This window comes from Scyliorhinus torazame, chromosome 4 (assembly GCF_047496885.1).
Source record: "Scyliorhinus torazame isolate Kashiwa2021f chromosome 4, sScyTor2.1, whole genome shotgun sequence".
NCBI classification, from domain to species: Eukaryota; Metazoa; Chordata; class Chondrichthyes; order Carcharhiniformes; family Scyliorhinidae; genus Scyliorhinus; species Scyliorhinus torazame.
Window position 1 is genome coordinate 47,294,963 of NC_092710.1, and position 70,761 is coordinate 47,365,723.

Genomic DNA, 70,761 nt, shown 5'->3' on the forward strand with positions numbered 1-70,761 from the left:
TTCCCCGGTACAGTAGACCAGCTCAGTTGAGTTCTGATAACGGGCCTCATTTTCTTGGACAGATTAACCTGCCTCCCTTCTCCAGTGCTATTTTACAGGTGTGGAGCATGATGGTGTGGCTACGCACCATCTGTGTGATATTTGGCCTCACCTCGCTTGGAGTGTTATTGGCGACGGACATAGAAAAGGGGAATATTATCTACATTTGTAACCCCAACCAAGCTACAAGGACAGTTCAGTTATGCAAAGGTGATGGTCTTCGCTGCCCCCATATACGAAGACATGGTATCGACTCATGGAAGGTCGTCAAAGTTAAGGAGAATGCAGGAGTCATGAAGCAATTGCACCGGTCCCGGCGATGGGAAGGGAACATTATATGGACATTGCCTTGTTTTTGGAGTACATGTAAATTTGATTTTGGATGTGTTAAGATTGGTGCGATAAAGGTAACATCAGACCGTCAGGAGAGCGTAGGAAGAGATTGTGAGAGAGAGAGAGGGACGAGAGAGAGGACGGGGCGTGTGAGAAGGGAAGTACAGCTAGAACGTAGGTTATCGGGAGATACACTTAAGTTAGTTAAAAGCCAAACTGAGGAAAACCTGGGTAGTATGAATCTCTTCTACCAGATTTACCACCGCTTGTATGGCCACGGACGGGTTGTCTGCTACCCGAACCCCGCAGCTGTGTCTAGGTTATTTTCTGTTTCACCGCTTTGGGGAACTCCCCAAACGGTGGTTCATTGTCAGCGTTCCGAGCCACCGCCCGAGCAAGTCACTCTTCCTTACGATCCGGGTTCAGCACCACCGGCTATTTGCCTTCCCTTTCCTTGGGATAATTCCCATTCACAGTATGATAGGCGGCAACGGTGGAGGGCATATATACCTAGCCACTTCACTCCCAATAGGGATTCCCGGTCGTACGAGAATTGTTTCAGCAGTGAAGGATACGGCTGTTTGCTGGTAGAGGTGGAAACGAATATAACATGTCTGTTCCCCACATGTACAGACAGGAGGTGCCATATCACCCAGGCGTCTGGCCAATGCGTTTGTTACAACAACACTTGCATTCCATTGAACGCCGGCCTCCAGCTCCTTTGTGTCTGAGGGAATGTCTCTCATATCACTGTTGGGACGAGGGCTTTCCGCATTGCTAGGCGGCCTGAATGGGCGTTTCGAAGCTAGGTAAACTGGGCTACTGGGGGGTTCCTTGGCTGTCAGCAATAGGAATTATTTCATTTGTGGCCTTACCATCTTGGGAAATGAAACCTTGGGAGCCCTCGGGGCAATAACCAAGGAATTGTCTCAGCTACGGTTGTTTGCAATGCAGAACCGGTATGCTCTTGACTATCTTCTGGCCCGTGAGGGTGGGGTATGCACCATAGTGCAGGGCAAGTGTATCATGGGAGCTCAGGACTTGACCGCTAACATCACTAAATTTATGGATCACATACGGGATCACCTGGACGGAATGCAGGATCCTGGCGCTTGGGGTAACTGGGGTTTTGGAGGTTGGAAGGACTGGTTGATAAATATGGTCATGTATTTAGTGGTGGCTATCGGCTGCATCTTTGTGGGTCCAGTCATCCTTAAATGTGTGATGGGTAGAATGCGGGTTACACTGGAACAGATCAACGCCCCTAACATCTTAGCTGTCAAAATCCATGAGGGTGCAGCAGATGAAGGGGGGCTACGCCAGGAATTGGAAATTCAGTGACAGATCTTTTTAGGTGAGGGACCGTAGCTATGGATTGGATAGTTCGGTTATCATGGAATGATAAAAGGAGGGAATGACGAATGTGATATAAAATATTTACTTTAGAGATATTAGTTACTGTAATGTAGAGATAGGCCAGTCTCATTCTGGTGAGTTCACAGACAAATGATTTCAGACCGCATGGCAAAGCAAGGAGGAGGTGTGTCCACCAAAGGAGGAGAAAAGGATGCTGGGTAATAGGGGCCAGAGGAAGGGATTGGAAGTGAGCCAATCAGAATGTCTGACTAGGTCAAGAGGGGTATAGGATGACCAATGGGAATCGTGTATGTGAAACTTGATACCATTTGAATTGATTTGCAGAGATCCCTTTGTCTCTTTGTTCATTCGCTTTCCGGGGTGTAGGAGACGGGATGTGTCTTATACCTCTGTGAAATGAATCAAGCTTGCAAGCTAAATAAAATAACTAATGCTGTACCTGCAAACCCATCTCGACTTTTATTGAGGCCAGACTGACGGGTAAAGAAATTTGGGATTTGACAGTCAGATACAGAGAGAATATCCTGGAATGATTCACCATCGAGTGCTGGCACTGCTACCTCCGCCCTTTCCACTGGTTGTCCCGCTCACCTTGTTATTCTTCATTGTCCAGGCTAACCTTGGCGAAGATATTGAGAAACACCTGATCAGATTTCACATACACATTCCTGACTCTGCCTCGACACCACTTTTCTCGACGCCCACATTGCCTCTTTGTGGTCAAATTCCTTGAGCATGTTCTGCATGTTCAGGGAACATTTTTTCTGTCACGACATTAAACCAAAAATCGGAACAGATGACTCCAGTGCAGAGATCCTAGAAGTGACTGTATAACACGGTGCACACACTTCCAGTGAGAGTAACATATTACATAGAATTTACAGTGATTTGGCCCGTCGGGTCTGCACCTTGGAAAAAGCACCCTACTTAAGCCCACACCTCTGCCGTATCTCCCTACGGCCAATCCACCTAACCTGCACATATTTGGACTTGTGGGAAGAAACCGGGGCACCTGGAGGAAACCCACACAAACACAGAAAGACAGTGCAGCCTCCACGCAGACAATGACCCAAGCCGGGAATTGAACCTGGGACCCTGGAGCTGTGAAGCAACAGTGCTAACCACTGTGCTCCCGTGCTGCCGATTAATCCGGTTCCCACCTAAACTCAGACCCTGGGTCAGTGAGGCGTAGAACAAGCCAAAAGTAGAAGGTTTCCCATGTGATGTGGCGGGCATGTAAGGTTAGGTTACTAAGGATCAATGTTTTAGACAATACAAATGTGAGGGGCCTTTCATTGTTGCAGTTAAGGGTCCATCAATATGCGAGGGTTTGTGTCTCAAAGATTCATTGTTTGGTCCTCGGCTCCATTTGTGATGTCAGCTGGAGACGGGAATCAGCCCCTAGTTACAATTCATTACCTGGAGTTACCCTGGGCACGGAGTGGAATTACTATCACACCTAAATAAGAGGAGTTATGGCTGGACGAGATGTAGATCCTCACATTATTAATCTGTGTCTGTGCCTATTCCCCAGGTTTAAATGGGCGGAGAAAGGTTTGCAGCCTCGTGATCTTGTCATTCCGTCCCAGTGACTCCCATGGCTTCCTCCCAGAGATGGAGAGAAGCATTTGTGACTGTCTCCTGCACAAACATTTTAACCGAGGGGAAATAAAGAGGAGGAGACGCAGGGTGCCACCCAGCAGATGCTTGTCTTGGTGGAGGCCCATTTAGAAGTGTGCATGAGGATGAGGCCAGGAACCCTTCCTCTGTAGCTCAGAGGGACTGCCAGCAATGTGATGAAGGCTCAATAAGTAAATAGAGCGATTTTGCACAACAGGAGACTGACAAACTTCAGCCGCAGGTTAGTTCTCCAATCCCCACACGCACTCATTCCAGCCAGGAAGACGACAGCACAGAGAGCGGAAGCCGATTCATAGATGCAGAGCTCAGGTCCCTGCTGGACGCCATGGAAGAAAGGTGGGACACCCTGTTCCCCAAGGTGGGAAGGAGGATGCCAACTGCCATCATACAATGGGCCTGGGCGTTGGTGGCAGAGGCTGTGAGTGCCGTGGGCACCACCATCAGGACTGGACAGCAATGCTGGAAGACGCTGCACCAGTTTCTCAGCGCAGTCAGGGTGAGTAGGCAGAATTGTGCCCCTGGCACTAACGCCCATCCAAAACACCTGTAACCCCCCTCCCCCACACCAAACCCCACCCGCCGGCGGTGTGCACGCACCCCGCACTGCAACAAATGTCAACACCCATATCGGCCACCATGGCTGGTGCCCTGACCACGGACGCCACCAGCTGCTCCACCGAGTGTGGCACGGGTCTGACTGCCGAACACTGTCCACTTTCTGTCTCCTCCCTCCCGCAGGAGAAGATGGCGAATAACCACAGTGAGAGAGGGGACCGCAGCGGGACCGCTTGACCTCAGCAGTTGCGGAACAGCGGGCACTGGACTTTGTAGGTTGGCTCGGAGAGAGGGCAGTCACCGAGACGGAGATCTGAATCGGGCAACCAAGTGAGCTCCTCGCTGCATGGTGGATTCCCATGGCACGCATGGGCACCACACCCACCCCACCACCACCCCACCCCACACCCACACCACCCACACACCGCCTCGCCCCACACCCACACCATCCCTCCCTCACCCCACCCCACACCACACCACCCCACCCCACCCCCACACCATCCGCATACCACCCCCACACCATCCCACCCCACCCTCACACCACCCCCACAGCACCCCGGCCCACCCCCACACCACTCCCTCATCACCCCACCCCACCCCCACACCACCCCTCTCTCCCACCACCCCCTCACCACCCTCTCACCACCGCAACACCCTCCTCTCACCATCACCCTCCAATCATGGGTCACGAATTGTGTCTTACAGGATCACCGGGCGATGATGCGGGCCCTTCTGGTGTCCCCAACCCCAATACCAGGAGAGCAGCGAGGAGGATGCAGACACGGGCACGGGTGGGCGCCCTCGACCTGCAGCCAGAGGTACCCCAGAGCACCAGTCTGGGGATGAAATTGACTTCCCATCAGAGCTGTCTCCAACACCCTCCACCATCCCAGAGACACTCACCTGGGCTGGGCAATTCAGTGAAGTGGGCCTTGTGGCAGGATCTGGTGCACATCACTCACGTGGAGCAGTACAGCAGGTGGAGGGAGGATCCCCCGAAGGGGTGGACGGTGGGACGGTGACCCTTTCCCATGGACCAGCTGCCTTGTGGGCAAGTTTCGGCATTCAGGAAAGGGCGGTCCCATCTATTGTGGAGATGCAGTCTCAGAGCCAGGGACTACATGAGGGGAGTCGGCAACCACCCATCGCCTGAAGGTGCAGTTAGAGCTGGTGAACCTGCTGTAGGGCAGGAGGTGGTGCCGAACATGCGTACTACTGAGGTCAACACCGTACGTGCAGTATCTGCAATGGAAGCCTTGAGGGCAAAGGTTTCGGCCATGGGTCAAGATGTCCAAGGCCTGGGCCACTCTGCACTGTCAGTGGCCAAGGCCCAGGTCAGGGCTACCCTCTCACAGGCAGCCATGTGCCAGGGCCACCTGGATTTTGCAGCAGCACTCCTGGGCATGGCCCAGTCACAGGGGGACCATGACTGAGGGCAGCATTGCCCGGGTGCTGGCCACCATGCCACAGACCCAGAGGGAGGTGGCACAGTCACTGTCCGATGTAGCACAGACCCAGAATGTGGTGGCCCAGTCCCTGGGTGAAATGGCGCAGTCCTAGAGGGATGAGTTCCACTCCCTGCCCTCCATGGCTGCGAGCATTGCGACCTTGGTCTGGGCGCCTCAAAGAGTTCATGAACCGCCAAGTGCGCCAAGGTAAAGGCGCCGCGCGCACTACCTGGGTTTCGGGCGCAGATGTGCATAATGCCCAGGTTTCGGGTGAAGAGGTGCATGATGCACATCTCATGGTCACACACCAGCTGCACGTTCATCGAGAGGAACCCCTTTCAGTTTGTGAAGACCAGCCTGTCCTGTACCGGAGCTCGTAGGGTGACATGTATCCCATCAATCACCGAGCTCTGTGAGATTCCCGATAAGCCCCCACTCAGCGCTTGGAAGTTTCCCGTTTCATAAAGGATCCGGGCGACCATCACCTTGATGGCCAATGGGAACGGGTGTACTCCCCCATTCCCCCGGGGTGCCAGATGCACCATGATCTGGTGGATATGTCTTAGACGGCATGCTCGATCCGGCAGGTCCTGGGATCACATGTGCTGCCGGTACACATGAGGCTTTATGCGGAACCTCCTTTGCACCTCCTCCTCCTCGGCCTGTTGGGCGAATGCCTTCCATCCTAAGCGACTGACTCCCGTGCCTCTGGGGCAGGCTTCGCGACTGAAACGTCCTCCTCAATCACCACCAGATAGCACAGCCTGTGCATTCCAGGGCTGCCGTGACTACGCACAAGGCCACCATTCAAGGTTGAATCCCATTGCCCATTGTCTGCAGGGTTGAAGGTCAGACATGTAGCATGGTGCATACCTCTGTGCTCAACCAGATCCAAAGGGATACACGGTGGTTCCGGCCTGCATTGAAGACCCTGCCCCCGCATGTCCCCCTCTCCCATCCTGCCCCTCGCAGTCCCACACCGTTAATGATATGGAAACATCGTTTACTGTACATGCGGAGGAGAACGCATTGATGCTGCTGTTGAGGTGCCGGACATTACAAATTGGTGCGCGCCCGGCACCCACCATGATTTTGGCTTCACGACCAATTCTCCCCCCAATCTCCTTTCCCGATTTCCCAGTCGGCCTGGGGAGAATCCCGCCAATGATGAGGATAAAGGGGAGTGAGATTAGCTGAACTGATCTTCCAGAGAGTGTGAAAGAGAAACATGTGCCAAATGGCCAACAGCAGCTGTGTGTTACCCATCGATAATCTGCCTTGGACTCGAAGATTTCTCCAATTGAATTTCAACTGGTGAAAGAGAGCCGCCATATGCGAGAGTGTAAAGGAACTGCCCAAACTGGGCACGCTGACGTTAGCATTACTGAATGGTAAATAAAGACAAAGGCAACGCAACAATCACAGATTTGTCCAGAGCAAGATAGACGGAGGGTTTCAAAGCTGGCATAGGGCAGGCATTAAAAGGATGGGGGACCTGTTCATAGACGGGACCTTTCCCAGCCTGAAAGCGCTGGAGGAGAAATTCAGTTTGCCCCCTGGAAATGCTTTCAGATACCTTCAGGTACGCGCCTTTCTAAAAAAACAGGTGGTGTCATTTCCGCTGCTACCCCCACACAGGATACAGGATAGGGCGGTCTCCGGCACCTGGGTAGGGGAGGGGAAGGTGTCGGACATCTACCAGGAATTTCAGGAGGCGGAGGAAGCCCCAGTGGAGGAACTTAATGGTAAATAGGAGAAGAAGCTAGGTGGGGAGCTAGATGCGGGCCTGTGGACGGATGCCCTAAACAGGGTTAATTCTTCATCATCATGATCCAGGCTTAGCTTAATCCAGTTTAAGGCGGTCCACCGGGCACACATGACGGCAACCAGGATGAGCAAGCTCTTTGGGGTTGAGGATAAATGTGCGAGGTGTGCGGGAAGCCCTGCAGATCATGTCCATATCTTCAGGGCATGGCCGGCTCTTGAGAGTTTCTGGCAGGGTTTTGCTCTGGCAATGTCCAAGATCTTAAACACGCGGGTGGTGCCGAGTCCAGTGATAGCGATCTTTGGTGTGTCAGACGTCCCGGGAGTTCAGGAAGCGAAACAGGCCGTCGTATTGGCCTTTGCCTCCCTGGTAGCCCAGAGACGCATCCTTTTAATGTGGGAGGACTCGAAGCCCCCGAGTGTAGAGACCTGGGTTAGTGACATGGCTGGCTTTCTCAGTCTCGAGAAAATAAAGTTTGCCTTGAGGGGGTTCTCTCGGAGGTGGCAGCCATTCCTCGACTTTCTAGGAGAGCAGTAATGTTCAGCAGCAGCGGCATCCCGGGGAGGGGGGGGGAGGAGAATTGTTATGTTGTATTGTTCTTTTCTTTGTATATATGATTAACTTTTACTTCATTTTGTTATGTTAATGGTTGCGCACGGTTATGCAAAAATTATGTATTTGACAAAAATTTTGAATAAAAATAATGTAAAAAATAATAAAGACAAAGGCCATTGGGTGAAATGATATGAAATCTAAATATGGGAATCATGCTGTTTACAGGAACGATTCTAATGCTGGTTAATATAGCTTCCAATTGTTTTTTATTACATGTGATGGGACTTGTACACTCTTGTGGTAAGGAGGTGGATGGAGTACAATTGCATCACAGAGTTTCTACAAGGGAATTCATTCAGCTGTCGAAACTTGTTTGTGGGAAATTACAAAAAAAAACTTGAACCGTTTTCTAACCTCAGCTTCCCTGGAGAGATCCTGGAGAGTATAAAATGAATGCAGTTTAATTGAGAGACATTGGTTGCTTATCAACGGAAGAGATTCACTCCACACAGAAAATGCATCGACCAATTCAGATGGTCAGGAAAATATACTACTTGATACTTGCCATAATTGGTGTTCCAGGTAAGGGTTTATAACAAATGAAGTTCTGAAATTATGCACATGTGCTGGTTTCCGGAATTCACCTCCTCATGGCTGCTTTAGTCACAGAAAATCTTTCATCACGAAGGATTAAGAACATTATTGTTGAATTCAAGGACACTGGTTGTTGCTGTTCCTGGAAATCACAGCATTTTAAAAAGTGCCTGGAAAACGGCTTACAAGCTGTTTTTTGGTTTTGGTCTGCGTGCTGAATGCAGAAATTGTTACATAATATATTTTATGTTCGTGGCACTAATGTGACTAACTAATCTATGTTAAGGTGTCCAGTCTCTATATCAGCTAAAGCTGTGCTTCTGTGTTGTAAAAGGCGTGGCCATTATTGATGACAACCACTTGATTATTTAAAATTCAAGCAACCAATGGAAATGTGTTTTGATTGCTGGAGATTCACTGGAGTACAGATAATTTTACAAGGAGTGGTGGTCAGTCCTAGCTAAGCAGGTCATGGAACCTAGTGGGCTACAGATTATATAATCAATGGGAGAAGCCAGATCTGTGTGCAGTTTTTCAGTCTGCCAGAAGGTTTGAGTTGAATAGCAGGCTTGCCAAATGCAGTCTGGCTGGGCACAAGAGTCTGATAAGACAGAAGGATTTTCAGACTTCCTGAAAGGGAACTCTCTCCAATGGTCTGCACAAATAAGCAGGGAAAGCGTTGTGTTAACTTTACTTCTAAGTGGCATTTGAACCATCTTGGGTTGCTTAGTTGGAATATATATGGCGATGGTGTAAGGCATCAGTTTGAGATTTCCCTTATGTTTAAGAGCTCTTTAACTGATAATTGTAAAACTAGCTTCTTTGCTCTAAATGTGGGTAATTCTATTCTTAAATTAAAGCTTGTTTGAAATAAAGGATACTTATTAATCAGAGTGATCACTCAGTTTAAGTGGGAATTTACTGGTAAGATTACTCTTTCAGTGAGGACGAGTTTCCTGGGTGTGGAAGAGGTTACTCTAGTTGTTTTGCAAAGAGTGGTTAAAACAAAACTTTTGGCTTTGGCGGTCAAACTGCAATTGACTTTACCTGAAGGGGTGCAGACGTTGGAGATAATTAAAGTGATAGCTCAGCATTTAAATTCACCAAAGGCATCATTCGGAATCACTAGAACTAGCTAAAATTTAATTACGAGTGAAACATTTTGAAATGGAGGAAAAGCTTGAGCTCCTCAAAAGAAAATTGAAATGAGGAAACTTATTGTGGAAATGGAAAGATGAGCAAGGGATGAAAAGGAAAGAGGCAAACGAAGAAGAAAAGGTAAAGGAAAGAGCAGCAACGGTAGAGGGAAAAGACAAGCAGAGAGATTTTGAAGTTCGGAAAATGAATCTGCAAATAGATTACAAACTGAAAAGTTTGCAGTTAAATGCGGACATTGAGGCTGTTGTATTATATTACTTCTCCTGGTAGCATGTTATATTACTTGAAGTAATGCGTGTTACACATTTGTTTATGCCGAGAAGTTCTTAACTTTGATGATGATGAATACTCAAAGTCATCTCGTGATAGCGAATAATTTATTGAGTAACTAATCAATTAACTTGTGAGTTTGATTCTTCAATACTTTTATCAATACTTTTACTAGCAGTTAAATTAAACAAGATAGGATTGGATTAACTATGAATATTATACTTGTTCTCTGAGCTACCTCTACGCTTCTGTTCTCTAGTCACAACACACCCAAAGAGAACGGGGAAACAGATTGAGCCTGTATTTATACCCCCTATTAGTGTTGTCCTCTAGTGATCAGTTGACTGTACTGACTAACCATTAACTCTTTATGTATATACATATACAGAGATCACTACAGAGGCAAGTTCAGAGGAAGGCAGGACCCCTCTTTGTCAAAAGCCTCGAGTGAAAATGTTTGAATATATTCATGAACTTCCGACGGTTGACGAGAAAGATGTCGAAAAACGTCTTTTGTCTCGTTGAGAAATTAGCCAAATACCATGTGGGTATTGTTGGTTCAAACAAAATTGTTAGATGGAGCGAGTGAAGTGTTTGCATTGTTAGCAGAGGAGCTATCTAGGGATTATGATGAGGTGATAAAAGCCAATTAAATGCATATGGACTAGTGCCAGATTCCTATGGATGAAAGTTTAGAAATCTATGGAAGGAATCATGTCAGATGTATATGGAATTTGAAAGAATTAAACAAAATAATTTTGATATGTGGTTAAGAGAATTAAAAATTGACCGAACGCATGAAACCCATGGGGACATAGTTATTTGTTGACCAATGTGAAGATTCACTTCCTAGAGTAGTGAGAACTGCTGTGAAAGAGCAAAGGGTTAAAATTACTCGACTGGTAGCAGAGCACTGTCAATTAGTTCATAAATCAAGGTTTGTAGTTCAACATCAATTTTAAACTGTGAAGGATATGAGCTGGGGAAATGAGAAGACTGCAGGTAGTGAAGGCAAAGCAAGTCTCGGAGATATTGATGACTTTTCAGCTCAGGTCAGAAAGGAATCGTCTGGGTGTGGAAGAGATTGAAGAAAAGTTCAATGTTTTCATTGTAATAAGTTTGGATCCACCAAGTCACGGTGTTGATGTCTTAAGATAAAAACTAGGAAGACAAACAGGATAAACTAACAGGGTTTATTAAAATGGGAAAAAAATGTGGTTACCTCTCAAGAGGTGCACAATACTGCACACTGGCTCAGAGGGTGCATGTTAGGAAGGTGTCTGGTTTGTTTAAATATTTTAGATGTGGGGTAGGGTTTACACATGTCGACAAGGCGGGTATGTAAAGAGATTAAGACCTTCAGGCATACAGGAGGAAGTCAATCTTTAATGGGTGAGAGACAGAGGTATGTAGTTCAGATTAAAATTGCCCGATAAAGTGGTAAAATGTGGGATCACAATGAAGTGTGTCGTATTCCATTATGTAAAACTGGTGAAGTGGCTGCAGTGTAATTATCTTTTACAGGCAGGTCCAGTCCTTCGTGGGTAATTATATAGCGAGTGATGCCTACTGTGGTTGAAAGGCAGTGGAAAGTGAAGCGACTGAGGTGTTTCAAGAATCATATCCGAGTGGTGTTACTAGATTGTGTGGGAATAAAATCACAAAATCACAGGTTGAGACATGAGGCGGAGAAAACAAGGAGTACGGATAGCGAGATTGAGGTTCATTTATCAGGTCCAGCCTTTAACCAGATGACTGATAAAGAACAAGAGCAAGTGGAGGGTGGAGGTCAGCTGTGGAATTCTCTGTCAGCGGATCCTCCGGCCCGCCGGTAGCACACCCACACCACGTTTGCTGACGGCGAGGGTCGGCCCACAATCGGGTACTCCATTGGCCAGCTACGGGAATGGGGAATCCTGCTGCCGACGGGGGTGCGACGTGCAGGACTGGTGGACCGCAAAATTCCGCATATCTTTAGTTCCAGAAAATTAGGAGAATTACAACAGAGGAATTCAGAGATAAAGTTGATCAGAAAGCATACACAGAGATAGAATCTGAGTAGCCAGGAGTGTTATTACACAATAAATAATATATTAATAAGGAAGTGAAGCCCTTTAAATGTTCAGGTTGATGATAAAAGGTCAGCACTTGATCACATGGTATTAACAGTGCGTTATAGAAATGAAGTTCTGTGGGTAGCACATGAGATTCCTGTAGGGGGTCATTTAGGAGTAAGGACAACTCCAGTAAATATACAAAAACATTTTCATTGGCCTGTCCTGCAGCGGGATGTAGTTGAACTTTGCCATACATGTCATACTTGATTGGTATTGGAAAATCTTAAACAACAAGCAAGCCAGCTACCTTAATACCCATTCTTGCATTTGAGGAAACATTTGTTGAGGCCTCAATTGTTAAGATGATAAAAAGTAATCAATGTTTGTTGACAATAATGGGTGTGGTTGCTAGATTTCCGGAAGCAATTCTGTTGCAAAATATTGCAGCAAAGAAGGTTGTAGTGGACTTAACTTTGTTTTAGCCACATACGGGCTAACAAAAGATATCTAGTCGGATCAGGGATCCAATTTTATCGCAACGTTATTCAGGGAAGTTATTAATAGCTGAGGAATAAAGTGCATCATCCAGCATCAGAAGGAGCTTTAGAAAGGTGGCCTTTGATAAGTGGAATCAGACTTTAAAGACAACATTCATATTATCATAGAATTTACAGTGCTGAAGGAGGCCATTCGGCCCATCGAGTCTGCACCGACTCTTGGAAAGAGCACCCTACCCAAGGTCTACACCGCCACCCTATCCCCATAACCCAGTAACCCCACCCAACACTAAGAGCAATTTTGGACATTAAGGGCAATTTGTCATGGCCAATCCACCTAATCTGCACATCTTTGGACTGTGGGAGGAAACCAGAGCACCCGGAGGAAACCCACGCACACACGGGGAGGATGTGCAGATTCCGCACAGACAGTGACCCAAGCCGGAATCGAACCTGGAGCTGTGAAGCAATTGCGCTGTCCACAAGGCTACCGTGCTGCCAACATTTTGACTGTGTTGTCTTCTTTATTTCTCTGTGAACCACAAGCTGTTTCCTATATTGACTGAATGACCACACGACTGGTGTACTAGTTCAAAGACAGTTTATTAATAAGACAAGACTTATTTCTATATGCAATGATATTTAGTTTACGCACTAAACTAGACCTAATCACTAAGATGACCTTTACTTCACTTCGGGGTGACCGGCTCTGTGCAAGAGATCAGGCCTTTAACTATGTCCACGTGGGTCGGTTGGAAGTCTTCAGGTTTGTCGCGGCCGGGCTCGTCCTTCAGGTAGTGATCGTGGGTCCTTGAACTTGGCTAGTTGATATGCTGCAATTGGTCTCACACAGGCTGGTCCAAAAGAGGCCGATCTTTCGGTTTGCAGTTCTTCTTATCCCCCTGGGCTTTCGCGCCCTTTGGGGTGGTCCGAACTCCAGATCCAATAGATCGATAGAGTTCCGATCACCCTCATTGATCCTGGCCAATTAGGGGCGGATACCTCAGTGGCTGGGCGGGTCCTAGCTACCACTGTCATAGGCACAACAGCCTTTACAACTAATGGCAAGTGGCGCCGGTTTGTCTGCTACTGTTGCAACTCCATGATTCAAACTTGATTGTCCTGGCGGAAATGGTGATTGACTCTTTATGGGTACAAGTTTCAGTCAGGCCTGGCTTCTTTGCACAATACACAGAGGCTGTGTTCCTGTCTGTGTTCAAGCTGACCACAATTCCCATGATCTTTTGCAGGTGGCCATTTTAGATGGCTACAGATACAAAGATCGCGCAGATACAAAAATGGAGATTGCAAGCATGCTTAAGAATATCATTGAAGTCATTTACAATGATTGGAGATCAACTATTCTGATGGTACCAAAACCAGATGGAATGAAACGATTGTGTGTTGGACAAGCAAACTGTAATACTAAAGTTTATTTACTAAAAGTATACTGAGCAGTACCTTTAACAGAAAGGGTGAAGGAGATTCTGGCTTTTGTATCACCAAATGGCCTGCATCAGTTTAAATTGGTGCCATTTGGAATGAATAATGCGTGAGCAACATTGTGAAGACTAACTGGACTACACAATTGTGCAGTGTACACTGCAGGTTTGGTGGTGTTCAGGTCACTGCGAAAGGAGCTTTTGGAACATCTGAAGGATTTGCTCGATTGTCCACAGTGGGATGATTTGGTGGTAAACCTGACTCAACGTCTGTTTACCAAAGCTAAATCACATTATGAAGCCACATTGTTGGTCATGGTCAGATTAACGCATGGAATGAGAAACTTAAAGCGATTGGGCACTTCACAATGCCATCGACGAGAAGAGAAGTTCTGAGATTTCTGATATTGTGTCCCTTTTGGCAGAAACCCCACGCCACATTTCACCATGATGGTTGTTCCACTGTGTTCCGCCACCCTGGGCTAGTGCGCGGTCAATTCCAGCCTCACTTTACCCTGAGTCGCAGCACAATTTAAATTGACAATTAATTCTTCGAAAATATCCGCGGGCTCTGGACTTTCGCTGACAAAAGACGACAGTCATCAGGTATGTAAATGTAAACACATTTTGAAAAATTAATAACAATAACTATAATTAACTATGCAGTAGATGAAAGTGGTTAACTATTATCTAATTACTAACCTACCTCGTTATCTCACCCCCACTCTCTGTACACACAAACGCAAGACTGACAAACAAACACAGAGGGGAAAAAGGTGTAAATACAATGATGGAAGTAAAAGGATAAGGGTCTTTGTTTCAAATGGTTGTATTATAGTTCAGCTTTTTCATACGTTAGCCTTCTCGTACTCCTTTCTACAGTCTAGCCCTTCAGTTCGAGGTTTTTGTTTTCAGTCCATAATGGTTTTCACTACAGATTCATACAAGTCTAAAGAAGCTCTCCGCAGGTACAGACATCCTCATTAGGCAGCATTAATGGAGGAAGAGAGAGCGAGAGAGAGAATGTGAAAGAGAAAGATACACATTCACAGCTGCTCAACTCAGCGTCCAGGCTCCGAATGTCCTTTCTATGGTGATCTGAAAACAATTCCACTCAGGTAGGACCCATTATTGCCTGTCACCGGGCAGAATATGGCCCTTTGCCAATTCATTGGCTACCAGCCAACCAATTGAACCGCCTACCTCCGATCTCTCGGGTGCCACAAAGTCTGAGTTCTGCTGTTCAAAAACTCCACAGTTCATTATTTTACAACGTTTGAGTTCCTTGCTTGCTCTTTCGCCTTAAAGGTATATGTCCAGAAAATATCCATGATCAAAATGATAACCACCAAGTAAAAGGAATGGGAAATAAAGGAATCACCACAAAAGGCACCTTACAACTGACTGACCTTGGAAGACAGAACTAGAAATTCCTTTGGATGGCTGACCATTTGGAGGTACTGACAAACTGAAAACTATGCTAGCTGTCGCATCAGTTTGAATCACACCGAATTACCACAAGCAATTTCAGGTGGCCATTGATGCCAGTGATGTGGGCCTTGGTGCTGTTATGTTACAAGAAATGAAGAAGCTATGGAAAGACTTGTTTGCTCCCCCACCCCCCAAAAGCCAAATACTCGTCAAAGGATGTATTCGACCATTGAGAAGGAGGCGTTGGGTTTGGCATTGGCTTTGCAACCTTTTGGCATTGATGTTGCTACAAATTCATCAGCGATAATTGTTTACACAAACCATAATCCATTGAAGTATTTGGTGAAGTTTAAAGATTGAAACAAAATACTTATTGGATGGAATTTATTGCTACAACAATTTAACTTGAAAGTTATACATGTGGCAGGAAGAGAGAATGTGAATGCCGATATTTTATCATCATTTGAGATGAAAGAAGAATGGAACGTCAAAATTGGGAAAGACAGACTTAAATGTACTATACTGCTGTTTAAATGTTCATGCATAAATATGAGGGGATATGTTTCATATAGAGCAATGTGAGTGTATAGTAATAAGTAGTGTTTAAAATTGAAAATGTTATGCAAAATGAAGCCATATTTTCATATTGCTAGTTCATTCTGTTAAGGGGTTAAGTGTGAGGAATGTACAGAATTGGTATATTTCCATTGCTTTTCATATCTGTTGCAGGAATGCTCTTCAAAGCCTGGTTAAGGTAATATCTGTTGCAGTCATATTATTAAAGAACCTTGATTATGATACCCAGACTGTGTTTCTGTTAAAACTTATTTTAAGATAAGTAAAACATTAGGTAAACGTTGTTTCTATCTATTTATGTCTTTTCATACAGAAAGCTAATGAAACATTGTTATTGTTTCTGGAAATCCCCTGGGTAATAGATCATTTATGAGAGATTGTATTTTGTGCTAGCTGATTAAGTGACGGGACATTATAGTGGGATGCAATGATGAAATTAATGGGACGAGCCTTGTATTGCTGTAGTTTTGCAGTGTGTAATCAGCTTTTATGTTGAACAGCAGTTATGCAAATTCTGCCAGGGCCTATTAAGATGCAGTGTATTGGATCTGCTGTTCAAAAAGTCTCTCTTTCTCCAAAAGGTCTACACCGAGATAAGCAAGTAACCTATTTTGTCAACTTTACGTAGAAATGATATTTGAACTGTATTGGGTTGTTTAATTGGAATGAGTGAGTTAGGTGCAGACAGTAAGTACACGTTTTAAAATTTTATTTAAGACCTGTTAACAAAGTTATTTATTTGATGCTAAGCTTGTTAATTCTGTGTTTAAATTAACATGTGTTTTGACATAGATTATAATTATTGGTCAGAGTTATCATTCCTGGGGTGAAGTACCCTTCCTTACAGTTTTACAAATAGAAAAAGAGCTCTGGGTTCCCGTCTGCTATTCAAAGAAAATTTGGGGCCTGTCCGTTTCCCCAATAGTATTAGTTTTAAACAACATTTTGTAAGAGCTGACTGAAAGTTCATAAATCTGCTGATAAAAGGTGTCTTTTTGGACAAACGCAGCTTTTGCGTGAAATTGTTGGGAAGCGGCATATTCATTCGCATAGAGTCCTGTTGATCAGTTGAATGCAATGATTTCAACATAGGCTCGGATGATTTTTTTACACTGGCAGTTGCAAGTTTGGCTTTAAAAAATAAACAATCTCTTCATATTGCTAGTTAGGGGGAAGGTCTGATGTAAGTAGAAATTGTTATATATTACATATAATAATTATATTTGTGGCAGTAATGTTTTAATAGCCTGGATGAGGTATATATTTGTTGCAGTAATATTATTACAGAATCTATGTTGTGATATCCAGACTGTATGTCTGTTAAAGCTGTAATTAAGAGTGGCAAATGGTGGGAAATGCTTGATCCCGACCATTCACTTCTTTTTACAGATAAATGGGCTATTAACTTGTGATCCGATTGCTGGAGATTCCCCAGAGTGTCGGTAATTTATGGGCGAGTGGTGCTAAATCCAAGCTAAGCAGGCCATGGAACTTAGTGGGATACAAGGATATAATGAATGCAGGCTAGGTATATCTGTAGTTTTGCTGTCTGCTATAAATTTTAAGTTGAACAGCACTTTTGCCAAATGTGGTCAGCTTGGGAGGAGAATTCTGACAAGACAGAAGAATTTTCAGTTTGTTCCTGAAAGGCAATCTCTCTCCAAAGGTCTGCACAAATAAGCAAGTAATCATGTTCTGCTAACTTTATTTATCAGTAGAATTTTAACTTTATTGTGTTGCTTTGTTGGAATAGAGAAATCGGGAAGGTGTGAGGCATGAGTTGAAGTTTTTCCTTGTGTTAAAACACTGTTTACCCGATAATTGCTGTTATTTTCCTTGATGTTAATGCGGTTACTTCTTTGTTTAAATTTGCCACTCTCATCCCGTACCAATACAATGTTGTGTTCTGGACCGGGATCTTGACATCTGGAAGAAAGGAGAAGGATCAACTGGGCGCTTGAAGATATCAGCTCTTTGCATTTCAGAGCGTGCCCACAGCGGCACATAATTAGAAGCTGAGTGTCTGAAGATTATTCTCATGTCCGCTTGAAAAACAGTGCAAGAGTCATGGTTGGATTTATTGAGCTATGACCCAATTGTAAGCCACACATATTATCTGGCTAATGCTTCCTGCCTGGTCTCAGGAATAGGCAATATTTTCTGTAATTCCACTCTCTTTTCCTTTTTATGTGTTACAGTGAATTTGGTGTCAATTTTGATTCTTTCCCGTGGAAAGTGCAGCCTCTCCACCTGCACCACACGCTACTTGGTGGCTATGGCAACAGCGGATCTTCTGGTCATTATCACTGAGGTCATACTGAACCGAATCAATGATTATTATTTCCCATTGAATTTCCTAAGAATCACCCCTGTGTGTAGTGTTCGCTACGTCCTGCTCCGTATAGCCACAGACTGTTCTGTCTGGTTCACTGTCGCTTTCACTTTTGATCGATTTGTCGTCATTTGTTGTCAGAAGCTGAAATCTAAATATTGCACCAAGAGAACTGCAGCTGTGGTCCTAGCAATTATCGACATTCTGTTCACTGTGAAAAACATCCCCATCTACTTTCGATTTAAACCTCGAAGGATTATCGACAATGTACCTTGGATGTGTTTAAATAAGCGGAGCTATTTTACTGACCCTGTTTGGATTGGATTCAGAAAATTTGAAAAAGTTCTAACGCCACTGATACCATTCGCTTTAATTTTGCTGCTGAACGTACTGACAGTCAGACACATTTTGGTGACCAGCCGGGTCCGTAAGCAACTGAGAGGTCAGAGCGTGGGGGATAATCACAGTGACCCGGAGATGGAGAGCAGAAGGAAGTCGATGATTTTAATCTTCTCCATATCCGGCAGCTTCATCCTCCTGTGGTTTGTTTATGTTTTGTATTTCTTTGATGTGAATGACTTCTTAGATGCAGATTCATTTTACATCTTTGAAAATGTTGCCTATATGTTGCGGAACTTAAGTTGCTGCACAAACACCCTGATTTATGTCCTGACTCAGTCTAACTTCAGAGAGCAATTGAAGAGCATGCTGAAATACCCAGTTATATCAATTATTAAATTAATTAATAAACAACACACCTGAGACCAATCAGATGGTGAGGCAGTGCTGAAATGCAAGAGGGTAAAGCAGGTAGCTCGGAAAGGAAAGGCCAGGAGGAGTGGGGAAAACAAAATAACTGTTAGGGATGGGCAAGGGTGAATATGAATGTTTCAGGAGAGGAGTCAGATGATTTCCTGGTGTGCTGGAAATAAATCAGCAAACACCATCGTTCCTTTACCTCCTCTGCTTGATTTCCCATTTCCTCGCATTTTCCCAAAAGTAAAACTTAGCGGGTTCACAGAAAAACAAAATTGTTCGCATATTAGAAATATTACTGTGACAATGCATTATTCTTATTTATTTATCAATATATTCATTTCATCAATAAACACTTTATTAAATCTGAGTCCCGAGCTTTCTTAACGCCTGGCTGGGTAATTCGGAAGGTGGGGAATGGGAAGATGGGGAATGTGGCATATGGGAGTTTGTGGAAGGTGGGTGATGGGGAAGATAGGGTTTGGGAAAGGTGGTGTGTGGAGTGGGAAGGTTGACTAGGTGATGTGGAAGATGGGCTTAATGAACATGCGGGATGGAGCAGGTGGGACTGGAATTTGTGGGAAATGGGAAGGTGAGAGGGTGGAGAATGTGGAGGATGGAAAATGTAGTGGATGCGGATTGTGGAGGATTGAAAATGTGGGTTGGGGCAAGTTGAGGAATGGCTAAGTTGGGGGATGGGAAATGGGCATTGGGAAAGTTGGGTGACGAGGAAGGGGGTGGGGTTGGGAATGTTTTGTTGGGGCAGGTGGGTGCGAAATTGGTGTCATGGGGGTGGAGTGGGGTATTGGCATGGTGAGGGTGGGAAAGTTAGGGGATGGGGTGGTTGGGATGGCAAAGGTGTCCAATGTGGAACATTCATGATTGGGAAGGTGGCGACAGGAGAAGGTATGGAATGTGGTACATCAGGGCTGGGGAATGTTGGGAATGAGGAATGTGGAATACACAGAAGGTGGGGGGTGGGGAAGATGGGGATGGTGAATTTGCTGGACGTGAAAGGTGGGGGGTGGTCAAGCCTAGACTCTGGCAGAGCGGTGTGGAGGTTGGTCGTCACCACCAGGACCCATTTTCCTTGTGGGGTGGCTGTGGGAGGACGGGGTGGGGAGGTCTTGGGGAGGGGGAGCAGAGATCCTTGGCCATGTCAGTCGGGATGGTCAGTGTCTGAAGCAGCAACTCCTGCAGGTAGATCATTCTAACTGACAGGACAATGGAACAATGATAGATGATGTTGTGATGCAACAAAGATCATTGATCAAAAAGTAGGAGGGACTGGATTCATTTATCAAATTGTAGCTTCATATTGCCCTGGGTTTCGTGTAGTTTTGCTTATTCAGGCTTCAGACCGAGACAGAGAGCAAGGACTTTATGTCCATTCTTTCTAAGTGAGTACCCCTCATAGCAACATCGCCCAAGGCACAAATTGCCACCCCTGTCCCCTGTAAAATGATGGAAAGAGCTTTCCTCTTCATTTTCAAATACTCCATTGCCTGGAGCCAACCTCTGGTCGCTGAACCATTTGGAGATGGAAAGCTTGCTCCCTCTTCCTCTTCCCCTATTCAACTGGCAACAGATGTTGAAGAAGGTGGCACCATGTAAGGGTGCAGTGTAAGCACAGGAGCAGGCAGCTCGATGCCACCAGGCATAGTGATAAACCGAATCTGCCTGCAGACTCCCGCAGGTGGAGCAAAGATGCTAAATTGAGATCTGAAAGACTGATCATCATAAATCTTGCCCTACCTGGGTGTATAATCCAGGTGGCATGGTGCCTGTGTCAGCAATTCAGCTCTCTCATATAAATTTAGCTTGGCATAATTTTGAAGTATATAAAAGCCTGAATGGTATCGACAAGGTCTGTGTGGAAAGATGTTTCCTCTTTTGAGCTGAGATCTAGGGGGCGCTGTTTTTAACATCCAGGCACCCTTATGGGGTAGAGAAGATTGATTTTTCTCTGTCCATGGGTTGTCCAACTTTGAGGCTTTACCTCAGAAAGCAATGGAAGCGGGGTCACTGAATATTGTTAAATCAGAGATAAATTGATCTTGTTGGGCAGCAAAAGTTTTTGAGTCGTTGGGAATTTAAAAATCGAAACACAATCAAAACATCCATAATCTTATTGAATGTTGGTGCTGTCTTGAGAGGCCCAGTCACCTTCTTCTGCTCCAGTTTTGTATGTTCAAATGGAACCAATTTGAAAGCAAACACATTCGCACAGCGAATTCCTCATTGCAACGCAAAGAAAATGGCCAAATATTTTTTCAGCGAAAGAATTTAAATGGGGAAACCTTGGCGTCCTTAAAACGGATCAGTTGAAAATGTTTGCTGGGGAAAGATGTCCGCCGACACCCTCACCCGTTTACCGCCTCTGGTTGGGGTCCCAGCTCCCAGCAGTGAACATTTTCCAGTAAAATCAAACAAAATGGGCTGATCCAGTCGTCAGTGGAACATCTGGATCTCGCGTCTCCCATTGAGCACTCGGATCAATAGCTCAATGGTGACTCCAAATCTATGGCCTCGTCAATTTAATTGCAGCTACAATTACGAGGAGGTGGAGAGAGAGGAAGAAGCTCATGAGAGGGAAAGAGAGCGTGGGGAATGTTAAAGAGAGGGAAAGTGAGAAAGAGAAGGAAGGGAGAGGGAGGGATCAAGAAAAGGAAAGAGAATTTGCTTTTTCCGAATATTGGAAATGGAGCTGGCAACTCAAAGGTAAGGAGAGTATAGATGGCGTCGCTGCAAGTTAATATCTCTCTCGATGATGAAATACCCACCCCATCCCCCTCACCATCCCTCTCACGTGGGACTACTTTCTGAGACCATCAAGTTTGTGAGATTCCTTTCCAAATTTGAAGAGAATGATGTGAAGCCATTTTTGTTCTTTTAGAAAATAGGAGGGCAGCTAAAATGGCCCCCAGATTTCTGGACATTTTTAGTTCATGGGGAGCTGTTTGAGAGCGTCCAAGCGGTCTACTTCATGCTGCATTGTGATGGGCACCAGGGCCATAGGTCCCCAAGGCACAGGGCACCGATGGAGCCAGGGTTGTGGAGCGCAGAGTGCTGGAGGAGTGGCCGGGGGTGAGGGAGCAGGACAAGTGGGGGCACGGTCTGCAGTACAGCCTGTTGGACCTGGCTGGGCATGCGAGTACGCACCATGCTAACATGTCTGACTTTTACCGCCTGCAGACAATGGCCTTCAGGCAGCACGTTAGCGCAGTGCTTAGCACAGTTACTTCACAGCTCCAGCGTTCCAGGTTCGATTTCTGGTTTGGGTCACTGTCTGTGCGGAGTCTGCACGTTCTCTGTGTGTGTGGGGGTTTTCTCCGGGTGCTCCGGCTTCCTCCCACAGTCCAAAGATGTGCAGGTTAGGTGGATTGGACACCCTAAATTGCCCTCAGTGTCCAAACCGTTTAGGTGGGGATACTGGGTTACGGGGATAAAGGGGATAGGGTGGAGGCATGGGGCTTAAGTAGGGTGCTCTTTCCAAGGGCCGGTGCAGACTCACTGGTGGCCTTTTGTGGAACATAGGAGCAGGAGGAAGTCTTTCGGCCCTTCCAGCCTGCTCCGCCATTCATCACGATCATGGCTGATCATCCACCTCAAAAGCCTAATCCTGCTGTCTCCCCATAGCCTTTGATCCCATTCACCCCAAGTGCTATATCTAGCCGCCTCTTGAATATATTCAATGTTTTAGCATCAACTACTTCCTGTGGTAATGAATTCCACAGGCTCACCACTCTTTGGGTGAAAAAATATCTCCTCATCTCTGTCCAAAATGGTTTACCCTGAATCCTCAGACTGTGACCCCTGGCTCTGGACACACCCACATTGGTAACATCTTCCCTGCATCTACCCTGTCTAGTCCTGTCAGAATTTTATAAGTCTCTATGAGAACCCCCCTCATTCTTCTGAACTCCAGCGAGAATAATCCTAACCTAGTCAATCTCTCCTCATATGATAGTCCAGCCATCCCTGGAATCAGTCTGGTAAACCTTCGCTGCACTCCCCCGAGAGCAAGAACATCCTTCCACAGAGGAGGAGACCAAAACTGCACATAACACTCCAGGTGTGGCCTCACCATGGCCCTTTATAATTGCAGCAACACATCCCTCCTTCTATACTCGAAACACCTCGCAATGAAGGCCAACATACCACTTTACCACCTGCTGCACCTGCATGCTTACCTTCAGCGACTGGTGCACAAGGACACCCAGGTCCCGCTGCACAGCGAAAACAGCGCGGGAGCAGAGAGAGCCGGGACAGCGAAAACAGCGCCGGAGGAGAGAGCCGGGAGATTTAAAAAGCGCGGGAGGAGAGAGCCGGGACAGCGAAAACAGCGCGGGAGCAGAGAGAGCCGGGACAGCGAAAACAGCGCCGGAGGAGAGAGCCGGGAGATTTAAAAAGGGCGGGAGGAGAGAGCCGGGAGATTTAAAAAGCACGGGAGGAGAGAGCCGGGAGATTTAAAAAGCGCTGGAGGAGAGAGCCGGGACAGTGCTGGGAGAGGTGAGTGCACAAAAGGTGTGGCAGGAGTGCCTTTAGTCACGGAGTGCTGATTGGAACAGAGTGCATCTGAGTTTAGGTGAGTGACTGAGTTCAGGTGAGTGGCCAGAGAGGGCTATGTTTTTGTTGGTGTTCGGGTTTATCGTTGAGGTTCGACAAAAAATTTTTTTTTTTTTAAATATTTAAATTAATTAACTAGTTGAATATGGCTGGACAGGTGATGTGCTGTTGCTGTATGATGATGGAACTGGTGGATCCCATTGAGACCGTCAGTGACCACATCTGCAGTGTTGGCTGGTCGAGGAATTACGACTCAGAATTGATGAGCTGGAGAACGAGCTGCACACACTGCGGCACATCAGGGAGGGGGAACATTACCTGGACGCTTTGTTTCAGGAGGCAGTCACACCCGGTAGAATAAGTTCTGTTAATTCGGACAGTGGTCAGGGACAGAGTTGTATGACTGCAAGGGAGGCAGGTAGGGGGATCCTGAGTTTAGGAGTTGAGGAGCCTCATCCCTTGACTTTGTCCAACAGGTATAAGGTACTTGCTCCCTGTGTGGATGAGGAAGAGGGCTGTAGGGAGGATGCGTTGTCTGACCACTGCACTTTGGTACAGGAAGCCATTCAAGAGGGGGGAGCAAAAAGACAAGTGGTAGTTGTAGGGGATTCTATAATTAGGGAGATTGATGGCATCCTTTGTAAGCCAGATCGAGAGTCCCGCATGGTATGTTGCCTGCCCAGTGCCAGGGTGAGGGACATCTTTGATCGGCTTGAAAGGATTTTGGAGAGGGAGGGGGAGGATCCAGTTGCTGTGGTCCACATTGGGACTAACAACATAGGTAAGACTAGGAAAGAGGACCTGTTTGGGGATTATCAAACACTAGGGACTAAATTAAAGAGCAGGTCCTCCAGGGTTATAATCTCTGGATTACTACCCGAGCCACGTGCCAATTGGCAGAGGGTTGAGAAAATTAGAGAAGTTAACACGTGGCTAAAGGAGTGGTGCGGGAAAGAGGGATTCCATTTCATGGGGCATTGGAATCAGTACTGGGGCAGGAGGGACCTGTACCGTTGGGACGGTCTTCACCTGAACCATTCTGGGACCAGTGTTCTAGCGAATAGGATAAATAGGTTGGTCACAAGGACTTTAAACTAGCAAGTTGGGGGGAAGGGAAGTGTAAAGCTATGGACAGTATAATGGTTAATGAAGATCAAGGCAGCAGGTTACGTGACAGGTTATTTTGTAGAGATATGGGTTCAAAGACAAGGAGAATTAGGAGAAAGGGTAAGAGGAAAAATAAATTGCGAAAAGTTGCTGATCAAGGTGTTAGGATTCAGAACAAAAACATAAAAAACAGCATAAGTGTACTTTATCTGAATGCTCGTAGTATACGAAATAAGGTAAATGAGTTGATGGCACAAATCATCGTGAATGACTATGATTTAGTGGCCATTACTGAAACATGGTTAAAAGATGGTCACGACTGGGAGTTAAATATCCAAGGGTATCTAACTATACGAAAGGATAGAATGGACGGTAAGGGCGGTGGTGTAGCTTTGTTGCTTAAGGATGGCATCCGGGCAATAGTAAGGGATGATATTGGTGCTATGGAGGACAAGGTTGAATCAATTTGGGTGGAAATCAGGAATAGTAAGGCGAAAAGGTCACTGATAGGAGTAGTCTATAGGCCACCAAATAGTAACAGAATGGTAGGGCAGGCAATAAGCAAAGAAATAACGGATGCATGTAGAAATGGTACAGTGGTTATCATGGGAGATTTTCATCTGCATATTGATTGGTTTAACCAGGTTGGTAAAGGCAGCCTTCAGGAGGAGTTTATAGAATGTGCCCGGGATAATTTCCTGGAACAGTATGTAATGGAACCTACAAGGGAACAAGCGGTCCTAGATATGGTCCTGTGTAATGAGGCAGGATTGATTAATGATCTTATAGTTCGGGATCCTCTTGGAAGGAGCGACCACAATATGGTGGAATTTAAAATACAGTTGGAGGATGACAAGGTAAAATCAAACACTAGTGTTTTGTGCTTAAACAAAGGCGATTACAATGGGATGAGAGAAGAACTAGCTAAGGTAGACTGGGAGCAAAGACTTCATGGTGAAGCAGTTGAGGAACAGTGGAGAACCTTCCGTGCAATCTTTCACAGTGTTCAGAAAAGGTTCATACCAACAAGAAAGAAAGACGGTAGAAAGGGGAAAAATCGACCGTGGATATCTAAGGAGGTGAGGGAGAGTATCAAATTGAAGGAAAAAACATACAAAGTGGCAAAATTTAGTGGGAGACTAGAGGACTGGGTAGTCTTTAGGGGACAACAGAAAGCTATAAAAAAGCCATAAAGAAGAGTAAGGTAGACTGTGAAAGTAAACTGGCTCAGAACATAAAAGCAGATAGTAAAAGCTTCTACAAATATCTAAAACAAAAAAGAGTCGCTAAGGTAAATATTGGTCCTTTGGAAGATGAGAAGGGAGATTTAATAATAGGAGACGGGGAAATGGCTGAGGAGCTGAACAGGTTTTTTGGGTCAGTCTTCACAGTGGAGGACACAAATAACATGCCAGTGACTGATGGAAATAAGGATATGATAGGTGAGGACCTTGAGAGGATTGTAATCACTAAGGAGGCAGTATTGGGCAAGCTAATGGGGCTAAAGGTAGACAAGTCTCCTGGCCCTGATGGGATGCATCCCAGAGTGTTAAAAGAGATGGCTCGGGAAATCGTAAACGCACTAGTGATAATTTATCAAAATTCACTAGACTCTGGGGTGGTCCCAGAGGATAGCAAAGTAGCAAACGTGACACCACTGTTTAAAAAAGGAGGTCGGCAGAAAGTGGGTAATTATAGGCCGGTAAGCTAAACTTCGGTTGCAGGGAAAATGCTGGAATCTATCATTAAGGAGGAAATAGCGGGGCACCTGGAGGGAAATTGTCCCATTGGGCAGACGCAGCATGGGTTCACAAAGGGTAGGTCATGTCTGACTAATTTGGTAGAATTTTTTGAGGACGTTACCAGTGCAGTAGATAACGGGGAGCCAATGGATGTGGTATATCTGGATTTCCAGAAAGCTTTTGACAAGGTGCCACACAAAAGGTTGCTGCATAAACTAAAGATGCATGGCATTGAGGGTAAAGTGGTAGCATGGGTAGCGGATTGGTTAACTAACAGAAAGCAGAGAGTGGGGATAAATTGGTGTTTCTCTGGTTGGCAACCTGTAACTAGTGGGTTCCCTCAAGGATCAGTGTTGGGCCCGCAGTTGTTCACAATTTACATAGACAATTTAGAGTTGGGGACCAAGTGCAATGTGTCAAAGTTTGCAGACACTAAGATGAGTGGTAAAGCAAAAAGGGCAGAGGATACCGGAAGTGTGCAGAAGGATTTGGATAGGTTAGGTGAATGGGCTAGGTCTGGCAGATGGAATTCAATGTTGCCAAGTGTGAGGCAATCCATTTTGGGAGGAATAACAGCAGAATGGATTATTATTTAAACGGTAAGATGTTAAGATGCATTGGGACCTAGGTGTGCTGGTGCACGAGTCGCAAAACGTTGGTGTGCAGGTGCAACAGGTGATTAAGAAGGCTAATCGAGTTTTGTCTTTCATTGCTAGAGGGATGGAGTTCAAGACTAGTGAGGTTATGCTGCAATTGTATAGGGTGCTGGTGAGGCCGCATCTGGAGTATTGTGTTCAGTTTTGTGCTCCTTACCTGAGAAAGGACATATTGGCACTGGAGGGAGTGCAGAGGAGATTCACTAGGTTGATCCCAGAGTTGAGGGGATTGGATTATGATGAGAGGTTGAGTAGACAGGGACTGTACTCATTGGAGTTTAGAAGGATGCGGGGGGGATCTTATTGAGACATATAAAATTATGAAGGGAATAGAAAGGATAGATGTGGGCAGATTGTTTCCACTGGTCGGGTAAAATGCGAGTGAAATTTGAAGAATTTGAGAAAGGAAACCAAAGGGAGGCTGCCGGTCTGCTTGCGAGGGAAATGAGCTGGAGAGGCTGAATTACCAGTGAAGGAAATTCAAAAGATACAATATGAGACTTTGAAGTGAGCTATGAAAACATTTTCATAATGGGCCCTGATAGCTCAGTCGGTAGAGCATCAGACTTTTAATCTGAGGGTCCAGTGTTCAAGTCCCTGTTAGGGTTTTGATTATGGCTCAAGGCGTTTGCTTCCCAATGAACGGCAGGAAATAAAAATGAAAAATGCAGGATGCTTTATGGAAAGTGGAAGAACCGTGACAACGTCGTGTTTGCCAAATTGCAACAGCCGTCCAGAATTTTAAAGAATTTTTGCTAGATTTTCAGTTGATGTAAAAACTCTCTCCTGGTCTTATCCAGCATTATACCACTGTAGTAATCTGGCAATGTTTAATCACTTCCCAATTCGCAAAATATTTCCTGTTTGTATACTTCTTTCCAGCATAACTGCTTTTAAATTAATAACTTTCAGAATAACTGCAATTTTTACAGTTTCAAAAGCCCAATGCCGATGAATATTTTAATTTGCACTCTCAAAGTCAGCAGGTGAAATCAACAATACTGATGTTTAATCAAAACAATTGAAATCTGCTCTACACTTGCAAAGCTTCTTTGCAGATTGGTGCTGTGGCCTAGATGGTTAAAGAGCTTGTATTGTAAACAGTAGATCCTGAGTTCAAATCTCAGCAGTACCTTTATACATTCAGGTCAAAGCATGTAGCCTGTGAAGAATGCTCTTCATTTAATGGTGAACACAGAAAATGTTGACATCAATTCTGTGGTACTGACCTTCAAAATTGTTTTCGCTTGTTTTATGTCAAACTTGATTCAAACTTCCATATCTCCCATTTTTCACGCAACTTCCATGTTCCTCATCTACTCCATTGCATGTAACCTCGCTTCAGCTCTGAATAAGGATCACACGGATTTGAAACATTAACTTTGTGTCTGGTTCCACAGACGTCCTCAAATTTGATGAGCTTTAATCCAATCATTTTTAGTTTCTCATGCAGATTCACAGATTTACTCTGATGAAGAGTGACCCAGCCTCGAAACGTTAGCTCGGTTCTCTCTTCACAGATGCTGCCAGACCCACTGAGATTTTCCATCATTTCCTGTTTTTTTTCAGATTTCACATCTGCAGTAATTTGCCTTTTTATTGGACGATATATGTTGCTGCATGTCAGCAAGAACGATTTGGGCGGGATAAAGGATGGGGCGTTTTCCATGAAGATGTGGCATTGACAGACCTATTTACACCCTGAAACTTTGCGATTTGCATAATTTGCTACTTTACTCGATGAGCTTACTTGCGTTCACACTCTGCCACAACAAACAACAGATGACACCCTTTATTCCCTCTCTCAAAATACAATCTGTATCTCTGCAGCTTCCCACTGATATCTCAGCGAACTAACCGTAATCTTCAATGTCTTGAAGTCCCAGTGCATGTCCCTGGGTAACAACAGTTGTCACATCACAGGTCATTGGTAAAATGCGAGTCCAAGTTGAAGAATTTGAGAAAGAAAGCCGAAGGGAGGCTGCTGGTCTGCTTGCGAGGGAAATGAGCTGGAGAGGCTGAATGACCAGTGAAGGAAATTCAAAAGATACAATATGAGACTTTGAAGTGAGCTGTGAGAATGCTTTTTAAATGGGCCCTGATAGCTCAGTCGGTAGAGCATCAGACTTTTAATCTGAGGGTCCAGGGTTCAAGTCCCTGTCAGGGCTTTGATTTTGGCTCAAGGCATTTGCTTCCCAATGAACGGTCGGAAATAAAAATAAAGAATGCAGGATGCTTTATGGAAAGTGGAAGAACCGTGACAACGTCGTGTTTGCCAAATTGCAACAGCCGTCCAGAATTTTCAAGAATTTTTGCTAGATTTTCAGTGAATGGAATAACTCTCTCCTGGTCTTGTCCTGCATTATACCACTGTAGTTTTCTGGCCATGTTTAATCACTTCCCAATTCGCAAAATATTTCCTGTTTGTATACTTCTTTCCTGCAGAACTGCTTTTAAATTAATAACATTGAGAAATAACTGCAATTTTTACAGTTTCAAAAGGCCAGTGCTGATGAATATTTTAGTTTGCACTCTCAAAGTCAGCAGGAGAAATCAACAATACTGATGTTTAATCAAAACAATTGAAATCTGTTCTACACTTGCAAAGTTTCTTTGCAGATTGGTGCTGTGGCTTAGATGGTTAAAGCACCTGTCTTGTAAACAGGCGATCCTGAGTTCAAATCTCAGTGGTGCCTTTATACATTCTGGTCAAAGCATGTAGCCTGTGAAGAATGCTCCTCATTTAATGGTGAACACAGAAAACGTTGACATCATTTCTGTGGTACTGACCTTCAAAATTGTTTTCGCTTGTTTTATGTCAAACTTGATTCAAACTTCCATATCTCCCATTTTTCACGCAACTTCCATTTTCCTCATCTACTCCATTGCATGTAACCTCGCTTCATCTCTGAATAAGGATCACACGGATTTGAAACATTAACTTTGTGTCTGGCTCCACAGACATCCTCAAATTTTATGAGCTTTAATCCAATCATTTTTAGTTTCTCATGCACATTCACAACATGTGCAGTATTTTCCTTTGAATGCACGACAGGATTGACCTCAGGAAATCCAGTAGGAACATTCTGAATGTCTGTCAGCGATGTCTCTGGGCAAAGATTGAATGATTAAATGATTTACTCTGATGAAGAGTGACCCAGCCTCGAAACGTGAGCTCGGTTCTCTCTTCACAGATGCTGCCAGACCCACTGAGATTTTCCATCATTTCCTGTTTTTTTTCAGATTTCACATCTGCAGTAATTTGCCTTTTTATTGGACGATATATGTTGCTGCATGTCAGCAAGAACGATTTGGGCGGGATAAATTGTTGGGGCATTTTCCATGAAGATGTGGCGTTGACAGATCTATTTACACCCTGAAACTTTGCGATTTGCATAATTTGCTACTTTACTCGATGAGCTTACTTGCGTTCACTCGCTGCCACAACAAACAACAGATGACACGCTTTATTCCCTCTCTCAAAATACAATCTGTATCTCTGTAGCTTCCCACTGATATCTCAGCGAACTAAACGTAATCTTCAATGTCTTGAAGTCCCAGTGCATGTCCCTGGGTAACAACAGTTGTCACATCACAGGTCATTGGTAAAATGCGAGTCCAAGTTGAAGAATTTGAGAAAGAAAGCCGAAGGGAGGCTGCCGGTCTGCTTGCGAGGGAAATGAGCTGGAGAGGCTGAATGACCAGTGAAGGAAATTCAAAAGATACAATATGAGACTTTGAAGTGAGCTCTGAAAACATTTGTGCAATGGGCCCTGGTAGCTCAGTCGGTGGAGCATCAGACTTTTAATCTGAGGGTCCAGGGTTAAAGTTCCTGTCAGGGCTTTGATTTTGGCTCAAGGCGTTTGCTTCCCAATGAACGGTAGGAAATAAAAATAAAGAATGCAGGATGCTTTATGGAAAGTGGAAGAACCGTGACAACGTCGTGTTTGCCAAATTGCAACAGCCGTCCAGAATTTTCAAGAATTTTTGCTAGATTTTCAGTGAATGTAAAAACTCTCTCCTGGTCTTGTCCTGCATTATACCACTGGAGTTTTCTGGCCATGTTTAATCACTTCCCAATTCGCAAAATATTTCCTGTTTGTATACTTCTTTCCTGCAGAACTGCTTTTAAATTCATAACTTTCAGAAATAACTGCAATTTTTACAGTTTCAAAAGCCCAGTGCCGATGAATATTTTAGTCTGCACTCTGTGGCGCACAAAGACTCCGTGAGACAAATAGAGTGAAGTCGATGAGGCTTTATTAAACGTGTCTGTTCCCCAGCAGCCCAATAGTAAACTGGCCTGCGGGGGAAGGCACCGGCTTCTTACACTTCGCCTTCAGGGCGGAGTATGAGGTCAACGGCCAACCAGGACCCGGGATCTGTCAGCCAATGACATTAGGGCTTCCAGTCCCACATGACCCCCAATACATACTACCACATTCACCCCTTGTCAAAAATGAACCCGGCGGGGTGATGCTTCGTATGGTGGTAAGGGTTTACAGTTCTGGTCCTGGGAGGATAGAACAGTTACATGGTAGTACCGTATTGGACAGTATCGTCCTGTTACAACTATTTACAGAGGATATAGGAAAAACAAAATGTTTATTGGACAGTCCATCTTTGTTTTACATCGACGCCACGAGTCGGTCGGGCGGTCTGGTCGTCCGTGTCGATCGCCTCGGCCCCGGCGGTGGTGGTGGTGCTTGTACCAGCGTTGTCGCCTCCGGGAGCCGCACGGTTTCAGCTGTCGGTGCAAAGGGGAGGGGGACTGATCCTCCTGGGAAGGGGGCGGTCGCGGGGTGCGGCGGTGGCAGGAAGGGGGGCGGTTGGGTTGATGGTGCCGGGGGGGTGTGCGTGGTGCCGGCGGGCGCCAGATCCCGCATGGAGACCGTGTCCTGTCGGCTGTCGGGGTACTCCACGTAGGCGTACTGGGGGTTTGCGTGGCGGAGGTGAACCCTTTCGACCAACGGGTCCGCCTTATGTGCCCGCACGTGCTTTCGGAGCAGGATGGGTCCTGGGGCCGCCAGCCAGGTCGGCAGCGACGTTCCAGAGGAGGACCTCCTAGGGAAGACAAGGAGACGCTCGTGAGGCGTTTGATTAGTGCTCGTACATAATAACGACCGGATGGAATGGAGAGCGTCCGGGAGGACCTCCTGCCACCGTGAAACTGGGAGATCCCTGGACCGTAGGGCCAGTAGGACGGCCTTCCAGACCGTGCCGTTCTCCCTTTCTACTTGCCCGTTCCCCCGGGGGTTGTAGCTGGTCGTCCTGCTTGAAGCTATACCCTTGCTGAGCAGGAACTGGCGCAGCTCGTCATTCATGAAAGAGGACCCCCTGTCGCTGTGGACGTATGCGGGGTAACCGAACAGTGTGAATATTCTGTTCAGGGCTTTAATGACTGTGGCCGCGGTCATGTCGGAGCAGGGAATGGCAAAAGGGAAGCGGGAGTATTCGTCCACTACATTAAGGAAATACGCATTGCGGTCGGTGGAGGGGAGGGGCCCTTTGAAATCGAGACTGAGGCGTTCAAAGGGGCGGGAAGCCTTAATCAGGTGCGCTCCATCTGGCCTGAAAAAATGCGGTTTGCATTCTGCGCAGATGTGGCAGTCTCTTGTGACTGTACGGACCTCCTCTAAGGAGTATGGGAGATTGCGGGACTTGATGAAGTGGTAAAACCGAGTGACCCCCGGGTGGCAGAGGTCCTCGTGGAGGGCTTGGAGGCGGTCAATTTGTGCGTTGGCACATGTCCCGCGGGATAGGGCATCAGACGGCTCGTTCAGCTTTCCGGGCCGGTACAAGATCTCATAGTTGAAGGTGGAGAGTTCGATCCTCCACCGCAAGATCTTGTCGTTCTTGATCTTGCCCCGCTGTGCATTATCGAACATGAAGGCTACCGACCGTTGGTCAGTGAGGAGAGTGAATCTCCTGCCGGCCAGGTAATGCCTCCAATGTCGCACAGCTTCCACTATGGCTTGGGCTTCCTTTTCCACTGAGGAGTGGCGGATTTCTGAGGCGTGGAGGGTTCGGGAGAAGAAGGCCACGGGTCTGCCTGCTTGGTTAAGGGTAGCCGCTAGAGCTACGTCAGAGGCGTCGCTCTCGACCTGGAAGGGGAGGGACTCGTCAATGGCGCGCATCGTGGCCTTTGCGATGTCCGCTTTGATGCGGCTGAAAGCCTGGCAAGCCTCTGTCGACAGCGGGAAAGTCGTGGTCTGTATTAGGGGGCGGGCCTTGTCTGCGTACTGGGGGACCCACTGGGCGTAGTATGAAAAGAACCCCAGGCAGCGTTTCAGGGCTTTTGGGCAGTGCGGGAGGGGAAATTCCATGAGTGCGCGCATACGTTCGGGGTCGGTGCCTATTATCCCATTGCGCACTATGTAGCCCAGAATGGCTAGCCGATCGGTGCTAAAAACGCACTTGTCCTCGTTGTACGTGAGGTTCAAGGCTTTGGCAGTCTGGAGGAATTTTTGGAGGTTGGCGTCGTGGTCCTGCTGTTCGTGGCCGCAGATGGTTACATTGTCGAGGTACGGGAACGTGGCCCGTAACCCATGTTGATCAACCATTCGGTCCATTTCCCGTTGGAAGACCGAGACGCCGTTTGTGACGCCAAAAGGGACCCTTAGGAAGTGGTATAATCGCCCGTCTGCCTCGAAGGCTGTGTACCTGCCGTCACTTGGGCGGATGGGGAGCTGATGGTAGGCGGACTTGAGGTCCACGGTGGAGAAGACTTTATACTGGGCAATCCGATTGACCATGTCGGATATGCGGGGGAGAGGGTACGCGTCTAGTTGTGTGTACCTGTTGATGGTCTGGCTATAGTCAATGACCATCCTTTGTTTCTCCCCTGTCTTCACTACTACCACCTGCGCTCTCCAGGGACTATTGCTGGCCTGGATTATGCCCTCCTTTAGTAGCCGCTGGACTTCGGAGCGAATGAAGGTCCGGTCCTGGGCGCTGTACCGTCTGCTCCTAGTGGCGACGGGTTTGCAATCCGGGGTGAGGTTCGCAAACAAGGACGGGGGTTGCACCTTGAGGGTGGCGAGGCCGCAGATAGTGAGTGGGGGTATGGGGCCGCCGAATTTAAACGTAAGGCTCTGTAGGTTACATTGGAAGTCTAAGCCCAGCAAGGTGGGGACACAGAGTTGGGGAAGGACGTTAAGTTTGTAGTTTTTGAATTCCCTCCCCTGTACCGTTAGGGTAACTATGCAGAATCCCTGGATCTGTACGGAGTGGGATCCTGCAGCTAGGCAAATCTTTTGTGCGCTGGGGAAGGTAGTTAAGGAACAGCGTCTTACCGTGTCGGGATGTATAAAACTTTCCGTGCTCCCGGAGTTGACTAGGCATGGCGTCTCGTGGCCGTTAATTAGGACCGTTGTCGTCGTCGTCGTCTGGAGAGTCCCGGGCCGAGCCTGATCGAGTGTAACCGAAGCGAGCCGTGGTTGTAGTAGTGGGGTGGGGTCCGTTGTTGCCGTCCAAGATGGCGTCGGGGATGGACAAAATGGCCACCCCCATACCTCGCCCGTAGCTGAGGGGTCACAAGATGGCGTCGGGGGTGGACAAAATGGCCGCCCCATGCGTCGTACAGGTCGGGGGCGGTCCAAGATGGCGGGGCCCCTCCTCCCCTCGTGGTGGTCGGGACCCAAAATGGCAGCGTCTGCGGGTCGCACATTGAGTGCTGGGGGGGTCTGGGGGGCGCTAGGACCGCGCGGAGTTCCTGCATTGCGAGCGCCCGGGCCGCGGGCGCTAGGACCGCGCGCGCTAGGACCGCGCGGAGTTCCTTGGCTGCGAGCGCCAGGGCCGCGGGCGCTAGGACCGCGCGGAGCTCCCTCGACGGGGACAGCGGTGGTCGGGGCCAAGGCCGGCGGGTCAGTACTGCGAGCGCTGGGACCGTGAGGAGGTCCCTCGCCGGGGACGGAGATCGGGGTCCAGGTAAGTTGTATTGCCGGCGGGTCAGGCGTGGGGCGCGGGACGGGGGTGAGGGCCCAGGTCGGCGGCGCTGGCGGGTCAGGCGTGGGGCGCGGGACGGGGGTGAGGGCCCAGGTCGGCGGCGCCGGCGGGTCAGTCGTGGGCCGCGAGCGCTGGCACCGCGCGGAGCTCCCTCGCCGGGGACAGCGGTGGTCGGGGCCCAGGCCGGCGGGTCAGGCGTGGGGCGCGGGACGGGGGTGAGGGCCCAGGTCGGCGGCTCCGGCGGGTCAGTCGTGGGGCGCGGGACGGGCGTGAGGGCCCAGGTCGGCGGCGCCGGCGGGTCAGGCGTGGGGCCGCGAGCGCTGGCACCGCGCGGAGCTCCCTCGCCGGGGACATCGGTGGTCGGGGTCAAGGTAGGTGGCGCCGGCGGGTCAGGCGTGGGGCGCGGGACGGGGGTGAGGGTGGCGTTCGGGATGCGAAAAACCCCCTCCTCTCCGTGGAGAGTGTTGGCCGGCACCCAAATCGGGAGCGCCGGCGGCGGGTCGTACATGGGCTGCGGGGAGGGGGGTTGGGGAGCGTAGGCGGCGTGCAGGGCTCCCAGATCTCCCGGGGCCGCGGTGATCGGGACCCAAAATGGCGGCGCCTGCGGGTCGCACATGGCTTGCTGGGGGGGTTGGGAGGCATAGACTGCCTGTAGGGCTCCCTGTTCTCCCGGGACGGCGGCGACCACGCGGGATCGGCACACCACCGCATACTGGCCCTTTTTCCTGCAGCTTTTGCAGATGGCTGCGCGGGCCGGACAGCGTTGTTGGGGGTGCTTCGCCTGGCCGCAGAAATAACAGCGGGCGCCCCCGGTGCGACTCGGCGTTTGGACTGCGCAAGCCTGTGGGGTGTCCGGGGGGGGGGGCGGTAGGGGGTTTGCCGCGGCGGGTACGTACGGGGCCCAATGGCCTGCCGCGCGGTCGGGGCCGTAGGCGCGGGTATTACGCGCGGCTACGTCCAGCGAGGCTGCCAGGGCCCGTGCCTCTGAGAGTCCTAGTGACTCTTTTTCTAGAAGTCTTTGGCGGATTTGGGAGGATTGCATACTTGCAACAAAAGCATCGCGCATTAACATGTCCATGTGTTCGTTTGCGTTCACCGACGGGCAGCTGCAGGCTCGTCCCAAAATCAGCAGCGCGGCGTAGAACTCGTCCATCGATTCTCCGGGAGCTTGCCGTCTTGTCGCGAGCTGGTAGCGAGCGTAGATTTGGTTAACTGGGCGAACAAAGAGACTTCTCAGTGCTGTGAAGGCCGTCTGTAAATCGCGGGTGTCTTCAATGAGGGTGAAAATCTCCGTGCTCACCCTCGAGTGCAGGACCTGCAGTTTTTGTTCGTCTGAGACGCGGCCTGTGGTCGATGTGATGTAGGCCTCAAAGCAAGTCTGCCAGTGTTTGAAGGCTGCTGCCGCATTCACTGCGTGGGGGCAGATCCTCAGGCATTCTGGAATGATCCTGAGCTCCATAGTCCTTTTTAGGCACGCTTAATAAATTGTGGCGCACAAAGACTCCGTGAGACAAATAGAGTGAAGTCGATGAGACTTTATTTAGCGTGTCTGTTCCCCAGCAGCCCGATAGTAAACTGGCCTGCGGGGGAAGGCACCGGCTTCTTATACTTCGCCTTCAGGGCGGAGTATGAGGTCAACGGCCAACCAGGACCCGGGATCTGTCAGCCAATGACATTAGGGCTTCCAGTCCCACATGACCCCCAATACATACTACCACACACTCTCAAAGTCAGCAGGAGAAATCAACAATACTGATGTTTAATCAAAACAATTGAAATCTGTTCTACACATGCAAATGTGTCTTGCAGGTTGGTGCTGTGGCTCAGATGGTTAAAGCGCCTGTCTTATAAACAGGAGATTCTGAGTTCTAATCTCAACTGTACCTTTACCTGTTCAGATGAAAGCATGTAGCCTGTGAAAAATCCAACTCATCTAATGGTGATCACAGAAAACATTGACAACATTTCTGAGGTACTGACCTTCAAGATTGCTTTCCTTTGCTTTATGTCAAACTTCCATATCTCCCATTATTCACACAACTTCCATTTTCCTCATCTACTCCATTGCATGTAACCTCGCTTCAGCTCTGAATAAGGATCACACGGTTTTGAAACATTAACTTTGTGTCTGGCTCCACAGACATCCTCAAATTTTATGAGCTTTAATCCAATCATTTTTAGTTTGTCATGCACATTCACAACATGTGCAGTATTTTCCTTTGAATGCACGACAGAATTGACCTCAGGAAATCCAGTAGGAACATTTTGAATGTCTGTCAGCGATGTCTGTGAGCAAAGATTGAACGATTAAATGATTTACTCTGATGAAGAGTGGCCCAGCCTCGAAGCGTTAGCTCGGTTCTCTCTTCACAGATGCTGCCAGACCCACTGAGATTTTCCATCATTTCCTATTTTAATTCAGATTTCACATCCGCAGTAATTTGCTTTTTTATTGGACGATATATGTTGCTGCATGTTAGCAAGAACGATTCGGGCGGGATAAATTATTGGGCGTTTTCCATGAAGATGAGGCGTTGACAGATCTATTTACACCCTGAAACTTTGCGATTTGCATAATTTGCTACTTTACTAGATGAGCTTACTTGCGTTCACTCTCTGCCACAACAAACAACAGATGACACCCTTTATTCCCTCTCTCAAAATACAATCTGTATCTCTGCAGCTTCCCACTGATATCTCAGCGAACTAAACGTAATCTTCAATGTCTTGAAGTCCCAGTGCATGTCCCTGGGTAACAACAGTTGTCACATCACAGGTCATTGGTAAAATGCGAGTCCAAGTTGAAGAATTTGAGAAAGAAAGCCGAAGGGAGGCTGCCGGTCTGCTTGCGAGGGAAATGAGCTGGAGAGGCTGAATCACCAGTGAAGGAAATTCAAAAGATACAATATGAGACCTTGAAGTGAACTATGAGAACATTTTTCTATTGGGCCCTGGCACCTCAGTTGGAAGAGCGTCAGCCTTTTAATCCGAGGATCCAGGGTTCAAGTCCCTCTCAAGGTTTTGATTTTGGCTCAAGGCGTTTGCTTCCCAATGAACGGTAGGAATTAAAAATAAAGAATGCAGGATGCTTTATGGAAAGTGGAAGAACCGTGACAACGTCGTGTTTGCCAAATTGCAACAGCCGTCCAGAATTTTCAAGAATTTTTGCTAAATTTTCAGTGAATGTATAAGCTCTCTCCTGGTCTTGTCCTGCATTATACCACTGTAGTTTTCTGGCCATGTTTAATCACTTCCCAATTCGCAAAATATTTCCTGTTTGTATGCTCCTTTCCAGCAGAACGTCTTTTAAATTAATAACTTTCAGAAATAACTGCAATTTTTCAGTTTCAAAAGCCCAGTGCCGATGAATATTTTAGTTTGCACACTCAAAGTCAGCAGGAGATATCAACAATACAAAATTTAATCAAAACAATTGAAATCTGTTCTACACTTGCAAAGTTGCCTTGCAGATTGGTGCTGTGGCTTAGATGGTTAAAGCGCCTGTCTTGTAAACAGGAGATCCTGAGTTCAAATCTCAGCAGTACCTTTATACATTCAGGTCAAAGCATGTAGCCTGTGAAGAATGCTCCTTGTTTAATGGTGAACACAGAAAACGTTGACAACATTTCTATGGTACTGACCTTCAAGATTGTTTTCGCATGTTTTATGTCAAACTTGATTCAAATTTCCATAATCTCCCGTTTTTCATGCAACTTCCATTTTCCTCATCTACTCCATTGCATGTAACCTCGCTTCAGCTCTGAATAAGGATCACACGGATTTGAAACATTAACTTTGTGTCTGGCTCCACAGACATCCTCAAATTTTATGAGCTTTAATCCAATCATTTTTAATTTCTCATGCAGATTCACAACATGTGCAGTATTTTCCTTTGAATGCACGACAGGATTGACCTCAGGAAATCCAGTAGGAACATTTTGAATGTCTGTCAGCGATGTCTGTGAGCAAAGATTGAATGATTGAATGATTTACTCTGATGAAGAGTGACCCAGCCTCGAAACGTGAGCTTGGTTCTCTCTTCACAGATGCTGCCAGACCCACTGAGATTTTCCATCATTTCCTGTTTTTTTTCAGATTTCACATCCGCAGTAATTTGCCTTTTTATTGGACGATATATGTTGCTGCATGTCAGCAAGAACGATTTGGGCGGGATAAAGGATGGGGCGTTTTCCATGAAGATGTGGCATTTGCAGATCTATTTACACCCTGAAAATTTGCGATTTGCATAATTTGTTACTTTACCAGATGAGCTTACTTGCGTTCACTCTCTGCCATAACAAACAACAGATGACACCCTTTATTCCCTCTCTCAAAATACAATCTGTATCTCTGCAGCTTCCCACTGATATCTCAGCGAACTAAACGTAATCTTCAATGTCTTGAAGTCCCAGTGTATGTCCCTGGGTAACAACAGTTGTCACATCACAGGTCATTGGTAAAATGCGAGTCCAAGTTGAAGAATTTGAGAAAGAAAGCCGAAGGGAGGCTGCCGGTCTGCTTGCGAGGGAAATGAGCTGGAGAGGCTGAATGACCAGTGATGGAAATTCAAATGATACAATATGAGACTTTGAAGTGAGCTATGAGAACATTTTTATAATGGGCCCTGGTAGCTCAGTTGGTCGAGCATCAGACTTTTAATCTGAGGGTTCAGGGTTCAAGTCCCTGTCAGGGTTTTGATTTTGGCTCAAGGCGTTTGCTTCCCAATGAACGGTAGGAAATAAAAATAAAGAATTTAATGGAAAGTGGAAGAACCGTGACAACGTCGTGTTTGCCAAATTGCAACAGCCGTCCAGAATTTTCAAGAATTTTTGCTAGATTTTCAGTGAATGTATAAACCCTCTCCTGATCTTGTCCTGCATTATACCACTATAATTTTCTGGCCATGTTTAATCATTTCCCAATTCGCAAAATACTTCCTGTTTGTATACTTCTTTCCTGCAGAACTGCTTTTAAATTAATAACTTTCAGAATAACTGCAATTTTTCAGTTTCAAAAGCCCAGTGCCGATGAATATTTTAATTTGCACTCTCAAAGTCAGCAGGAGAAATCAACAATACTGATGTTTAATCAAAACAATTGAAATCTGTTCTACACTTGCAAAGCTGTCTTGCAGATTGGTGCTGTGGCTTAGATGGTTAAAGAGCCTGTCTTGTAAACAGGAGATCCTGAGTTCAAATCTCAGCAGTACCTATATACGTTCAGGTCAAAGCATGTTGACTGTGAAGAATGTTTAATGGTGAACACAGAAAATGTTGACAACATTTCTATGGTACTGACGTTCAAGATTTCTTTCCCTTGAACTATGTCAAACTTGATTCAAACTTCCATATCTCCCATTTTTCACGCAACTTCCATTTTCCTCATCTACTCCATTGCATCTAACCTCGCTTCAGCTCTGAATAAGGATCACACGGATTTGAAACATTAACTTTGTGTTTGGCTCCACAGACATCCTCAAATTTTATGATCTTTAATCCAATCATTTTTAGTTTCTCATGCAGATTCACAACATGTGCAGTATTTTCCTTTGAATGCACGACAGGATTGACCTCAGGAAATCCAGTAGGAACATTTTGAATGTCTGTCAGGGATGTCTGTGAGCAAAGATTGAATGATTAAATGATTTACTCTGATGAAGAGTGACCCAGCCTCGAAACGTTAGCTCGGTTCTCTCTTCACAGATGCTCCCAGACCCACTGAGATTTTCCATCATTTCCTGTTTTTTTTCAGATTTCACATCTGCAGTAATTTGCCTTTTTATTGGACGATATATGTTGCTGCATGTCAGCAAGAACGATTTGGGCGGTATAAAGGATGGGGCGTTTTCCATGAAGATGTGGCGTTGACAGATCTATTTACACCCTGAAACGTTGCGATTTGTATAATTTGTTACTTTTCTAGATGAGCTTACTTGCGTTCACACTCTGCCACAACAAACAACAGATGACACGCTTTATTCCCTCTCTGAAAATACAATCTGTATCTCTGTAGCTTCCCACTGATATCTCAGCGAACTAAACGTAATCTTCAATGTCTTGAAGTCCCAGTGCATGTCCCTGGGTAACAACAGTTGTCACATCACAGGTCATTGGTAAAATGCGAGTCCAAGTTGAAGAATTTGAGAAAGAAAGCCGAAGGGAGGCTGCCGGTCTGCTTGCGAGGGAAATGAGCTGGAGAGGCTGAATTACCAGTGAAGGAAATTCAAAAGATACAATATGAGACTTTGAAGTGAGCGATGAGAACATTTTTGTGATGGGCCCTGATAGCTCAGTCGAGAGAACATCAGGCTTTTAATCTGAGTGGCAAGGGTTCAAGTCCCTGTCAACGTTTGATTTTAGCTCAAGGCGTTTGCTTCCCAATGAACGGTCGGAAATAAAAATAAAGAATGCAGGATGCTTTATGGAAAGTGGAAGAACCGTGACAACGTCGTGTTTGCCAAATTGCAACTGCCGTCCAGAATTTTCAAGAATTTTTGCTCGATTTTCAGTGAATGTATAAACTCTCTCCTGGTCTTGTCCTGCATTATACCACTGTAGTTTTCTGGTCATGTTTAATCACTTCCCAATTCGCAAAATATTTCCTGTTTGTATACTTCTTTCCTGCAGAACTGCTTTTAAATTAACAACTTTCAGAATCACTGCAATTTTTACAGTTTCAAAAGCCCAGTGCCGATGAATATTTTAATTTGCACTCTCAAAGTCAGCAGGAGAAATCAACAATGCTGATGTTTAATCAAAAGAATTGAAATCTGTTCTACACTTGCAAAGCTGTCTTGCAGATTGGTGCTGTGGCTTAGATGGTTAAAGTGCCTGTCTTGTAAACAGGAGATCCTGAGTTCAAATCTCAGCAGTACCTTTATAAATTCAGGTCAAAGCATGTAGCCTGTGAAGCATGTTTAATGGTGAACACAGATAATGTTGACAACATTTCTATGGTACTGACCTTCAAGATTGTTTTCGCTTGTTTTATGTCAAACTTGATTCAAATTTCCATAATCTCCCGTTTTTCATGCAACTTCCATTTTCCTCATCTACTCCATTGCATGTAACCTCGCTTCAGCTCTGAATAAGGATCACACGGATTTGAAACATTAACTTTGTGTCTGGCTCCACAGACATCCTCAAATTTTATGAGCTTTAATCCAATCATTTTTAGTTTCTCATGCAGATTCACAACATGTGCAGTATTTTCCTTTGAATGCACGACAGGATTGACCTCAGGAAATTCAGTAGGAACATTTTGAATGTCTGTCAGCGATGTCTGTGAGCAAAGATTGAATGATTGAATGATTTACTCTGATGAAGAGTGACCCAGCCTCGAAACGTGAGCTCGGTTCTCTCTTCACAGATGCTGCCAGACCCACTGAGATTTTCCATCATTTCCTGTTTTTTTCAGATTTCACATCCGCAGTAATTTGCCTTTTTATTGGACGATATATGTTGCTGCATGTCAGCAAGAACGATTTGGGCGGTATAAAGAATGGGGCGTTTTCCATGAAGATGTGGCGTTGACAGATCTATTTACACCCTGAAACTTTGCGATTTGCATAATTTGTTACTTTTCTAGATGAGCTTCCTTGCGTTCACACTCTGCCACAACAAACAACAGATGACACGCTTTATTCCCTCTCTGAAAATACAATCTGTATCTCTGTAGCTTCCCACTGATATCTCAGCGAACTAAACGTAATCTTCAATGTCTTGAAGTCCCAGTGCATGTCCCTGGGTAACAACAGTTGTCACATCACAGGTCATTGGTAAAATGCGAGTCCAAGTTGAAGAATTTGAGGAAGAAAGCCGAAGGGAGGCTGCCGGTCTGCTTGCGAGGGAAATGAGCTGGAGAGGCTGAATTACCAGTGAAGGAAATTCAAAAGATACAATATGAGACTTTGAAGTGAGCGATGAGAACATTTTTGTGATGGGCCCTGATAGCTCAGTCGAGAGAACATCAGGCTTTTAATCTGAGTGTCAAGGGTTCAAGTCCCTGCCAACGTTTGATTTTAGCTCAAGGCGTTTGCTTCCCAATGAACGGTAGGAAATAAAAATAAAGAATGCAGGATGCTTTATGGAAAGTGGAAGAACCGTGACAACGTCGTGTTTGCCAAATTGCAACAGCCGTCCAGAATTTTCAAGAATTTTTGCGTGATTTTCAGTGAATGTATAAACTCTCTCCTGGTCTTGTCCTGCATTATACCACTGTAGTTTTCTGGTCATGTTTAATCACTTCCCAATTCGCAAAATATTTCCTGTTTGTATACTTCTTTCCTGCAGAACTGCTTTTAAATTAACAACTTTCAGAATCACTGCAATTTTTACAGTTTCAAAAGCCCAGTGCCGATGAATATTTTAATTTGCACTCTCAAAGTCAGCAGGAGATATCAACAATACAAAATTTAATCAAAACAATTGAAATCTGTTCTACACTTGCAAAGCTGTCTTGCAGATTGGTGCTGTGGCTTAGATGGTTAAAGCACCTGTCTTGTAAACAGGAGATCCTGAGTTCAAATCTCAGCAGTACCTTTATAAATTCAGGTCAAAGCATGTAGTTGTGAAGCATGTTTAATGGTGAACACAGATAATGTTGACAACATTTCTATGGTACTGACCTTCAAGATTGTTTTCGCTTGTTTTATGTCAAACTTGATTCAAATTTCCATAATCTCCCGTTTTTCATGCAACTTCCATTTTCCTCATCTACTCCATTGCATGTAACCTCGCTTCAGCTCTGAATAAGGATCACACGGATTTGAAACATTAACTTTGTGTCTGGCTCCACAGACATCCTCAAATTTTATGAGCTTTAATCCAATCATTTTTAGTTTCTCATGCAGATTCACAACATGTGCAGTATATTCCTTTGAATGCACGACAGGATTGACCTCAGGAAATCCAGTAGGAACATTCTGAATGTCTGTCAGCGATGTCTGTGGGCAAAGATTGAATGATTAAATGATTTACTCTGATGAAGAGTGACCCAGCCTCGAAGCGTTAGCTCGGTTCTCTCTTCACAGATGCTGCCAGACCCACTGAGATTTTCCATCATTTCCTGTTTTTTTTCAGATTTCACATCTGCAGTGATTTGCCTTTTTATTGGACGATATATGTTGCTGCATGTCAGCAAGAACGATTTGGGCGGTATAAAGGATGGGGAGTTTTCCATGAAGATGTGGCGTTGACAGATCTATTTACACCCTGAAACTTTGCGATTTGCATAATTTGTTACTTTAATAGATGAGCTTACTTGCGTTCACACTCTGCCACAACAAACAACAGATGACACGCTTTATTCCCTCTCTCAAAATACAATCTGTATCTCTGCAGCTTCCCACTGATATCTCAACGAACTAGTGTAATCTTCAATGTCTTGAAGTCCCAGTGCATGTCCCTGGGTAACAACAGTTGTCACATCACAGGTCATTGGTAAAATGCGAGTCCAAGTTGAAGAATTTGAGAAAGAAAGCCGAAGGGAGGCTGCCGGTCTGCTTGCGAGGGAAATGAGCTGGAGAGGCTGAATGACCAGTGAAGGAAATTCAAAAGATACAATATGAGACTTTGAACTGAACTATGAGAACATTTTTGTAATGGGCCCTGGTAGCTCAGTCGGTGGAGCATCAGACTTTTAATCTGAGGGTCCAGGGTTCAAGTCCCTGTCAGGGTTTTGATTTTGGCTCAAGGAGTTTGCTTCCCAATGAACGGAAGTAATAATCAAAAATGCAGGATGCTTCAAGGAAAGTGGAAGAACCGTGACAACGTCGTGTTTACCAAATTGCAACAGCGGTCCAGAATTTTCAAGAATTTTTGCCTGGTTTTCAGTGAATGGAATAACTCTCTCCTGGTCTTATCCAGCATTATACCACTGTAGTTTTCTGGCCATGTTTAATCACTTCCCAATTCGCAAAATATTTCCTGTTTGTATACTTCTTTCCTGCAGAACTGCTTTTAAATTAATAACTTTCAGAAATAACTGCAATTTTTACAGTTTCAAAAGGCCAGTGCTGATGAATATTTTAGTTTGCACTCTCAAAGTCTGCAGGAGAAATCAACAATACTGATGTTTAATCAAAACAATTGAAATCTGTTCTACACTTGCAAAATTTCTTTGCAGATTGGTGCTGTGGCTTAGATGGTTAAAGCACCTGTCTTGTAAACAGGAGATCCTGAGTTCAAATCTCAGCAGTGCCTTTATACATTCAGGTTGAAGCATGTAGCTTGTGAAGAATGCTCCTCATTTAATGGTGAACACAGAAAATGTTGACATAGTTTCTGTGGTACTGACCTTCAAAATTGTTTTCGCTTGTTTTATGTCAAACTTGATTCAAACTTCCATATCTCCCATTTTTCACGCAACTTCCATTTTCCTCATCTACTCCATTGCATGTAACTTCGATTCAGCTCTGAATAAGGATCACACGGATTTGAAACATTAACTTTGTGTCTGGTTGCACAGACGTCCTCAAATTTGATGAGCTTTAATCCAATCATTTTTACTTTCTCATGCAGATTCACAGATTTACTCTGATGAAGAGTGACCCAGCCTCGAAACGTTAGCTTGGTTCTCTCTTCACAGATGCTGCCAGACCCACTGAGATTTTCCATCATTTCCTGTTTTTTTTTCAGATTTCACATCTGCAGTAATTTGCATTATTATTGGACGATATATGTTGCTGCATGTCAGCAAGAACGATTTGGGCGGGATAAAGGATGGGGCATTTTCCATGAAGATGTGGCGTTGACAGATCTATTTACACCCTGAAACTTTGCGATTTGCATAATTTGCTACTTTACTCGATGAGCTTACTTGCGTTCACACTCTGCCACAACAAACAACAGATGACACGCTTTATTCCCTCTCTCAAAATCGAATCTGTATCTCTGCAGCTTCCCACTGATATCTCAGCGAACTAAACGTAATCTTCAATGTCTTGAAGTCCCAGTGCATGTCCCTGGGTAACAACAGTTGTCACATCACAGGTCATTGGTAAAATGCGAGTCCAAGTTGAAGAATTTGAGAAAGAAAGCCGAAGGGAGGCTGCCGGTCTGCTTGCGAGGGAAATGAGCTGGAGAGGCTGAATTCCCAGTGAAGGAAATTCAAAAGGTACAATATGAGACTTTGAAGTGAGCTGTGAGAATGTTTTTGAAATGTGCCTTGGCAGCTCAGTCGGTAGAGCATCAGACTTTTAATCTGAGGGTCCAGGGTTCAAGTCCCTGTCAGGGTTTTGATTGTGGCTTAAGGCGTTTGCTTCCCAATGAACGGAAATAAAAATAAAGAATGCAGGATGCTTTATGGAAAGTTGAAGAACCGTGACAACGTCGTGTTTGCCAAATTGCAACAGCCGTCCAGAATTTTCAAGAATTTTTGCTAGATTTTCAGTGAATGGAATAACTCTCTCCTGGTCTTATCCAGCATTATACCACTGTAGTTTTCTGGCCATGTTTAATCACTTCCCAATTCGCAAAATATTTCCTGTTTGTATACTTCTTTCCTGCAGAACTGCTTTTAAATTAATAACTTTCAGAAATAACTGCAATTTTTACAGTTTCAAAAGGCCAGTGCTGATGAATATTTTAGTTTGCACTCTCAAAGTCTGCAGGAGAAATCAACAATACTGATGTTTAATCAAAACAATTGAAATCTGTTCTACACTTGCAAAATTTCTTTGCAGATTGGTGCTGTGGCTTAGATGGTTAAAGCACCTGTCTTGTAAACAGGAGATCTTGAGTTCAAATCTCAGCAGTGCCTTTATACATTCAGGTTGAAGCATGTAGCTTGTGAAGAATGCTCCTCATTTAATGGTGAACACAGAAAATGTTGACATAGTTTCTGTGGTACTGACCTTCAAAATTGTTTTCGCTTGTTTTATGTCAAACTTGATTCAAACTTCCATATCTCCCATTTTTCACGCAACTTCCATTTTCCTCATCTACTCCATTGCATGTAACTTCGATTCAGCTCTGAATAAGGATCACACGGATTTGAAACATTAACTTTGTGTCTGGTTGCACAGACGTCCTCAAATTTGATGAGCTTTAATCCAATCATTTTTACTTTCTCATGCAGATTCACAGATTTACTCTGATGAAGAGTGACCCAGCCTCGAAACGTTAGCTTGGTTCTCTCTTCACAGATGCTGCCAGACCCACTGAGATTTTCCATCATTTCCTGTTTTTTTTTCAGATTTCACATCTGCAGTAATTTGCATTATTATTGGACGATATATGTTGCTGCATGTCAGCAAGAACGATTTGGGCGGGATAAACGATGGGGCATTTTCCATGAAGATGTGGCGTTGACAGATCTATTTACACCCTGAAACTTTGCGATTTGCATAATTTGCTACTTTACTCGATGAGCTTACTTGCGTTCACACTCTGCCACAACAAACAACAGATGACACGCTTTATTCCCTCTCTCAAAATCGAATCTGTATCTCTGCAGCTTCCCACTGATATCTCAGCGAACTAAACGTAATCTTCAATGTCTTGAAGTTCCAGTGCATGTCCCTGGGTAACAACAGTTGTCACATCACAGTTCATTGGTAAAATGCGAGTCCAAGTTGAAGAATTTGAGAAAGAAAGCCGAAGGGAGGCTGCCGGTCTGCTTGCGAGGGAAATGAGCTGGAGAGGCTGAATTCCCAGTGAAGGAAATTCAAAAGGTACAATATGAGACTTTGAAGTGAGCTGTGAGAATGTTTTTGAAATGTGCCTTGGCAGCTCAGTCGGTAGAGCATCAGACTTTTAATCTGAGGGTCCAGGGTTCAAGTCCCTGTCAGGGTTTTGATTGTGGCTTAAGGCGTTTGCTTCCCAATGAACGGAAATAAAAATAAAGAATGCAGGATGCTTTATGGAAAGTTGAAGAACCGTGACAACGTCGTGTTTGCCAAATTGCAACAGCCGTCCAGAATTTTCAAGAATTTTTGCTAGATTTTCAGTGAATGTAAAAACTCTCTCCTGGTCTTATCCAGCATTATACCACTGTAGTTTTCTGGCCATGTTTAATCACTTCCCAATTCGCAAAATATTTCCTGTTTGTATACTTCTTTCCTGCAGAACTGCTTTTCAATTAATAACTTTCAGAATAACTGCAGTTTTTACAGTTTCAAAAGCCCAGTGCCGATGAATATTTTAATTTGCACTCTCAAAGTCAGCATGAGAAATCAACAATACTGATGTTTAATCAAAACAATTGAAATCTGTTCTACACTTGCAAAGCTGTCTTGCTGATTGGTGCTGTGGCTTAGATGGTTAAAGCGCCTGTCTTGTAAACAGGAGATCCTGAGTTCAAATCTCAGCAGTACCTTTATACATTCAGGTGTAAGCATGTAGCCTGTGAAGAATGGTCCTCATTCAATGGTGGACACAGAAAATGGTGACAACGTTTCTGTGGTACTGAACATCAACATTGCTTTCCCTTGATTTATGTCAAACTTGATTCAAACTTCCATATCACCCACTTTTCACGCAACTTCCATTTTCCTCATCTACTTCATTGCATGTAACCTCGCTTCAGCTCTGAATAAGGATCACACGGATTTGAAACATTAACTTTGTGTCTGGCTCCACAGACATCCTCAAATTTTATGAGCTTTAATCCAATCATTTTTAGTTTCTCATGCACATTCACAACATGTGCAGTATATTCCTTTGAATGCACGACAGGATTGACCTCAGGAAATCCAGTAGGAACATTCTGAATGTCTGTCAGCGATGTCTGTGGGCAAAGATTGAATGATTAAATGATTTACTCTGATGAAGAGTGACCCAGCCTCGAAGCGTTAGCTCGGTTCTCTCTTCACAGATGCTGCCAGACCCACTGAGATTTTCCATCATTTCCTGTTTTTTTTCAGATTTCACATCTGCAGTGATTTGCCTTTTTATTGGACGATATATGTTGCTGCATGTCAGCAAGAACGATTTGGGCGGTATAAAGGATGGGGAGTTTTCCATGAAGATGTGGCGTTGACAGATCTATTTACACCCTGAAACTTTGCGATTTGCATAATTTGTTACTTTACTAGATGAGCTTACTTGCGTTCACACTCTGCCACAACAAACAACAGATGACACGCTTTATTCCCTCTCTCAAAATACAATCTGTATCTCTGCAGCTTCCCACTGATATCTCAACGAACTAGTGTAATCTTCAATGTCTTGAAGTCCCAGTGCATGTCCCTGGGTAACAACAGTTGTCACATCACAGGTCATTGGTAAAATGCGAGTCCACGTTGAAGAATTTGAGAAAGAAAGCCGAAGGGAGGCTGCCGGTCTGCTTGCGAGGGAAATGAGCTGGAGAGGCAGAATGACCAGTGAAGGAAATTCAAAAGATACAATATGAGACTTTGAACTGAACTATGAGAACATTTTCGTAATGGGTCCTGGTAGCTCAGTCGGTAGAGCATCAGACTTTTAATCTGAGGATCCAGGGTTCAAGTCCCTGGCATGGTTTTGATTTTGGCTCAAGGCGTTTGCTTCCCAATGAACGGTCGGAAATAAAAATAAAGAATGCAGGATGCTTTGTGGAAAGTGGATGAACCGTGACAACGTCGTGTTTGCCAAATTGCAACAGCCGTCCAGAATTTTCAAGAATTTTTGCTAGGTTTTCAGTGAATGGAATAACTCTCTCCTGGTCTTGTCCTGCATTATACAACTGTAGTTTTCTGGCCATGTTTAATCACTTCCCAATTCGCAAAATATTTCCTGTTTGTATACTTCTTTCCTGCAGAACTGCTTTTCAATTAATAACTTTCAGAATAACTGCAGTTTTTACAGTTTCAAAAGCCCAGTGCCGATGAATATTTTAATTTGCACTCTCAAAGTCAGCAGGAGAAATCAACAATACTGATGTTTAATCAAAACAATTGATATCTGTTCTACACTTGCAAAATTTCTTTGCAGATTGGTGCTGTGGCTTAGATGGTTAATGTGCCTGTCTTGTAAACAGGAGATCCTGAGTTCAAATCTCAGCAGTACTCTTCTCCATTCAGGTTTAAGCATGTCGCCTGTGAAGAATGCTCCTCATTCAATGGTGGACACAGGAAATGTTGACAACATTTCTGTGGTATTGACCTTCAACATTGCTTTCCCTTGATTTATGTCAAACTTGATTCAAACTTCCATATCTCCCATTTTTCACGCAACTTCCATTTTCCTCATCTACTCCATTGCATGTAACCTCGCTTCAGCTCTGAATAAGGATCACACGGATTTGAAACATTAACTTTGTGTCTGGCTCCACAGACATCCTCTAATTTTCTGAGCTTTAATCCAATCATATTTAGCTTCTCATGCAGGTTCACAACATCTGCAGTATTTTCCTTTGAATGCACGACAGAATTGACCTCAGGAAATAGAGTAGGAACATTTTGAATGTCTGTCAGCGATGTCTGTGAGCAAAGATTGAATGATCAAATGATTTACTCTGATGAAGAGTGACGCAGCCTCGAAACGTTAGCTCGGTTCTCTCTTCACAGATGCTGCCAGACCCACTGAGATTTTCCATCATTTCCTGTTTTTTTTCAGATTTCACATCTGCAGTCATTTGCATTTTTATTGGACGATATCTGTTGCTGCATGCTAGCAAGAACGATTCGGGCGGGATAAAGGATGGGGCGTTTTCCATGAAGATGTGGCGTTGACAGATCTATTTACACCCTGAAATTTGCGATTTGCATAATTTGCTACTTTACTAGATGAGCTTACTTGCGTTCACTCTCTGCCACAACAATCACCAGATGACACCCTTTATTCCCTCTCTTAAAATACAATCTGTATCTCTGTAGCTTCCCACTCATATCTCAGAGAACTAACCTTACTCGTCAATGTCTTGAAGTCCCAGTGCATTGTCCCTGCGCAACAACAGTTGCCACATCGCAAGTCATTGGGAAAATGCGAGTCCAAGTTGAAGAATTTGGGAAAGGAAACCAAAGGGATGCTGCCGGTCTGCTTGTGATGAATGTGATTTAAAATAGTTACTTTAGAGATATTAGTTAATGTAATGTAGAAATAAGCCACTTTGATTCTGGCAAGTAGAAACAAAGGATTTTAGACCGCATGGAAAAAAGCAGGAAGAGGTGTGTCTATGAGAGTGATGCTGCATTGATAGGGGCCGGAGAAAGGGATTGGAAGTGAGCCAATCAGAATAGATCAAACAAGTCAGGAGGGACATAGGATGGCCTATGGGTGTCGAGTATGTGAAACTTGATGCCATTTGAATGTGTCAGTACTGATCTCTTTGTGTGGGACATTCACTTAGCTCCCGGGGCTGCAGAGAGCAACATGTTATCTGTATCACTGTGGGCTAGGTAGCTTGCAAGCTGAATAAAATAACTAATGTTATACCTGCAAATCCATCTCGACTTTTATTGAGGCCAGACTGACGGATAAAGAAATTTGGGATTCAACATTTGGTGCCGAAAACCTTGATTTCTCAGGGCGATCCTGGTTTCAACTGCGAAATCAGAATTAGACTGATTATGAACAGGAGGATGGGGAACGAGGGCCCTCAATGTAGAACTGGAAAATGACCGCACATTGATTGTTCCCCTCTTCTTATCGTCTGATTAGTCTGGTCACTCGCGGTTGGCACAGAAAGACCGCCACGACGAAATCACAGGTCAGTCTGGGGATTAGCATTTTAATTGATGGGATTTCATTTGTGAGTTAATTCGGCTGGGGTAGGTTATATTGTTGATGGGATATTTAAAACTATAAATGGTTCAACTTCATTTGTGAGTTAATTCGGCTGGGGAAGGCTATATTGTTGATGGGACATTTAAAACTATAAATGGTTCAACTTCATTTGTGAGTTAATTCGGTTGGGTTAGATTATGGGAGGTCGATGCGACATTTGAAATTGAAAATGGTTCACCTCCATGTGTGTGTGTGTTAAAAATATAGTTGATTCAGCTAAAATTGTCTCCTTCGACTGTAGTGGCGAAAAACGCAGTTCCGAGGACTAGTTGAGATTATGGGGAATTCCTTGGATAGCACAAATGATCCAGGCATGCCACTGCAAATATTATGTGATAAGTATCCGGACAAAGCGAAGGATTTTAGAAAATTGTCAGCACAGTTAAGAACTAAAATGGGAGATGAATGGCCACTAGGGGGCACCAAAGACCTAGAAATGGTTAAGAAAATCCAGGGACAAATTTGGAGAAAAAAATCAAAGTATGAAAGCTAAAGAATTAATTGGATTATGGAGGCAATATTGTCAAGAGGAAAGAGATAAGATTATGTTGTCTAGCTGGCAGGACAATGCCCTTAAAATGGGGATTCCAATTAGTGAACAGGGTAACCTAAAAACATTACAGATCTTGAAAAAGGAATGTGCATTTAAAAAAAGAGCAAGTAGAGACAGGAAAGACGCGGGTCAAACAAGAGATGAGCTACGTAGTTCAATGGCTGGCCTTGAATTGACAGAAAAAGAAAAATTCAATAATTTGGAAAAGTCAGTAAAAGTTCCGTCTGCACCTGTAGCATGGTCTGCGTTCATCCCAGAACCACCAGAGTGCAATAATATATACCCAGTCATTGCTCCCAGATTCCAAATATGCCAGAAACTCAAGCCCTTTTGGATGATAGTGTGGGTGATAGTGTGGGTCCTGATTTACCAACTTCACGACCAGAAGAGCAAAAGGAACTCTGTCCCACAAGCCCAGTTAGCTCTAGGACAAGATCTCGGACAGCGAGAGAGGGGCTTGACCCTCACCTGAAACAATTAAGCATATCACCTAAGTCTCTCCAAACTAAGGAGAAACCACAAGATTCGGGAACAAAGGAAGCTGAAACAACTTCTTTTGAAGAGAAAGAACTCCCCCTAGTGACAGGGAGAGACGTTGAAGTCTTGGAACAACCAGGGGAAATAGCTAGAGTGCCCCCTGGTGACATTCGGAGACAGTTACCGATTAGGAAGATGCGAAACCCCGACGCAGTGACTGCGGGAGCGAACCCCACGATAGACGTTTACTTCCCATGGACACCCAGTGAGATGATGGCTATTATGGCTACAATCCCAGATAGAAAAAAATCTCCTGCTGCCTTCGTGGATTCCTTGAGAACTACCATCTCAATTTATCAAGCTGATTCAAGGGCCCTCTGGGCCCTAGTCCAGCAGATTTTAACCCCAGCAGAGTACCGCAATTATCTTAACCACCTGAATTATGCTAGTCATGCCGCACTTCAGCAGGCCTATGCGTTAGACGACGATAGAAGGACACAGATCTTGAATGCGTTGAATACACATTTCAAAGGCCCATAAATCTTTCTGTTATCTTAGACCTAAAACCTAAGAAGACTGAAGAGCCAGAGGAATTTCTGGAGCGTTTTAATGAAATCTACCGGGGGCAGTCAGGCGATTTGCTGTATCAAAATGGTCAGAATTCCCCTCAATATTGTGCTATGTTAATGCATTGCCTACCACCTTCTGTGGTTACTGCTGTGAAATGTAATAACATGAATTGGACAGAGAACGACCCTTCCCAGATGGCAAGGGTAGTCAGATTTTATTGGAAGGAGGGTGTAGGCCAAGAAGGAGGCTCAGTTACAAAGCTTAAGACTGAGTATGTAATGAAAAAGGATGATTGGCGATCCCAACAAGCGGCAGAAATGGTAGTTTACCAGCAGGAGCCCCAATATAGTGACTTTGGGTGGGTGGATCAGCGAAGAGGAGGATACCAAACCCACCCAAAGGGACCCTCACCCCCTTTTTATGGCCCACCGAACAAATCAACAGCTCTACAACCGCAGCCCCCTCTGAGGGGCCATTGGTCTACTGGAAGAAGAGGACGGGGCAGAAATAGAGGGAGCAATGCATGTTTTAATTGCGGCTGTGTAGATCACTGGCAACAGGGATGCCCCTTTAAAAGACAGGCAGTAGAAGGAGATTATCCGACCCAAAGGAGGGGTAATCCACCAAGGGGAGGACAGACGAGATACACTGACTTCTCCCAGGAAAACCCTTTCCCAACACAGGATTGACTAGCTAATTTAGCCATAAGGACTCTCCAATCGGACAGGGAACCTATTATCTCTCTGCAGATAGGAGATCAACATCACTCATTTGTAATCGACACCGGGGCAGCCATGTCTTCTGTGCAATCAGCACTTAAATTACCATTATCCGACCACACGCAGCAATTGTCAGGGTTCCAAGGACAGGTGTGTGAGTATCCTATTTCTGAACCTGTGACAGTCACTTACGAGAATAAGTCTGCAGAGCATCAGTTTGTAGTGACTACTGGATTGGACTGTAACTTGTTGGCCCGAGATTTACTGTGTATCTTGCAGCTACAGCTAGAATGCGGAGATGAGGGGGTAACGGTTACATCATGGAGGATGAGACAACAGTGCTATATTTGTATCACCCCCCAGTGGTGGACGTTAGACGTTGAACAGTCACTGCATCACGTTACCCTGGCCTATGACAGAACTGGACGAAACAGGGAGTTGGAGGACAAATACCGGCCATTACTTGAGACCGAATGGCCAGTCAAGGTTACAGCCACAGTCACGGGAAAAGAAGGTACAGCCGATTTTGTTACAATATCACCACATTTATGGCCACAGTCAGCTTCGGTAAGCCCTCATATTACACGTCAGGTCCGTGACCAGTACCATGCCAGGGATATGGGGCGAATGGTCAGGAGGGCGGAGGATCATTCGGATCCAACAGACTACGCACTTCAAGTCATGCCGGACGGCACTACCATAAAATATTTTGAGGTCCCTGAAACGATTAACACTCGACTGCAGCATCACAGGGGACATGATGTGTTGGAATATGTCAATCCACAGGTCTGGGCGGAATACCCATCACAAGTGGAAAAGACAAATGTTACACCTATTAAGGTGATGATTAAGGATCATGTAAAGCTACCTTCCATTCGACTATACCCCCTGAAATCTCAAGCTGCTCCATCAATAGATAAATTAATTCAAGAGCTGTTGAAACAGGGTATTTTGGTCCCTTGCCAATCAGAATGTAACACCCCCATACTTGCTGTGCCTAAACCAGCCAAACCAGACCAGTACCGATTAGTACAGGATTTACGTTCAATTAATGCCATCGCACAGCCGTTACATGCTCTCGTCCCTAACCCTGCCCACATACTGGCTCAAATTCCAGCTCAAGCCCGGGTCTTCGCCGTAATTGACCTTCAGCACGCCTTCTTTGCCCTCCCACTTGCGACTGAAAGTCAATATTTGTTTGCCTTCACTTACAATGGACAGCAGTATACCTGGACCCGACTGCCACAGGGGTTCGTCAATTCACCTACACTCTTCTCCAGATGTCTGCAGACCCAACTCCAGGCCTTGACATTGGAGCATGGTTCCACTCTGGTGCAGTATGTAGATGACATATTGGTGGCAAGTCCTGACGAGCCCAGTAATAGGGATGATGTGATCCAATTATTGAACCACCTATCTTCGTTGGGTTATGTTGTTTCACAAGCAAAGTTCTTGGTGGCTCAGAGAAAAGTTAAGTTCTTAGGAGTTTTACTTACAGCCACAGAAAGAGGTCTCGAACCCAGTAGGATTGAACCAATATGCCAATTCCCCGCCCCTACAATAGCCAAGGAGGTTCGTCATTGGCTGGGTATGATGAATTATTGTCGGCAGTGGATACCAAACATCGCTGTCTATACAAAGCTGCTGACGCCTTACACTAGTGAAGGGGGGAATTTTACTCTCACCACCGAGGCACTCGAGGCCTTCCGTTGCCTGAAGCAGGCCTTGCTACAAGCACCGGCCCTCGGTAGGCCCCTATACGACCGACCATTCCAGATATACTGCACTGTTCTGGAAGGATGTTCAACAGCGGTACTCACCCAGCAACATGGGGACAAGCACCGGCCCGTAGCATATTACTCTTCCAAACTCGACCCAGTGGCGTTGGGCCACCCTGTTTGCACCCAGATCTTGGCAGCGATATACAATAGTTTGCAGGCTGCTGCCAACATCACTCTCCAACAGGATATTACGGTGTATAGCTCCCACTCGGTAATCGCACTATTGGGGCAACTGCAGACTCAGCATCTTACCGCAGCTCGTCAGAATAGGTATGAGATATACCTTTTGAACAATCCACGTCTGACATTTAAATACTGTACCACTATCAATCCAGCCTGTTTTCTTAGTGGTCCCCCTGTCAATGAGGACGTGCCTGGTCACGACTGTTTAGCCTTGATTCAGGAAACTGCAACAATAAGGGACGATCTGAGTGATATTCCGTTAGAACAACCTGACATGATTATGTATGTTGATGGCAGTGCATTAGTAAGCCCCACTGGCCGGAGACTGTCGGGTTATGCAATCATAGATCAGGATGGCCTGATTCTAGAAGCGGCAGCTTTCCAGACCCCTTACTCAGCACAACAAGCCGAACTTTTTGCCCTCACCCGTGCATGTATACTTAGGGGAGATCGCCGGGTAAATATCTACACTGACTCCCGATATGCTTCTGGGGTAGTTCATGACTTCGGACAACTCTGGAAGAATAGGGGATTCCTTACCTCGGCAGGCACAGAAATATCCAACCGGGGTTTAGTTAATGACCTACTGCAGGCCCTCCTTATGCCCGCGCAGATTTCCGTTATTAAATGCGCTGCCCACACGAATGGTACAACCCCAGTTGACGTTGGTAATGAACGAGCAGATTGTGCAGCGCGAACAGCCGCGCAAATTCAGCAAGTGATGGTGTAGAAGACAGATATGAAAGTGTATAACTGAAAAGTTTCTCCCGGCCATTTTCGGTGAGGTTTGGTTTTAGTGTTTAGTTTAGTCAGTTTTGTCCTTTATAGTCTCCATTTTAGAGATGTCTTTTGGGCGTTCTGTCAGTCTAACAGTCTGTGTCAGTGATGTTAGTCCACTTTTGACTTTGAGTTTGAGTTTAGCTGAAGATTAGCTCTCTCTCTCTCTTCATGTTTCATTGCCAGACTTTGACCTTTAAAAAGTTACTTTCGAGCTGTCTGCCTAAGCAAAGAAAGATAATGTCTGTAATTCTCTGAAAGCTTTGAATTGTTTACGAATTGCCTTTTAAATGACTTTCAAATTGTAATCAAGCGACTACAAATAAAACAATTCTTTTTGGCACCTGAGGAGTTTATACTGCAAATTTCTGCTGAGTTCCAGTATTCGCAAAGTGCTACTGATAACCGAATAGCAGAGATGATATAAATTCCTTCAACTATACACAGTCGAATAATACAAGGAATCGAACAACTTAACACAGTCTACAAATATTATAAATCTTACAACTTGTCGTATTGCGCCAGGACTTGATTCATCAACTAAGCTTCCCCCAAACTTGGCGTAGTTCGACAGGTTAAGAATCTCTATAAATTATAGTTTCCTTTAATTGGCGAGCCAGCCAGGAGTCGAACCTAGAATCTTCTGATTACAAGTCATTCGTTTTGGCGTAGTCAGGCAGTGGGGGGGAGTACTGAGGACGACCTTCGGAGGCCCAGGTGACGCCGGAAAGCTTCGAAGATAATCGGAGGAGGTCGGGAACCTTCGGGAAGCTTCGGAGACAATCGGAGGAGGCCCAGAAGACAGCCGGAACCCACGGCTAGACTAGGGTAAGAAATATCTTTTTCACCCATTAAAAGTCTTAAAGCCGCATCAATCAGTACTTCGACCCTTGAAAAGAACATTTATTATAAACTGTGTTAAATAAATCAAGTGCCAGTCGGTCAGACTATCAGACGTGACTGGAAGATGAGTCACTGCAGTAACTAAAATAAAACGGCAGTCAGCGATCAAGAAAAGTTATGGCTGATCCTAATCAAAGTGTAGATTCAGAGCCTTTAGAAGGCAGAAAATTACTCCCCACTACATCCAAGGGGGGTGCTGGAATACCAGATGTTTCTGTTGAAGGGGATTGTAGATCTTTCACTCGTAGATATTTTAACCTATGTGAAACCTCAAAGAAAATTGAATCAAAGTATGATATCCCCAGAGGACAGTGGTCCTTCAATAATATCAAGAGCGCATGGGGAAAATGCACACGATTACACGGTGCAGAACGTGTAAAATGGTCCTTGGTAATTACGGGACAGATACACAGTCAGCAAGAGATCATTGTTAAAAATAAAAGTGATCATCAGCTTCAGTCCACTAAAGACCAACTAAGTGCAGTTCTTGAAGATTTGCAAGATGCAAAATCCAAACTTGAGCATTATGATGAAATTAGAACAGATTTGCAAAATAAAACTTCTGAACTCCAGCAGTTGTCTGTTCAAATCGGAGAATTTCAAAATCAAGTTTTTAAAGTGGAGTCAAAATACCAACAGTTACAATTAAATACTGAACGAAGTGATGATAAGTATAGGTCTACTAAAAGGCAACTAATTACAGTTGTTGAAGAATTGCAAGATGCAAAATCCAAACTTGAAAGAGATTTGCAAGATGCAAAATCCAAACTTGAGCATTCTGATGAAATTAAAACAGATTTGCAAGTTGCAAAATCCAAACTTGAGCATTATGATGAAATTAAAACAGATTTGCAAGATGCAAAATCCAAACTTGAAACAGAATTGCAAGTTGCAAAATCCAAACTTGAGCATTATGATGAAATTAAAACAGATTTGCAAGATGCAAAATCCAAACTTGAAACAGAATTGCAAGTTGCAAAATCCAAACTTGAGCATTATGATGAAATTAAAACAGAATTGCAAGATGCAAAATCCAAACTTGAAACAGAATTGCAAGATGCAAAATCCAAACTTGAGCATTATGATGAAATTAAAACAGAATTGCAAGATGCAAAATCCAAACTTGAAACAGAATTGCAAGATGCAAAATCCAAACTTGAGCATTATGATGAAATTAAAACAGAATTGCAAGATGCAAAATCCAAACTTGAAACAGATTTGCAAGATGCAAAATCCAAACTTGAGCATTCTGATGAAATTAAAACAGATTTGCAAGTTGCAAAATCCAAACTTGAGCATTATGATGAAATTAGAACAGATTTGCAAAACAAAACCTCTGAACTCCAGCAATTTCAAATCCAAGTTTTTAAAGTGGAGTCAAAATACCAACAATTGCAATTAACTACTGAGCGAAGCGATGATGAGTATAGGTCCACTAAAAAGCAACTAATTGCAGTTGTTGAAGAATTGCAAGATGCAAAATCCAAACTTGAGCATTATGATGAAATTAAAACAGATTTGCGAAACAAAACCTCTGAACTCCAGCAGTTATCTTTTCAAATAACAGAATTCCAAAATCAAGTCTTTGAAGTGGAGTCAAAATACCGACAATTGCAATTAAAAACTGAGCGAATTGAACTTGAAAATTGCAAGTTAGTGAAAGAAAGATGTGTTTTAGAAAGGAATATAACCAGCGTGACTGAACATTGCAATTCTTTGACAAACATGCTTTCTGTACAAAAGATTGAACAAACTCAGAAAGCAGTCCAAGCCACCCACCTAGTGGCACAATCGGCAATTGCACAGCCGAGATCAATTGTTAAAAATAAATCATTTTCTCTGTCGGATGAATCAGACGAAGATAGTGTTCCTACAATACAAAATACTAAAGCAATTTGACTAGCCCCTTTAAAACGCAAACGGGTTAGGGTTGGAAGCAAAAAAATAGAAGAAGATGGTGAAACTATCACTAGAAACATATTTGACCACCAATGGGTTCATGAACAAATTGATCCTTCTAAAATTGACGAATGGTCCAAGGGCCTTCCACACCCTAAAAAGGGTGGTATGACCACATGGGATGGAATTCACAGATTACAAGCCATTTACAGTCTCCACCCACTTGATGGAGTACAAATTCTGACTATCATGCTAGGTACTCGTATAAGTTTAACCCTTAAAAATGAAGTAGAAGTTCCCTTTGGAGACGATTTGCAAAATTTAGAAGCTGGTTGGCAAGCAGTCAAGAATTGGCTATTAAAATTCCGTCCCCCGAGGACCAATTGGTCGAAGATCACAGCTTGCATTCAAAAAAATGATGAAGATATTCAGGATTTTGAGGAAAGATTTTACATACTTGGATGGAATATTCAGGGATGACACTCGACCAGGAAAATGACACATGGGATGCAAGCACTTTAAGTCCATTAGAAGCGGCTTTTATAGCCGGTGTTAAACCTGGAATTTCTGCTGCCTTGAATTTGGTTTTACCAGCTTGGGCCACAGCTGGCACATACCGAGACATAGTTGACCGATGCATTCAGATAGATCGTGGTTTGTACAATCAGGCAACTTTTAACACTGCAGCTGCTCAAATGCAGCCTATTGCTCAAATCCAGCCCATGTTACCTGCTGCTCCAGCGGCGGCTGTTGCAGCACCTGCAGGAATATCAGCAGTAACTACAATTTCACCACCGGCGCCAGGGCAAACATGTACCCTTGCTCCATTAAAATCGCGTAAGGAAATACCACAATGTATTTTCTGTGGTAGAGTAGGACACTGGATGGCAAAATGCTATCAAAAACAATGGATGGATTCAAGAGATGATAATGAAGTAGAAAATATTCATTACAATACATACCCACCTCGTGGTCAATTACGTAACTCACACAAACAAGACGCACCTAGGGTTACGTTCCAACAAGACACACCCAGACTTGCGTACAGGGATTCTAGACCCTCCCAGCCATACCCACGTAGGGAGGAACCGTACCCACGTAGGGACGAGCTGTACCCACGTAGGGAGGAACCGTACCCACGTAGGGACGAGCTGTACCCACGTAGGAATCTATACGATGATGATAATGCTATGAATGAAATGTTAAACAGCTGTCCTCCAGCTCAAAGAAGTTCTCTGTATGATAATTCAAAAAACTACTAGAACCCACTCTTGATGATTCTCTCCATTTCTCTCTACATGCACTTGTGGAACAAAAAAATGATGGACTATATATTTCATTCAGAGTGGGAGGCATTTATATCGATTTTTTATTTGACACTGGAGCTGAACTTACCTGTGTTACTGAACAGAGTGCTGCTTTCTTTCCCCTAACTGTAGAAACAATTGAAGCTTTTGCTGCAGGAGGAGGCTCGGTCACTCTTCGGAAGACTAAACCACTGCTTTTAGAATTTGGACCACATCAACTGATGACATCAATATGGGTAGGTCCGGTAACACAAGCACTTCTAGGTATGGACATCTTATCACAACTAAATTCTTCATTCAATTTCAATAATGGAAAAATCACCTGGTCCATTAGACACATCAAAAAAGATGAAATACAAAGCCATCCAATTTGGGCAATTGACAAAAATGATTGTGGTCTTTTAAAAATGGAACCAGTCACTTTTATGGGATCCGCTCCACCTTGTACCAAACAATACCCTATTAATAAAACTTCAATTCAAGGCATTCTACCTATAATAAAACAACTTGAAGAGAGGGGTATTTTAATGCGCATTCACAGTTCATCAAACAGCCCTGTATGGCCTGTAAAAAAGGCTAATGGCACATGGCGCCTCACTATTGACTATAGAAAGGCAAATCAATTCATTGTCAGAAAAGCTCCTTTAGTGGCAGATCCATCTACAATCTTTAACTCTTTAACTCCTGACCTTCAATGGGTTTCAGTTATTGACATGGCAAATGGCTTCTGGTCAGTACCACTGGCTAAATATGTACAACCATGGTTTGCTTTTACAGTCAATCAGCAACAGCACACATGGACTAGACTACCGCAAGGTTTTCATAATAGCCCAACTGTTTACCACATGGCTCTGCAGAATCATCTCAGGCAACTGCCTGATCTGCCTTCCACCATTATTCAGTATGTAGATGATGTTCTAATAGCCTCCATCAATAAAGATGATCATGACAAAGACTTACGGGTGGTCTTGAACCACCTCAGTACAAATGGTCACAAAGCTAGCTTTGCCAAAGCACAAATTGCCCAGGAAGAAGTTGTTTACTTGGGTCAGAAAATTTCCAAAGGCAAAAGGGAACTTACTCAGAACAGAACAATTGCCATCAAAGCAGCTAAAGAACCCTCAACTGTAGAGGAAGTCAGATCTTTCTTGGGCCTCTGTAATTTGAACAGAAATTGGATTGATTCTTATACTCAGTTATGTCAGCCATTAAATGATCTTTTAAAAGGAAACAGAAAATCAAAAGATCAAGTTAAACTCAATTCAGAACAAAAACAATCATTTCTGAATTTGAAAAAGGTCTTGTGTTCGGCACCAGCCTTAGGTATTCCAAACAACGGAAAACCTTTTACCATGTTTGTTCATGAAAGAGATGGTTACGTGACTGCATTTCTAGCTCAAGAACATGGTGATCAGTTAAGACCAGTTGGGTACTATTCCCTTAAACTTGACAATGTGGCACTGGCATTTGGCAGTTGTTTACGAGCCATGGAAGCCACATGTCGAGCTGTAATGATGACATCAGGCCTTGTTCTAGACCAAAAATTAACCATTAAATGTCCACACTCAGTCCATTCTCTACTATCCATGAACAGAGTGTCACAAGTTACATCAGCTAGATGGACTAGGTGGACAGCAGTACTGGAAGCTCCCAACCTATGTTTTCACAAAGCTAGTCCTATAAACCCATCATCCTTGCTCCCGCTTCCCGAGGAACAAAAGGGAGGGGAGGGAGAAGGGCATGACTGTGTGAAAATAATAGAGGAAATGGAAGAAGTACGCTTAGTAGAAGAAGAGCCACTACAGAACCCAGATTTAATCCTAATCACTGATGGTTGCTCTTTTATTGACAAGGGTATCAGAAAAGCTGGGTGGGCAGTCACAAGCCCATACGAAGTATTAGCTGAAGGAAGCTTGCCCCCAGGTACATCAGCTCAGCAGGCCGAATTAAAGGCACTAACAGAAGCATGTGATGTGGCAAGATATAAAACTGCTAACATCTATACTGACTCCAGATATGATTTTGGAGTAGCACATGATTTTGGCCATCTGTGGAGAAAAAGAGGATTTTTCACAACGGCAGGTACACCTATCCGAAATGGACAGGAAGTACAAAGTCTTCTAGAAGCTATGGTTTTACCAAAAGAAGTATCAGTTCTAAAATGCAAAGCCCATACTCATGGGGACTCTATGGAAGCAAGAGGAAATGCTCTTGCTGACCAAGCAGCAAGGGAAGCTGCCTCCCTTTGTGCCTCTCAGTGGCATCAGGAATCCAGTCACATTTACAAATTGGGAGTAACTACCTTATTACATGATTTACGTGAAATGCAGAATGATTGTACAAAGGAAGAAAAATGGACATGGTTAGAATCAGGTATTCAACCAGGTGATGATGATGACATTTGGAGAGAAGTTCAAACTTGTAAACCAGTTGCACCACAATCGCTAATGCCTTTTTTAGCTCAACAAATTCATTCATGGGGACACATATCACCTCAACAAATGATGGATCGATTCCATAGAAGTTGGTGTGGTAAAGGATTCAAAAAACATGCACAATTGGTAGCAAACCGCTGTGTAACCTGTCAAAAGAATAACTTGGGACCCATAACATCAATGCCTCAATTAAGAGCTCCTGCTCCTGCAGGTCCATTCCAGGATATACAGGTAGATTACATCAGCCTTCCTAAATGTCAAAAGTACAATGACGTCCTTGTAATAGTGGATAAATTCTCCAGATGGGTGGAAGCTGCTCCAGCTCGAAGAGGGACAGCTGCCCATACAGCCAAAGTGCTATGCAAAGACTTTATCCCGAGATGGGGAGTTCCAGCTAGCATTGACTCAGACAATGGATCCCACTTCACAGGTGCTGTTTGTAAGGAAGTCTGTAGACTACTAAACATTGACTGGAATTTACACTGTCCTTACATCCACACTCACCAGGACAAGTGGAACGTGTGAATCGAACTTTGAAAGAAAGACTGTCTAAATACAGCCAGGAAGGCATGAATTGGGTCCAAGCTTTGCCAATAGTGTTATGCAGTATTAGAGCTACACCAAACAGAACAACAGGCCTGAGTCCATTTGAAATCATCACAGGCAGACCAATGTCTCTGCCAGGAACTATTGACTTGTGGAAAGCAGACTGTCATTTAATGAGTGATACTTTGTTGTCTTACTGTCAAGATCTAACAAATGCAGTTAGCTCTGCTTCTCAACAGGTGTTAGCTGCTTGGGGAGATCCTCCAGAAGGTGGGCACGACCTGGTGCCTGGTGAAGAAGTGTACGTTAAAAGGCTGCAAAAGGAACCCTTAGGATCAAAGTGGGAAGGTCCTTTCGTAATCCTTCTCACCACCCAATCCGCTGTGAAGTTAAAAGGAAAGAAAAGTTGGATTCACGCATCACACGTGAAGCGCGCATACAAGTAAAATGTTTGCCGCAATTTTAATTTTCAGTTCTGTGATTGGCTTTGTGAACGTTGTATCAGAACTGAATAAGAACACATTCCTTTACACATCTACGATATATGCTAAAAACTTTAATATTTCCAATTGTTGGGTATGCATTGCAACCCCTACTAACTCAGGGGAGGGTATTCCCTTTCTAACTATTCCCTTTAATGCTTCAGAAACGGCAGAATGGTACATCTATCAAAGTGTCCCTCACTCTGTGGTGATCCGTTCTGGAGCATATTCATGTGAAAAAGGAAGGTTCCAGGTTCGCATCCAAAAATATATTAAACTATGGAAATCTGCAGGTTATCCACTAAATACCTTTTTAGGATGGCACCAACTTAAATATAACCCTAACCAAAAACCTCAACATCTCAACCTCCCAACTAATGGTAAACAAAACGGATCAATTTGCTTCATGAGTAAGAACCCTAAAGGGATACAAATGGGTAATAATATTTGTACTAATTATGTAGATGTTAACACAGCTTATAAATGTACAAACGATCTCTTACAAAGAGTTCTGCTGTCCTCAAAGATAACAGGCATACCTAATCTCAAAAATAATAAAACATTCGAAGACCGATGGTTCTTAGAAAATATTTACTTATATTCTGCTTATAATGGAACTTATTTTATTTGTGGTAATAAAGCATATCCCTGGCTCCCAACATCCTGGTCAGGATCTTGCTATTTAGGATACATTGTACCGGCCATTCGTCATGTGATTAATCTTCCTCATGCTTCAGAAGCAGTTGCTCGAAGGAACAAACGTTCCATTTTCTTAAAAGATGCAATTTTTGATGGAATGATTCCTTTCTATCAGGAAATGAGGATGGAGAATAAATTGAATAAAATAACAACCATCATACAAAACGAAGCAGATTACACCGCCACTGCCCTAGATAAAATTTCTGACGAAATGCGAGCAATTCGAACCGTGGTATTACAAAATCGAATGGCACTTGACTATGTGCTAGCTGAAAAAGGTGGCACCTGCGCCCTGATTGGTGCAGAATGTTGCACTTTCATTCCCGATAACTCGAAAGAAGTTAAAGATTTGGCATTACATATCCAAAACGAAATCAAAAAACTTGATCCACCCCAATTTATCTCTCTCTGGGATAAAATTTGTGGGTGGCTTGGACCCACTGGAATGTCCACAATAAGAATAATCTCATTCTCCTGTGTAGCTGTATTCACCATTTACATAACATACCAATGTGCTAAGTGCATAAAAAACCTATTCGCTAAACGCAGGGGACCAACTATCAGAATGATTCAAACTAACCCAACGGTACCCGTAATTGATGAACTTGAGCTGAAATACTATTATTGAAACATTACTGATCAATCAACTATTTGACTATTATTAACATATTGTATAATTTATTAATACTGAATCAGTAGGATCAAATTTGATTAATTCATTAATTATAATAATTATTTTGACTGTATTATTAACATTGTATAATTTATTAATACTGAATCAGTAGGGTCAAATTTGATTAATCTATTAATTATAATAATTATTTTGAAATGCCTGTTGTATTTTAAGTGTCAATTTTATTGTTTAAAACTACAATGATCCTTTGCGCTTTTACCTATCCTATCGCATTAATGATGTATTTTAATCTTTTCTGAAGAGATGACCACCTATGTTCTAGCCCTCACGCAAGTGCTCAAGGAACTCCATGGCCAGGTCCACGCGACTCACCAGCCATCGCCCCCAGTACCTAGCTCACTTTCAGTCCAGCCCGGTAGTTATGTCATGGTCAAAAATTGGACTAGGAAGGGGTCGGAGCCGCGATGGGACGGGCCCTTCCAAGTTCTCCTTACCACCCCCACAGCAGTTAAAGTGGAGGGGCGAAGTGCTTGGGTCCACCTACATCACTGTAAATTGAGTCCATCTCCACTACTGTAAAAGGTCGGATACAAAACTGCCTCCCTTCTCCAGTGCTATTTTACAGGTGTGGAGCATGATGGAGTGGCTACGCATCGTCCGTATGATATTTGGCCTCACTTCGCTTGGCGTGTTATTGGCGATGGACATGGAAAAGGGGAATATTATGTATCTGTGTAGCCCCAACCAATCTACAAGGTTACATCACCTCTGCAATGGTGATGTTCTTCGCTGCCCCCATATACGAGGACATGGTATCGGCTCATGGAAGGTCATCAAAGTTAAGGAGAATGCAGGAGTCATGAAGCAGTTGCACCGGTCCCGGCGATGGGAAGGGAACATTATGTGGACATTGCCTTGTTTTTGGAATACATGTAAATTCGATTTTGGATGTGTTAAGAGTGGTGCAATAAAGGTAAAATCAGGCCGTCAGGAGAGCGTAGGAAGAGGCTATGAGAAAGTGAAAGGGACTAGAGAGAGGACAGGGCGTATGAGAAGGGAAGTACAGCTAGAACGTAGGTTACCGGGAGATACACTTAAGTTAATTAAAGGCCAAACTGAGGAAAACCCGGGAAGTATGAATCTCTTCTACCAGATTTACCACCGCTTGTATGGCCAGGGACGGGTTGTCTGCTACCCAAACCCCGCAGCGGTGTCGAGGTTATTTTCTGTTTCACCGCTTTGGGGCACTCCCCAAACGGTGGTCCATTGTCAGCATTCCGAACCACTGCCCGAGCAAGTCACTCTTCCTTACGATCCGGATTCAGCACCACCGGCTATTTGCCTTCCCCTTCCTCGGGATAATTCCCATTCACAGTACGATAGGCTGCGACGGTGGAGGGCGTACATACCTAGCCACTTCACTCCCAATAGGGATTCCTGGTCGTACGAGAATTGCTTCAGCAGTGAAGGATACGGCTGTTTGCTGGTAGAGGTGGACACAAATATAACATATCTGTTTCCCACCTGTACGGACAGGAGGTGCCATATCACCCAGGCATCTGGCCAATGCGTTTGTTACAACACCACTTGCGTTCCATTGAACGCCGGCCTCCAGCTCCTTTGTGGCTGGGCGAATGTCTCTCATATCACTGTTGGGACTAGGGCTTTCCGCATTGCTAGGCGGCCCGAATGGGCGTTTCAAAGTTGGATAAACTGGGCTACTGGAGGGTCCTTACGCAACCGATATGCTGATTGTGATGCTAGCCTGCACACGGAGCAAGGATACTACTTTTTATTTAATGGTACAGCGACCAATGTTTTGTCACCCCCATTTCCCCGCCGAATTGCTATAGGGACTCTAGTCCCTACCACAGTCCCCTGCCCTTCGGCGTGGAACTTGCATAATCAGTTAGCACGCCGGGCAGTCTCTGCTGAATTTTGCGAGAACTGGAAAAAACCTCAGGTTCTTGCACCCAGCCGGGGCCACTCAGCCGGGTGGGGCATTCTGGGCGTATTGACACTGGGAGGTGTGGGGGGTTCCTTGGCTGTCAGTGATCGGAATTATTTTATTTGCGGCCTTACCATCTTGGGAAATGAAACCTTGGGAGCCCTCGGGGCAATAACAAAGGAGTTGTCTCAGCTACGGTTGTTTGCAATGCAGAACCGGTATGCTCTTGACTATCTTCTGGCCCGTGAGGGTGGGGTATGCGCCATAGTGCAGGGCAAGTGTATCGTGGGAGTTCAAGACTTGACCGCTAACATCACTAAATTTATGGATCGCATACGGGATCACTTGGACGGGATGCAGGATCCTGGCTCTTGGGGTAACTGGGGATTTGGAGGTTGGAAGGACTGGTTGATAAATATGGCCATGTATCGAGTGGTAGCTATCCGCTGCATCTTTGTGGGCCTGGCCATCCTTAAATGTGTGATGGGTAGAATGCGGGGTGCACTGGATCAGATCACCGCCCCAAGAAATTTAACTGTTAAAATCCATGAGGGTGAAGCAGATGAAGGGGGGCTAAGACAGGAATTGGAAATGCAGCGACAGGTCTTTTTAGATGAGGAACCGTAGCTATGGATTGGATAGTTCGGTTATCATGGAATGATAAAAGGAGGGAATGACGAATGTGATATAAAATAGTTACTTTAGAGATATTAGTTAATGTAATGTAGAAATAAGCCACTTTGATTCTGGCAAGTAGAGACAAAGGATTTTAGACCGCATGGAAAAAAGCAGGAAGAGGTGTGTCTATGAGAGTGATGCTGCATTGATAGGGGCCGGAGAAAGGGATTGGAAGTGAGCCAATCAGAATAGATCAAACAAGTCAGGAGGGACATAGGATGACCTATGGGTGTCGAGTATGTGAAACTTGATGCCATTTGAATGTATCAGTACTGATCTCTTTGTCTGGGACATTCACTTAGTTCCCGGGGCTGCAGAGAGCAACATGTTATCTGTATCACTGTGGACTCGGTAGCTTGCAAGCTGAATAAAATAACTAATGTTATACCTGCAAATCCATCTCGACTTTTATTGAGGCCAGACTGACGGATAAAGAAATTTGGGATTCAACATTTGCGAGGGAAATGAGCTGGAGAGGCTGAATTACCAGTGAAGGAAATTTTAAAGATACAATATGAGACTTTGATATGAGCTATGAGAGTATTGTCGCAATGGGCCCTGGTAGCTCAGTCGGTAGAGCATCAGATTTTTAATCTGAGGGTCCAGGGTTCAAGTCCCTGTCAGGGCTTTGATTTTGGCTCAAGGTGTTTGCTTCCCAATGAATGGTCAGAAATAAAAAATAAAGAATGCAGGATGCTTTCTGAAAAGTGGAAGAACCGTGACAACGTCGTGTTTGTCAAATTGCAAGAGCCGTCCTGAATTTTCAAGAATTTTTGCTAGATTTTCAGTGAATGTAAAAACTCTCCTGGCCTTGTCCTGCATTATACCACTGTAGTTTTCTGGCCAAGTTTAATCACTTCCCAATTCACAAAATATTCCCTGTTTGTATACTTCTTTCCTGCAGAACTGCTTTTAAATTAATAACTTTCAGAAATAACTGCAATTTTTACAGTTTCAAAAGCCCAGTGCCGATGAATATTTTAGTTTGCACTCTCAAAGTCAGCAGGATAAATCAACAATACTGATGTTTAATCAAAACAATTGAAATCTGTTCTACACTTGCAAAGCTTTCAGGCAGATTGGTGCTGTGGCTTAGATGGTTAAAGCACCTGTCTTGTAAACAGGAAATCCGGAGTTCAAATCTGAGCAGTACCTTTATACATTCAGGTCGAAGCATGTAGCCTGTGAAGAATGCTCCTCATTTAATGGTGAACACAAAAAATGTTGACAACATTTCTGTGGTACTGACCTTCAAGATTGCTTTCCCCTGTTTTATGTCAAACTTGATTCAAACTTCCGTATCTCCCATTTTTCACGCAACTTCCATTTACCTCATCTACTCCATTGCATGTAACCTCGCTTCAGCTCTGAATAAGGATCACACGGATTTGAAACATTAACTTTGTGTCTGCCTCCACAGACATCCTCAAATTTTATGAGCTTTAATCCAATCATTTTTTGTTTCTCATGCAGATTCACAACATGTGCAGTATTTTCCTTTGAATGCACGACAGGATTGACCTCAGGAAATCCAGTAGGAACATTTTGAATGTCTGTCAGCGATGTCTGTGAGCAAAGATTGAATGATTAAATGATTTACTCTGATGAAGAGTGACCCAGCCTCGAAACGTTAGCTCGGTTCTCTCTTCACAGATGCTGCCAGACCCACTGAGATTTTCCATCATTTCCTGTTTTTTTTCAGATTTCACATCTGCAGTAATTTGCCTTTTTATTGGACGATATATGTTGCTGCATGTCAGCAAGAACGATTTGGGCGGGATAAAGGATGGGGCGTTTTCCATGAAGATGTGGCATTGACAGATCTATTTACACCCTGAAACTTTGCGATTTACATAATTTGCTACTTTACTAGATGAACTTACTTGCGTTCACACTCTGCCACAACAAACAACAGATGACACGCTTTATTCCCTCTCTCAAAATACAATCTGTATCTTTGCAGCTTCCGACTGGTATCTCGGCGAACTAAACGTAATCTTCAATGTCTTGAAGTCCCAGTGCATGTCCCTGGGTAACAACAGTTGTCACATCACAGGTCATTGGTAAAATGCGAGTCCAAGTTGAAGAATTTGAGAAAGAAAGCCGAAGGGAGGCTGCCGGTCTGCTTGCGAGGGAAATGAGCTGGAGAGGCTGAATTACAAGTGACGGAAATTCAAAAGATACAATATGAGACTTTGACGTGAGCTATGAGAGAACTGTTGAAATGGGCCCTGGTAGCTCAGTCGGTAGAGCATCAGACTTTTAATCTGAAGGTTCAGGGTTTAAGTCCCTGTCAGGGCTTTGGTTTTGGTTCAAGGCGTTTGCTTCCCAATGAACGGTTGGAAATAAAAATAAAGAATGCAGGATGCTTTGTGGAAAGTGGAAGAACCGTGACAACGTCGTGTTGGCCAAATTGCAACAGCCGTCCAGAATTTTGAAGAATTTTTGCTAGATTTTCAGTGAATGTAAAATCTCTCTCCTGGTCTTATCCAGCATTATACCACTATAGTTTTCTGGCCATGTTTAATCACTTAACAATTCGCAAAATATTTCCTGTTTGTATACTTCTTTCCTGCAGAACTGCTTTTAAATTAATAACTTTCAGAAATAACTGCTA

The 70,761-nt window shown here is 44.6% G+C and overlaps 1 protein-coding gene and 16 non-coding genes across 17 annotated transcripts; all 17 read left to right on the forward strand.

Annotated features, from left to right (window-relative positions):
- Positions 1-9,552: 9,552 nt before the first annotated feature.
- On the forward strand, positions 9,553-19,091 carry LOC140411327 (probable G-protein coupled receptor 139). Its single transcript, XM_072500448.1, has 3 exons — positions 9,553-9,711; positions 13,540-13,708; positions 17,796-19,091. The coding sequence occupies exons 1-3, from the start codon at positions 9,553-9,555 to the stop codon at positions 18,830-18,832; spliced, it is 1,365 nt and encodes a 454-aa protein (XP_072356549.1). The 3' UTR covers positions 18,833-19,091.
- Positions 19,092-27,435: 8,344 nt separating this feature from the next.
- On the forward strand, positions 27,436-27,508 carry trnak-uuu (transfer RNA lysine (anticodon UUU)). The gene has a single exon. It is a non-coding gene; the product is annotated as a tRNA-Lys (tRNA).
- A 1,487-nt stretch (positions 27,509-28,995) lies between these two features.
- Positions 28,996-29,068, forward strand: trnak-uuu (transfer RNA lysine (anticodon UUU)). Its single transcript has one exon. It is a non-coding gene; the product is annotated as a tRNA-Lys (tRNA).
- A 454-nt stretch (positions 29,069-29,522) lies between these two features.
- Positions 29,523-29,596, forward strand: trnat-ugu (transfer RNA threonine (anticodon UGU)). The gene has a single exon. It is a non-coding gene; the product is annotated as a tRNA-Thr (tRNA).
- Positions 29,597-38,320: 8,724 nt separating this feature from the next.
- Positions 38,321-38,394, forward strand: trnat-ugu (transfer RNA threonine (anticodon UGU)). Its single transcript has one exon. It is a non-coding gene; the product is annotated as a tRNA-Thr (tRNA).
- A 1,074-nt stretch (positions 38,395-39,468) lies between these two features.
- Positions 39,469-39,541, forward strand: trnak-uuu (transfer RNA lysine (anticodon UUU)). The gene has a single exon. It is a non-coding gene; the product is annotated as a tRNA-Lys (tRNA).
- Positions 39,542-39,984: 443 nt separating this feature from the next.
- Positions 39,985-40,058, forward strand: trnat-ugu (transfer RNA threonine (anticodon UGU)). The gene has a single exon. It is a non-coding gene; the product is annotated as a tRNA-Thr (tRNA).
- Positions 40,059-41,649: 1,591 nt separating this feature from the next.
- trnat-ugu (transfer RNA threonine (anticodon UGU)) lies at positions 41,650-41,723 on the forward strand. The gene has a single exon. It is a non-coding gene; the product is annotated as a tRNA-Thr (tRNA).
- Positions 41,724-43,313: 1,590 nt separating this feature from the next.
- Positions 43,314-43,387, forward strand: trnat-ugu (transfer RNA threonine (anticodon UGU)). Its single transcript has one exon. It is a non-coding gene; the product is annotated as a tRNA-Thr (tRNA).
- A 1,065-nt stretch (positions 43,388-44,452) lies between these two features.
- trnak-uuu (transfer RNA lysine (anticodon UUU)) lies at positions 44,453-44,525 on the forward strand. Its single transcript has one exon. It is a non-coding gene; the product is annotated as a tRNA-Lys (tRNA).
- Positions 44,526-44,975: 450 nt separating this feature from the next.
- On the forward strand, positions 44,976-45,049 carry trnat-ugu (transfer RNA threonine (anticodon UGU)). The gene has a single exon. It is a non-coding gene; the product is annotated as a tRNA-Thr (tRNA).
- A 961-nt stretch (positions 45,050-46,010) lies between these two features.
- On the forward strand, positions 46,011-46,083 carry trnak-uuu (transfer RNA lysine (anticodon UUU)). The gene has a single exon. It is a non-coding gene; the product is annotated as a tRNA-Lys (tRNA).
- Positions 46,084-46,533: 450 nt separating this feature from the next.
- Positions 46,534-46,607, forward strand: trnat-ugu (transfer RNA threonine (anticodon UGU)). Its single transcript has one exon. It is a non-coding gene; the product is annotated as a tRNA-Thr (tRNA).
- A 961-nt stretch (positions 46,608-47,568) lies between these two features.
- On the forward strand, positions 47,569-47,641 carry trnak-uuu (transfer RNA lysine (anticodon UUU)). The gene has a single exon. It is a non-coding gene; the product is annotated as a tRNA-Lys (tRNA).
- A 449-nt stretch (positions 47,642-48,090) lies between these two features.
- Positions 48,091-48,164, forward strand: trnat-ugu (transfer RNA threonine (anticodon UGU)). Its single transcript has one exon. It is a non-coding gene; the product is annotated as a tRNA-Thr (tRNA).
- Positions 48,165-68,699: 20,535 nt separating this feature from the next.
- trnak-uuu (transfer RNA lysine (anticodon UUU)) lies at positions 68,700-68,772 on the forward strand. Its single transcript has one exon. It is a non-coding gene; the product is annotated as a tRNA-Lys (tRNA).
- A 1,600-nt stretch (positions 68,773-70,372) lies between these two features.
- On the forward strand, positions 70,373-70,445 carry trnak-uuu (transfer RNA lysine (anticodon UUU)). Its single transcript has one exon. It is a non-coding gene; the product is annotated as a tRNA-Lys (tRNA).
- Positions 70,446-70,761: the final 316 nt, after the last annotated feature.

Bases quoted from the DNA above. Each gene is read 5' to 3' on its own strand.
- LOC140411327 (XM_072500448.1), top strand. From the start codon at position 9,553: ATGAAAAGGAAAGAGGCAAACGAAGAAGAAAAGGTAAAGGAAAGAGCA. The intron at 9,712-13,539 runs GTATTATATTAC...GATCTTTTGCAG, and splicing joins ATGCGGACATTGAGGCTGTT to GTGGCCATTTTAGATGGCTA. The intron at 13,709-17,795 runs GTAATACTAAAG...CTTGAAAAACAG, and splicing joins GTGTGTTGGACAAGCAAACT to TGCAAGAGTCATGGTTGGAT.